We start from the raw sequence: 72,089 nt of genomic DNA, 5'->3' as shown, positions 1-72,089 counted from the left end.
CCTGAGCTTCCCTAATGGCGGATGTTATTTGAGTGTGAATAGTACAATGCCAGCTCTTTAGTTAGAAAAGGTTAATAATGTCTCCTTTAGCGCTCATTTACACACGGGATACTTTAAAAGCATTTTATCATGTTGTAATCACATCTCTCATATGTTATTTGTTTCTCTTGAGTAAATGAACAGATTTTTTTTAATCGAGCCTGTCAACACTTATGGCTAAAATGCAGACGAAGGAACATTTAAAATGCATTTCAAGCGTTTTATATGGAAAAAAAAGTGTTTTTGGAAGAACTCTGAGGTTCACAGACTGGTGTGTAATAAAGTTTTATTCTTTCATGTGATTAATTTGGCACTAATCTTCCTGCAGCAATCAAGACTCCCAGACAGCAGTCTTCGGCATATTGTATAATAATGTGGCTAGTCCCTGCTCTTCAGATACCGCAGTGCAGATGTTGAGACTTTACCTCTCTGGAGAGACGGAAACCTGAGCACAAATATCGTTCTGCTTTCCTATCACTTCCAAAAGAAACCATTCAACAAGTCTCCTGTGCATTACAGCCACTTCATATAATGTAGAGAATGAGCATATAAATGCAAGTCTCTCTAATATTTCTAAATAAATATAATCAAATCAGGCTGTTCTACAACTTTGCAAGTATTTGCTATCTTTTGAGGGAATTTCCCTGGCTATACCATTCAAGCTACAGAATACTGGTTTGAATGGATGACTGACTTTTCACAATGTGGAACTGGCCCAGATACCACCAACCACCAATAAGGTCCAGCCAGTTGTAATTGAAGAAGTGGGGAAATAACAATCTCGTAGACTTCAGTAATAACAGACATAAAATTATTGTAGTATAGACACTGAGGCTGGCAAGTGGCAGTTGATACGTAGGTCTCTGTGGGAGTGCTGTGATAGATAGACACGTTGGGCAAGTGATTACAAAGTGCCAATATAGTGACTAGCTGCTTGGGAACTGATCTTGGTAACATGATTGCACAAAATGAAAAAGAGATGATAACACCAAGGATGTACAAGTAAGTATTTTTGTGTTTTATAACAGTGGGCATGTTCCATGTGTGAGTTTAATACTCTTTTATAAGTGTCAGTGTGCTACGAACAGTCAGGGTGCTATGAACAGTTGTGCTCATGTGCATTAGGGGGCCTTCATATTAGGGGTAAGCATAGTCATCGACTAAACTCCAAAATTGGCATCTATTGTCTGCAGTTCCCTTCATCAAATTACATATGTAAGCCAAAATTAGGATAGGAAATTCCTACAGTTATTAGTACAAGTAAGAATATACAGCAAATAAGTGTATTGACCTTTAGGTTTGTTTTTTAGGAAAAACTGTGATAATAATTGACAGGACTGGACATGGTGAGTCACCTTAGGATGGAGGTTTCCCCATCTGAATTAGTTAGGCATTGCACATTTACACCTATTTACTCATCTTAGGCAAGTCTGATCCAGGCCCACATTTTGGAAAGTTATTCTCTGAACTTTCATTCCACAATTGCACAGGTGACATTTGTCTAATGAGGCATTCCCATCATAACCTAATTGCCAGCAATTACAAAAAATGATATAAGGTTCTGTAATTGATAGATGTTTATTTATAATTATTAATATCTCAAACTGCCTGCATGTTTTGCAAGGCACAAGCCATGTACATGTGTGCCAGAGAGAAAGCCAGTAGGCTGAGTCATGAAAACGTGGGAAGAAAATCATCTGGGAAATGGGAAAGTATTAAGGAAAGTTTTCAAAGAGCTATCTCCTTTCAGGGTGATTCAGAATTATGCTGTAATATGAAAAAATATGGAACTGGCCACTAGAACAAGATTTTCCATGGGTCCACCCATGCCTTCAACTAGTTCTGCATAACATTCTATTTAATATTACAATTCATGGTTTCCTAAAGGCTAAGACCCTGTGGGAAAATAATACCAATGCAGTCTGCTGACTGTGATAAATATATATTATAAACCCACAGTTCTCAGGGCAGGGAAAGCAGTCATAACTATTTTAATTCGTTGGATAAGAAATGAAATGTGTATAAACATAAGGGTGACCTGTGTCTGTAGGAGGGAGGTATTTTCTTATTGGTTTTATGATATTATGAGATGACTTACTCCCTACTTAACTAAAGTAGTCAGACCCAGGGTCGGACTGGGCTGCTGGGACACCGGGAAAAATCCCGGTGGGCCCCGGTGGCCCAGACCCGACTCTTGCATTGCTCCCCCTGCCCGACCGCCTCCCCTGATGCATTAAATTTACGCACTCGGGGTAGGACGTCGGGTGGGGGGCCCTGCGAGGGGGGTTAGGGGGACCCCTGCGGGGGGGGTTAGGGGACACCTGCAGGGCCCCTGGGGCAGGAGCCCCAGTGGGCCCTTCACCCCCCAGTCCGATCCTACTATAGTATGTCCCAGAGGTGTAAGATAGGCAGGATCAGTATGCAAGGGCAGCCCAGTGCCCAATTTAGGAGAAATAGTGGGTTTAGCACTCCCCAAGACAATATTTGCCTAGTGCAGGGAGCACAGAGGAAAGGGACCCAGGAAATATACCTATTCCTGGACGCATTCACTGTGGGTATCGACACATCTAGAAAGGTTTAACCTGTACCCTTTGATGTGTTCTGCCCATTTCATTGTTGTCACTTCTGCATACTGAAATATTACACAGTCAGTTACATAAGAATTTAGGATAACTTAGCATAACTGTTCTGATTTTGAATGTTCAAGAAACAACCTGTTTATGCATAAGAACCACTTGTGCCGTAATGACTTAATTCTACCTGAGAGTTATAGTTAAACAACACCACCCAGCCTCTAGTCTCTACTATTCTTTTTAGGTCCCATATGACTGTGAGAGTCACATGTAATGCCTGCTATGCTAGGAGTTGCCCCTCACCTTGTTGGGTTGAGGGTGGTAGAGGTTAAAATAGAGTAGTGCAGGGTACAGCACCAGATTTAACAATAATATTACACATGTACTATAAAGAGGCCTGTTAAATTATATGGTGCTCATTACTAGGGCTGCCGTATAAAGAACAGGAATTCCTATATCCATTAATGAGAAAGACAGGTGCTGGCTTCTGTATTCTGACTACCTGTTCCCCCATACTATCTTTATAACAAGTGACACAAGGCAATGCTACCACATAGGGTGAGTTACTTAAAGGGAATACTGTCATGGGAAAACATGTTTTTTCAAAAACACATCAGTTAATAGAGCTTCTCCAGCAGAATCCTGCATTGAATCTGTTTTTCAAAAACACAAACAGATTTTTTTTTAATTTAATTTTAAAATTTCCCATGGAGCCACATTTTCTTCATTTCCCAGGGTGCCACAGCCATGTGACCTGTTAAACTTCAGTCAGACTCAAGCACAATGCATTAAGATGGCTGCCTAAACACCAATATTACAACTAAAAAAAAAAATACATTTGTTGGTTCACAAATAAAATTTTAAATGGTAGAGTGAACTATTTGCTAGGTATACAGTGTAATTTAGAAATAAAAAGTACACCATAAAAATCATGACAGTATCCCTTTAAAGAAAAACTATACCCCCCAAACAATGTAGGTCTCTATAAAAAAATATATTGCATAAAACAGCTCATATGTAAAGCCCTGCTTCATCTAAATAAACCATTTTCATCAAAAATTTACTTTTTTAGTAGTACGTGCCACTGGGTAATTCTAAATAGAAAATTGCCATTTTAAAAATAATGGCCCAATTACTAAGTTATATGTAGAAAGCAAATAATTATACACGACAATAGCCAGTATAAATGGCAAGAAAATATGTAGCCTTCCCTTATGAACTACACTCCTAACATCTCTTAACAAAGTTTGGCTGTTGGGGATGCTGGTAGCTGTAGTTCTCAGGAGCTGGTAGGCCATGAGTCTGCGGTTCCTCATAAAGGAATTCCATTGCAGATAACAGAAAACAGATACAAGGAGTGCATCGTAGAAGCCTAATTTCAATTGGCACCAAGTATAGGTTTTAAGTATAATGTCAAACCCTTTAACCAATGACAGAAAATAAAGATAGATGCTGTTCCACAAGAGATATGAATTCCACATGTAAATGTTACTAATACAGTGAGGTAATGCAATACCAAAATATACAATAACTCTTTTGTTTTCCCAAAACAATCAAGAAAAATGCACAACAATCTTGAATTACATGTGGATTCTGACAAATACTTGACCCTAAAGAATTCATGCTTGGTTTCGCAGCATATTGTATGTCAGACAATGGCTGACTTTACATTCAGTCCCTGTAGGTGTTAAACATATTTCTCTTTCCAGATTCATCGGAATGATCCCAAGCACGGCAAGCACACCACACACTTTCTGCCTTGATGGAATGGAGTGTTCCATTTTAGCTACGAGCCATGTGCGGAGTTGTGTTTGGTGACGGATTCTGTTTACATTATTGTGTTTGTCATTTCTCTCTCAGACAGCACTTTGTCTATGGGGTTCTATTGTAAACAATGGAAAATGAAGTAAAAGTTTCAACAAATTTACCAAAAAAGGAGAATGGAACTTTCCAGACTGATTGAACCTTTTAATTACAACGGCTGCCAGATTGTGCTGACAGTGGGGAGCAATTATGATTCGTTAGTACAAATCAAGGCAAAGCATGTATGCTGCCTAATGGTCTGATTTTGCCAGTTAAATTCTTTTTATGAATCTAGTTTTTAAAATGAATTGCAGTCAGTGCTTAAGAAAAACTTTCATTGCACTAAATTGGACTAGGTATGCTACCTTGTATGTTGTAGAAATAACAGCATCATTTGTTGCTATTTATTTTCTTAAATTATAATAACCATAGATTTTACTATTTAAAAACCATAATAGAGATGATTTACATGAAATGCACTAAGGAGCACAAGAGCCTTTAGGCACAGGTCAAAGTTTGTGTGCCTTTTGTATCCAACTAATCTTGAGATTTTCTTGGGCTGTCTTAAAGGTTTCGTTTTAATGGTGTTTAATTCAGAGGACTATGAGGGCCATTCCAAAACCTTCATCTTGTTTTTTTTTTTCAAGTTTCTCGTGATGGTTTTTGAGGTTATGCTTAAAGGAACAGTAACACCAAAAAATGAAAGTGTATAAAAATAATTACTATATTATGTACTATTGCCCTGCACTGGTAAAAGTTGCGTGTTTGCTTCATAAACACTACTACAGTTTATATAAATACCCTGCTGTGTAGCCATGGGGGCAGCCATTTAAATTGAAAAAAGGAGAAAAGGCACAGGTTACTAAGCAGATAACAGATAAGTAGCAGATTCCCATTGTATTCTACACAGTTATCTGTTATCTTCTTATGTAACCTGTGCCTTTTCTCCTTTTTTCAATTTAAATGGCTGCCCCCATGGCTACACAACAGCTATTTCTATTAACTACAGTAGTCTTTCTGAAGCAAACACACAACTTTTACCAGTGCAGGGCAACAGTACATTATATTTTAATTATTTTAAAACATTTTTATTTTTTAGTGTTACTGTTCCTTTAAGATCATGGCCTTGTTCTTCATGTTCTTGGCTGACTGTTTCATATTGGCATAAAGAATTTGCTGATATTTAGTGGAATCCATTCGTCTCTCCACACGTACAATGTTTCCTGTGCCAATGGCCGCTGCACAGCCCTAACATATAACGGATCCACCCCATGTTTAACAGTGCTGCTGGTTTTTCCCTTCAGTCTTTGGTGATTGTGGCCAGACAGTTACATGTTTACTTCAGCCGTCTTAAGCATTTGTTTCCAGAAAGCCTCTGACTTGTATAGTTGATGTTTTGCAAACCTCAGACACTGACGTTTGTGTTGAGGTTGCAGGTAAGGCTTCCTCCTTTTGTGCAGATCGTGTTACATAGCACCATGGAAAGCCACAGTGAAACACCACTCCTGTGTAACCTAAACCTTCCTGCAGGCCCTTTGCAGTCATATGACTTGGCCTTTCTGGCCAGCATACCAGCAAATCTCCCTGAAAGTTTTCTTGGTCTTCCAGACGTTGAATTGCCATTCCTTAAAACATTACAGACAGAGGAAATTGTGAACTGGAAGTGCTTTGCACCAATAAGCTTCTTTTTCAGACCCTCACTCAGTTGCTAGGGGAGCCAATGATTGTTAAGTGACAGCCAAAAGTTTGGGGTGTCAGCTCTACAGTTGTCAATAGGTGACAACTACTAATGTCTATAAAAGCCTTATGAGGTAGTAAGGAACATGGACCTTGCAAAAACAGTGTTTGTCACTAAACAGGTGACCTCCATTCTGTGCTTATTTTTTGCCTAAACTTTGCCAATATCACCACATACCTCTCTAATTTTAGAAATATTGAATAGAAGATATGTTAAGTTTCTACACTTTGTTGCATTTTTCAACTAAATCACAGATGTGCAGAGGCTCTGCTGCCACAAGGCAAAACTTTGAGAGTGCTCCATGGTCCTAGGAGGATGGAGCTCAGACACTATGGAGCACTGAGGTACCTCTGTCCTTTTGGTATGGTTAATTTAGAATTTCAGGATAAATCTATGATTGTTTTGTGCACCAAATAAACGTTTAATGTGTAGGACTGCCTACTACTTGTATTACTAGACCTAATATAGCTGCAGGACGTTGTGCTTACAGTAGGAACCCATTTTTACAAGAAAAAGTGTAAAGTTAGCCAGTGATTTATCATCTATAAAGTTTTAGAGCTACAGTAATGCTACAGAATATTCAAAGGATGCAAAAATGTTCTCAAATTAGGGATGCACTGAATCCACTATTTTGAGATAGTGGACGAATACCAAACCAAATCAAAATAATAATTTGCATATGCAAATAAGGCAACAGAAGGGTTAAAGAGAACTGTGTGCATTGTGCAGTGAAAAATGTTTAACGTGTGTGTTTCTGTGACAAAAAGACACACGATTTTAAGGATTCAGATTGGCCAGGCACATCATTTTGGTGGAATCTGAATCCTGCTGAAAAAGGCCAAGTCTTGGCTGAATCTAAAACCAAATACTGGATTCAGTGCATCCCTAACTCAAATTACTGTTACATAGAAAATGCAATATTCTTTAGCTTGTAATAATGGTCTGTTTTCTATACTTGTCTTCCTACTATTCTCTCTACTAAAAAATACAATTCACGTGTGTATTTTTAATATTTCCCTTTGGACTCTGAAAATAGTCACCTTATCCTAAATCCACTACAAACCGGAGCTAGACATAGTATGTGTCCATTCCATGTAACTATGTTAGTGGCACTAATTTACTAACCTAGACTTTTCTGGAACTTTGCCTTGTATACACTGCACTAGGCTGCTGATTGGTTGGTGTGGGTTATCGCACTGCTGCATGAAACTGAAGGACCAGGCTTGTAGAGCTGGCATCTGGATCATCTTTTCTCATTTTTGTGGTTTCATCTTTATTTCTCGCCAGCATACGGAATGTTTCATTTTTTCACAGAGCATAAACATAGGAGAAGCACAAACTGCAAATAAAATTCCCTGTGGGACCGTCTTCACGTCGTAATGTAAAAACAGAAATATAATTAGAAACAAAAGGCATCAGAGCAAAAGGCGAATAAAGAAACTTGCATTTGGAAACAGGTCTCTCCTTTTTTTTTTTTTTTTTTTTTTTTTTAATGATTCTCGCCATATGGTAAATAAAAGTAATCGCTCCATAGTGATTTATGATAAATGGGACATTTTAAATTATCCATTAAGTCACTCAGGTTTCGTAAAACCATTTGTTGATTTCCTTTAAGTGTTTTCCAGGTTTGAAGTATGGAAGTAATAGTATGCTTTTTATTCTCAACTTACACAATGCGCTAGCCTAGGAGAGCCCTTCAGAAACAGATTCTTCCTTTTCTGCGTCTCTCAAGGAGATGGCTCTTTTCATTACGCAGCTGTTATACTTAATGTATCAACATCAGTTCTTTATAAAATAGAGGTCATCCCCCTTCACCCAGCAGCATTCCATAGGGCCCATTTATTAAACTCTGCAAATCAGCAAAAACACGCACTTTGCATTGTGTCATTTTTTGGCTGAGCATCGCTGAGGTTATTTATCATGCTCAGTTGCATCAGTTTGAAAAGGTTTTGCCACCTCTATGACCCAGTGCATTGAAATTGTTATTATATTGCTGGAATGGAAAGCAGAAGAATGCAGGTTAGAAGTTGCACTAATCTGGACCAATAATACATTTATGAAGAATCTTCCAAAGACACATCACTGTAAGCCAGATACAAATCTTCACATCCCTGTTTTTTATGTTAAGAGACACTTTCGTGCTATTTGTAATCTAGCATTGCCAAAATCACATCAATGTTATGCACAGTAAAAGTGACATGTAGCAGTGAGTGTTACCCATATGCTGCTTAACTACAACTCCCATTATACCCTACATATTATTGAGGGTAAAACTTGTTGAGGAGCTTAAGTACAACAATATCATGGCTGCATTATCATTACACTACCAGGATAAAACCTTTCCACCTACCGCCAGAAGCCCACGTAATGCAAGAGGGTCCTCCAATGACTATTCTGCGTATTTTATCCTTTGTTCATGTGGTCTGTACTGTTACTGGAGGCCTCAAGTATATTTATTCCACCAAAAACAAGAAAAATAGCACTTTGCCTACATTTCTGATGTTTTATTATAATGTATCATCAGCACTGCGTTAAAGGAAGAATTTGTCACCGACCCATTGGGTAAAAAAAAGTAGATGTAGATGGACTATATACAGTACATAATCAGGAATATCCAGCATCCAATGTGCAACTGGGGGGTGTCAGACTTCTTACATTGCCAAACGCTCTCCCTTCCCTCTTATTATAAATATATACACACACTCATGCATATATATTTTAATACCCAAGATTACCGACAAATGATCACTTAACCATGGAAATACATTATTTTAATTTTGGTTTTAGGGTCATGGCAGGTTATTACATCTTTTCCATATCAGCATGAATTGAAAAAGATGAACTACAGAACAGAATGCGCACAACAGCTTATTTATTGAAGGAACAATCATCCTTTTCTCAAGATTAAGCAAAGCTTTTAAATATAAACAAAACATTATCTAAACATTTATCAAAATGTCAGATTAGAGCTCACCACAGAAAAACTCACCCACATTCTATTCATTCCTATGGAATTTTTAAACACATTTATAAAATGGTGATCTGTAACTTTCACCCATTGCTAAATTTACTTCTAAAAATCCCATAGGAAGGAATAGAAAGTGGGTAAAGTTTTCTGCGGCCAGCTTCCCCTAACTGTCAGTATCATAGATATTTGTGAACTAAACTAACTACTACTTAAATGTTCATTAAATTTAAGCAATTTGCCTTTTTATCCCACTAACCTGATATCTGGTTGCCTGGAAAATCTGGTCACTATTGGACACAGGGATAGATTATTAATGAAACAGTGAAATGTTTGATTTCTAGAACTCCCCCCACCACCACCACAAAAGTTGTATGTTAGAAAAGTGCCAATTAAATGCTTCTTTTGCTATTAGGTCCATAAAATATGGCTGGTCTGAAGACCAGTGAAGACCAATTAGCTTACACAGAGTATACTGGAAACATATTGCCAGTATAAAACAAATATCACCCAAATTCAACTCTCTCAGTCCTCATTTTCCCCAATTCAGCTCTCTCTCCATTTTAAAAAACGGAAATTCAGCTCTTAAAGTTACCAGGAGTGGCTATTTGTCGCCCCTGGTAACTTTGTGGGTGCTGCTGCCTGAGGTGAGTTTCTCAACTCACCTTATGGTAGCAGCGCCCCTGCAGGGACTTACTGGTGAAGCAGAGACAGTTCCATTGAGAAATTAAATCCAGCCCCTCTAATCCAAGGACAATCCTATTATCCGTTCCTCAGAGTTCTGCCCACCTGAAACCTGAACAGCAGACTGGGATGAAACTATGAATCCTTGGGGCTGATTTACTTACCCACGAACGGGTCGAATGGAGTCCGATTGCATTTTTTTCGTAATGATCGGTACTTTGCGATTTTTTCGTATGTTTTGCGATTTTTTCGGATTCTGTACGAATTTTTCGGATCCAATACGATTTTTGCGTTAAAACGCGAGTTTTCCTATCCATTACGAAAGTTGCGTAAAAAGTTGCGCATTTTGCGTAGCGTTAAAACTTACGCGAAAAATGCGCAACTTTTCGCGTAAGTTTTAACGCTACGCAAAATGCGCAACTTTTTACGCAACTTTCGTAATGGATACGAAAAACTCGCGTTTTTACGCAAAAATCGTATTGGATCCGAAAAATTCGTACAGAATCCGAAAAAATCGCAAAACATACGAAAAAGTCGCAAAATATTCGTTTTCAAGTCGGAACTTTTCCAATTCGGGTCGGATTCGTGGGTTAGTAAATCAGCCCCCTTGTGTAGAAAACGAAAGCTCCACATAAAATAGGCTACAAAAGCTAAAGCTTATGCTATGGAGTTCTGTATCAAAGCCTTTTATATATAGATATATTTAACCCTTATTGGAGCCAAAACAATCCTATTGGGTTTAATTACTGTTTAAATAATTTTTTTAAGTAAACTTAAGGTAGGAGATCAAAATTACAGAAAGACCCCTAATTCGGAAAACCCCAGGTCCTGAGAATTCTGGATAAAAGGTCCCAGATACATATACACACACACACAAAATTTATAATACAAGGCTGATTAGTAATCAATTCAAATTCATATTACACGTGAATTGATTAACAATCAGCCCTGTAGTCCCTAAGAAAGAAATGATTTCACCTTCTGTTAAGCTTGCTTTCTCAACAGCAGCATGGAGCACACTGAGCATGTGTGGTGTCACTGACAGTCAAAAGATGGCCCAACAGATCACAAGATGGGCACCTACTGAGGACATTTTTAAAAGCACAGATCTGTTATAGGGTCTCTAAACCTGTGGGCTGGTGCAGAAAGTTCAGTATATAAAATACAGCATTACTAGCCATGTCATTTTTAAGCTTTACTGTTCCTTAAACATGGAGGTCTTTGCTAGAGCATACATTCATTATAATCATTAAAATCTGAATGTCTAAACTTTATGTAGCTATTTGCTTGTGTCCATTGCAATTTGATGCTGCCTTTGAACTTTCCATTTTTACTTGCCAGGAAACAGTTGTTACAGAAAATATTTGAGAAAATGTGGGGCTTAACCATTTGTTGAAATTTCCTGTGCAGATCACCAGATGCACCTGCTGGAGGTGCCTGCAAGCAGAGAATTACAATAGATAATACTGTGTTTTTAATATATATAATGTTGTTATTGCTTTCATTTTTAATGAATCAGCTATGAGCCATGTTTCATGCATTATTATTTCAGGTGTTTAATGCTGTAGCACAGCAAGGAATACAGAGCTTGTCCCATATCCTGCTGCTGCAGCTGGAAACCATGAAGGGAAAAATATGTGCCGTGTTAAAATGTATTTTTTATTAGAAAATGTTTTGGAAATTATTCTATTAATAATACATGTTGTGTGTCGGTCAGCTTGAAACTCGCTGCTGAGGCAAAAAGAAGATACTACACATCTGTTCAGTCTCACACACGCTATGACCTCATTAACGGGCAATATATTAAAGTCCCCAAGTTGCATCTGTATAGTTTTCCCATTATATACGCAGTGCATTTTCCTACATAATATTTGCTTGATTCTAGGGCCCAGATGAGAGATAAATAGCACCAATGCTTGCATTTCCTCAATGGTGGGATGGGAGAAATGGCATGTCAATTTTTTACATTTACAAAAAGGGACACTTAGGGACAGCTTACCTTAAGGGGAACTGCACTCAAATAATGATAAAATGGCTTTATTTGCAAATGTAATAGCTACTCAAAGAAGAATTTGTCTGCAACTTTCTATTCTCTGCACACTGCTTCTCGTCTGTAGAAGAAATCAACACTCCTCAAGCCAAAGTTCTAATTCCCATAATGCCATTCTATGATTAAAGCTATGCAGAGAAGAATAAAACTGTTTACAAATAACATAATGAACAACTTTAATATATACTGGAAGTTGCTGAATATTCAATTTCTTTCATTATGGAGAATTTCATTTTATTTTATGATTTAGGTGAAATTTGCCCATAAAACTAACTTTTAGTATGCTTTGAAGTTTCCCTTCTTTGTTTTTATTTTTTTCTTCTTCTTATTTTGTAAAATATTTACGTTATTACCAAAAAAACAACTGCAAATTGTTAGGGACAGACATTTCGGGGGATCAATCCTATTTAATACCCTTAGAATAATTCTCCATAAGACCCTAAGGCGTTTTGGAGCAATTAACTGAACCACAATTTGGCAATGCAGTTATTTTCCCTATGTCTGTAACATTTTTCCATCCTCCTCTGTGCATGTGGAATCACAACAACCAAGCTGTGTGGATTGATAATAGCCCACTGTCATTTTCTGCCATCTAAGAAATTTTCCCATGCCTCCAAATGAATGGCTGACCAATTATAGTCTTCCAAAGGCACTTATCAAACAAAACATTATCCAAACAGTCAATAAAATGTATTCCACATTTGCCTATCTCAGTTCTACAAAATGTATCTAACTGCATTAAGCAGGCGACCACTGTTATGTTCTATGAAGTGATATCACCTTGCTTCACAATGCTCGTCACCTTCCGGAATAAAGAATTAGGACACCATGGAAACAAATTGCAATATACTAATGGGCTTATGTAAAGAGTAGTCTACAATTTGCCATTTGCCTAGTAACCCACAGCAACCCATCAGCAGGTCAAATTTACCAGTAAGCCATTGGAAAACACACATAAGATTGGTCGCTAGACCTTTTAGGACATTCCCATCTAAAAATGTATTGACTGTTAAAGACATACTGCCACTAAGCCAATAAATACATCAGCACCTCCATTCCCCTTACTTCTCTGGCTGCAGCTCTTATTGCCAAAGGTATAATATCTAGACTTTATAAAGCTGTTTAACCAACACAAAACACTGGGTTTCAAAATATTGATGCTAAAATGCAACTTCTAGGAATTATTCAAGACCCTGAGATTTACCATCCGTAAAGATCATAGAAAGTTATGCCCTTCCAACTTGTATAATCAGCTTCAGTAACTTTCTTTGTTCTCAAATAACCCTACTGGAACAGAAAATTAAAATCCCTATGGGTGAACAGTAATTATTGCTCTTTTTATACACAGAGTACTGTAGCCTAATTAGCTTTTGGAATTGCAAAGGCTGCCCACACTAAAGCAAATATAGGGTGTCATTTTACAGCGCTCTAAGGTGTCAAATATAAAAGTTGCTCTAAATCTTGGAATCACTGATTGTTTATGTTTGATCTGAATTCAATATAAAAAAGTAATATTAGATAAAAATTACTTGCATATTTAAAAGTTTAACATTTACATTCTCTCCAAATGCTTTACTGTGTATTTGTATTGTTGTAATAATTGAGCAGGGGTTTTCAGATGTTTGTGTAAAAGTGAATTTCGAAGCATTACTTTAGTTTATAGCTTAAAAATAATGTATTATGCCACAGAGCCAAAAACATATGGGTAAGAAAAAGTCCACACCAAACATGAGTAAAAATAAGTAAAAAAACCCAAAACATTATTTCCTTTAGATTGTAGCCCTATTCACAGCTCTGCACTCCCCAGGGTGTGACAGCCACAAATCCTGAGAAGAACCATTGCTATGTTTAACACAGGCACAGAGATACCTGCACTCCAAACAAAGAATATCAACAAAGTCCTGAATAGGCTTGAGACCTGTAAAATTTATATGGGCTTCTTTGCTATAGGGAAATTCTATTATCAGCTTTATTCACCACAAAACAGGACCCATCAAATAAAAAATGTTGAGCTTTATGGACCGGATTTTTTTTTACTTAGTGTTGGATGCACGTCAAAAAAGGACATCATCTTATTTATATCTAAGTGTATATTCAAGCTTTCACTGAATCTGAATGTCCACATTAATAAAAAGGATATCAAGAAACAAAAGCAGAGCACTTTTTGGCTTTAAGAACCTATGAGACAAGCCAATTCTGTTTTGTCTTGTGCACAGCAAGACGTCAGAGCAGACAAATGTAATGACTGCAGGTGCAAAGCGCTATGTGATAATGTGACAGGCATTGCATTTGGTTAGTTTGATGGTTGTTTAACAAGGCACATTTCTGTACGTGTATTATTTATCATTTGAACTATACCACTAATAAATGTACACTATCTTCCATTGTTTTGGGAAGGAGACAAACTCTCATAAAAATTACATATTTTGTTGTATCAGTTGAATGTCCAAGGTGTTCCTTTAGAAGAACTGGCAGCTTACATATTTTCTGTACATATCTTGATATACCATTAGTGATTGTTTGCACACTGCATTATAAAATGTCATGCATTGCCTCCTCTGAACATTTCTGTTCCCACCATGTTGGTGTTGGGGTTCAGTGTTCTGACAGGGGGCACACATCTTTATGCAGCATATCTTCACTTTATGACCATGATTTGCTTATCATGCAGGTACCGCCAACGTCTTTATCTGTGAGTAGCCTATGGCTTCTATTTTGGCCTAACTGACTTTGCATCTAGCTGCCTGCCCTGACCACTGCCTGTTCTGGGACTGGCCTTTGGCTCAAGTAATGAGGGCATACACAGTGAAATGTCCAGCCTGTTTGATGCTACACAAAGCTGAGATCAGCCCAAAAATGCATGCTTTCATGTTTTTAGGGGAGGAGATTAGAGGAAAGGAGCTTCCATTTGAAGCTGCGTAGGTTGTGGAATGCCCTTTCAAGTGATGTGGTAATGGCAGATTCTGTTAATGTCTTTAAGAGGGGCCTGGATGAGTTCTTGAACAAGCATAGTATCCAAGGCAATTGTGATACTAATATCTACAGTTAGTATTGATGTTTGTATATACAGTATAGTTATGTATGTGTTGGTTTAGATTTGCAAGTATAGGTTGTGGGTGCTGGGTTTATTTGGAAGGGTTGATATTGATGGGCTCTGGTCTTTTTTCAACCCTATGTAACTATGATTTCCAATCTGTGTAGCTCCACACCTGTCAAAGGTGCTACAGGAGTGAGCACATAAAAGTGGATCCATTTACCTGCACATGTACAAACCCTCTATTTGTGCCCTTACACTCTGCCAGGACTCGGCATCACAGCAGGCCTCTGGTCCATCCTCAGCCTCTATCCATAAGTCTATTCTATGCTGAGAATCTGTCAGCACAGTGTGTGAAGCCTGGCTTCTTGTAGTGGGTGATAAGATAAACAAAGATTGCTTAGGCAAGGGTAAAAGGGTAAGCTGTGACAGCAATACATTTAGACCTGACACCCACTCAATTTTATAAAAGAAAGCCTTTTACCGATCAACAACTTTAATAACTCAGATAAGATTACACGACCCCCATTCTGCAAGCATCTGTGGGAAAATAAGTGGGACAGAACCTCAGGCTATGAGCAACATAAGTCTCTCATTATCTTGAAAGCCCTGTGGCACCAGGCAATGTGCACGATGGTGCCACTGATATTGCTGGAACAACATAATCTAATGAGATTTGGAGAGTTCACTATTGCTGCAAGAAATTGAACTTTCAGAGTTTGTGAAGGCATTGCGCCACCGTCGACAAGAAAAGGTGCCAATGATGTGTAATTTGCATAGAAAAAAAATGACTAGATGGGAAAGTTTTTCCATTTACTTTAATATTCATTTGGATACATGGCATTAAAGGAACAGTAACACCAAAAAATGAAAGTGTATAAAAGTAACAAAAATATAATGTGCTGCTACCCTGCACTGGTAAAAGTTGTGTGTTTACTTCAGAAAGTCTACTATAATTTATATAAATAAGCTGCTATGTAGCCATGGAGGCAGCCATTCAAAGGAGAAAAGGCACAGGCACATAGCAGATAACAGATAAAACACTATTGTATTCTACAGAACTTATCTGTTATCTGCAATGTAACCTGTGCCTTTTCTCCTTTTTTCCAGCTTGAATGGCTGCCCCCGTGGCTACACAGCAGCTTATTATATAAATTATAGTAGTGTTACTGTAGCAAACACACCTGTTTTACCAGTGCAGGGCAACAGTGCATTATATTTTTATTACTTTAAAGCTCTTTCATTTTTTAGTGTTACTGTTCCTTTAAGGTTTCATCTATATTGTGTCTTTTGGCAAAAAAAGATACATCACAATAAATCAAGCATACACAAACCTAATGTGTGTTATATTAGACAAATTATACTGGTAAAAGTAGCATTAAAGGAGAACTAAACCCTAAAAATAAATCTGGCTAGAAATGCAAGTTTTTATATACTGACCTTATTGCACCAGTCTAAAGGTTCAGCATCTCTATAGCAGTAATGATCCAGGGCTTTCAAAGTTGTCACAGGTAGTCACCATACTGGAATCTTGTAAAATCTGCAACACTCACAGGCTCAGTGGGCTCGAGCAGCTGTTAAGAAGCTGAGCTTAGGGGTCCTCACAAATTATCAACCAGAAAATTATATTTGCTTGTCATAGAAGCTGATGCTACAGGGCTGATTATTAAATTGTGATGCTAATTGCACTGATTTCAGAGCTGTCATTTACTATTAATCTTTATTATTTTCTAATCAGCCATTTATTGTGACTTTTTTTATGCTGTATATACAGTATAAACCATAAAACTCTAAAGACATTATATCAGGGCAGTGATTAAAAAAAAATACATTCTGCAACCCCCCCCCCCCCCCTGCCATGGGGGAAGGAAGGAAGTTTATATTGCTGTAGTAATATGGGCCTTATTTGTAAATGTCAAAAAAAGATGAAATTGAGCATGATTAAATTATTTTTGTTGTATTTATATGTTGTTTGTGGCTTGTGCTTTATTAGAAATAATAAATAATAATAATGGTTTTATGTAAATGTTGGGGGGGGAAGATGATTAATAGTAAAGTACAGAGGAGCAAATTAACAGCAGGATTTTTAAGTTAACATTAAATTTACAGGAACCCACAACAAGGATTTTCATAGAAGAGCAGGAAGATTCTAGCACCAAGGTGCAAATCAGACTAAAGGTTAAAGTGGGAGTCTGTTTAGTATAGTAGGCTGCAATAATCTTGGTGGGGCAACATAACGGCAAGGATGGGTGTTTTAGAAGTTGGATGAAAGGAAAAAAATGCATATATCTTGGCAAGACTGCAAACATATACAATTTTTGACAAGGATACTCATAAAAATAAAGATGGAAATAAACTATTTAAGCCTAACCCCCAGCCAATCAACAGCATTAATAAAAAGTAGTAAAAAGTCTGGGTTTGGGGGCAGATTAAAGGAGACATATCCTATAAAAATTAAGAATGTACCAGTGAATTATACTCCTCTAGATATAGAATGATTGTGCTTAAAAAGTTGTGTTTCTGACGGATTTATTGAGTAATTCCACAAAAACCCCACTAGCCCCGCCCATCTGTTCCACTTCCTGCTGGCTGAATTCTCTGGATGAGCTAGGGAGCCGGCGGCCCTCCATACACTGCACTATAAGATAGGAACCAATCAGCAGCCAGGCTGACCTGATAGGGAACTGAAGCCTGTCTTTGCTTGTGTGAGTGCAGGGCTGTGATTGGCTCTCCCCCTCCTACTGTGCTTCTGGCAGGGACCGTTAGGACACGCCCACTCTCCATTTCAAACTCAGACAGAGAAGTGATAGGATCTATAGGGAGCGCCAATAAAGGGGCCATTTTTACAGATAGGATTAATTTTTAGCACAAAGTAAAACCAGCACGGTATATTATTCATAATTGCCTACAAAATTAGGGTTTACCCATTTATCCTATATGTTCCCTTTAAAGACAAGTTCCATATGAGATTGTGGTGATGCATTCAGAATATAGCTTATTATTATTTTTTATAAATACAGTGTTTGAGATTAGTGTTATAAAAGAAGAGGGGAAAAAAAAAAAAAACAGAACCAGCATACAGCTTTATAAATTTCATGGCAGAGAGCAAGGGGATACAGAATTTGAATGAAATCATATGGTACCAAATCCAATGGGTAAATCCAGGTATGATACAATAGTGTTCTGGAGCCTTTGTAACGTGAATATCATTGAACTTTATATAATGTCTCGTTAGAGTGCGGCAGTAAAAAAAACTGACTGCATAGGGTTCAGCAAATCATGAGCGTAAAAAAGTATTAAGAAATATGGCAACGCATTCTAAGGGCTCGTACTCAGTTTCTCTCAGCCTTCCCTTGTGGTGGCATTCTCCTGCATTCCACTTTAGTGTAGCAAAGAACAGTGGTGATCCTGGAGCTGTCCCCTCTCCCGCTCAGTGCTTAAGCTCTTGAAGTTACCAGAGGCAGCTTTTTGCCATCCCTGATAACTGGCTGCTCCCTCAATTAAGAATGTCTTTAGGGATGGTGATATGCTTGTGAATGGAATCTATTTTCTTTTTAAAGAAGACAGAAACCCTAAAACACCTTAAGGAGAGTGTAGAAAGCTAAGTGGTTCTCTTGCTGAGGGATGTAGGAAGGTATAAAATTTATAAAAGCAAAAATCAGCTTGTACCTCCATATACACTTTCCAGATCATGCAAGAATCATGTTTTGAAATTAACCAAGGGTTAAATGAGCATAACTGTGGGGTTGTAAGGGTAAACAGTAGTCAATAGAATGGTGTTACATTTATAAACAAGTAAAACTGCATCAGAAGAAAACTAAAGGGAAAAGATGCTGGAACCCTGGCAGCAGAGTACTGGAAAAGGCAAATCCTACTTCAGTTTTCAGACAATTGCCCTTTTTTGACCCCTACTCATAATGCAATGTTTTTTTCCCAGAATTGAGTGTTCACAAACCAGATGTGACGGACATTTTCAGAGTGAGAATTGCATCCATTCCGCTACTTGGTGTCTCCGTGCAACAGGCTAAAGAAAGCCTCAAATTAGGGTGGCAGACAGCTCCAGGGCTCCCCAGTATCAATAGGAACACTTTAACGAGATTCAGTAGAAAAGGTAGGAGGGATACAACAGTGCCTAGTGCAACTATGCAGAAGTACAAACAGCAAGTGCAACATTTCCACCCAATTTAGTGTGAGTACACATGCGTTCATAAATGACCCTTAATCTCTCTCTCTACAGTTCGATTATGACAAAGAATTTTAAATGGCATACTAATAAAATACAATTTTTGACACCATTTATAGTTAGCACAGCTTGAGAGAACATCAGCTGATTTTTTTTTCTTTCACGTCATTTGGCTGCAGGTGCACTCTAATAAATCCTCAGTAGTTAACTGTAGGTGTAACTTGTGACCCCGATACAAATAAAACAGATGTTTTGGGGTCATGAAAATCTTCAAAATTGTTTCCTTAGCATGAATGCCAAATGATATAAGTGCATTTAAGGAACGGACACGTTGCTTTAATGAGTACTTGGATGGATTCCCAACAATATCTCTGATTAACTGCATACAGAGGACAATTTTTTTCCCCAGGTCTGTTGCAGTGTCCCATACAAGACTGCCATTTTAAGTACCACTGACTATTTCCTATAATCCTCACCACCGATACTCTGGCTTTAATATTCATCGGTGCATACCGACTGCAGTAACGTGGCCTATTAAAAGTTTTCTGTAACAAAATACCTGAAATGTTATTTGATCACATCCCACCAACTACAATGGAAAGTGCCACTAGTAGGTCAAAGCCTGCTTAAGTGCCTGGGTGTATCTGAACAGGTGCCTCTGGGCTACTAAATATGATTCATAATGTTGACTATTTGGCATGTATTGTTGGTGTGACTGTTTAGGTTAGTGACCAAAATCACCACTTGTGTCACCTGTTATAACCCTAGTAATAGAATATATTCAAGTCATTTATTCAAGTCTTCAAGACATTCCAGTCTCAAAACTTTTCTGTGCCTATATGAGGGAGTACAACTTTTAGTACATTTTTTATTTTTTTGCTTTTACTTGTTTCTCAAATGTTGCCAAGTGTGACATCTCAAAATATGTATAAACACACACACATTCCTTCATACTAAGTGCAAAGAAGGCACAGCCCGTACCGGTTGTCTTAAAAGCTTTTGACTTTTATGTCAAATATATGGTTAGTAATAAATTCATCACATTAAAATAGTAATAAAAACAAAGAAATGTGGGTAGAAATAACACCATCACATATAAAAGACATCATATAAACATTTATTGTGGAAACAGAAGAAGCAGAGACATTTTATTACATAGCAAAGGGACAAGGCCACAGGTCTAACAAAGCATAAAAGTAATATTAAGATAAAACGACAAGAGAGAGGTATTTTAAAATGTAAGAAAAAAAAAAAAGGAGAGAAAGAGTAACTATAGGGTTACTTTTAGGGTCCAACTTTTGCTTGCATGGTTGTGTCCATTGTAATATATATACTTATAGGCCAAGGAGGAGAACTCAATTAAGGGACTCAAAGGGATCAATTTATTAAAAGAAATAAGGACTATATTCAATTGATTTGTATCAATATGTGGTGTTTTGTGGATGAGTCCTGCAGTGAGTAGTACTTTTTTTGTATAATATATATTTCTCTCTCTATATAATACACAAGAGCCATCAAGATCCTGTAATAAATATCTTAACAATGATTAGTGATGTCAGTGGTTATAAAAGTTGTTTAACATTACCTTACTTTTCACGACCCACTGAAACTTGTGTATTATAAAATATAATGGACATCCTTCTTTAAAATATTAGGCCATTTAATGCTGAAGTGCGTTCTGATATACTGTGTAAAAATCTTAATCTGAAGCCTTGTACTTTTATATGATGTAGAAAGCCTTTGTGGCTCCTAATAGCCTTATATTTTATAATAAAAAGGTATCTTATACTTGTACTTTCTACTTATATAAAATGTATTTCCGCTAAATCAAATTTTTAAAATGATTGTGCCAATTAGATCTACTAAAGACTTAATGATTTCTATACATATAAAAAATTATAAATGGGTGGAAATTATTTTTGTAACCATACAGAATATGAAACCAATCACCATATTGACATAATTAATGTTCTGTACTCCAAAAAAACAAAGAAGAGGCATCAGAAAGTAACTACCCAACTTTACAGGCACAGAAACACCAATAAAATGGAATTCATGTAAATGAATACCAATGAAATATAAGTGGTACAATTGAATTCAAGTCAGGCTGCCATGAGACTCTTTAAAAATCCAAAATTTTAACTTTTGTAAAGTTTTAGGCCACATTTGGTCCCAGAGAGACCAGATCCTTAACAGAATAAATACATTGGTAATGTTATTTTCAGATATGCGTAGACATCATATCCAAAAAGACTGGAATACTTTTAACAGTATGTGCTGATGTAAAAAGGTGCCACTGATATTAAAACAAATAACTGATGGAATGATCAATACTGCCACATGTGACCATAAAGAATCGCCAGCGACCCATAGTTTTGTCAAAGGACAAAGCATAAAGAAAGTGGGGTTAGCAATAAATATGATTAGAACTACAGTATTTAAATAGCGATCATAGTTAAAATTCATCTAAAAAGCAAGCAAAGATTAAAGACCTTAAGCTGGTCCTAGGAATAAAGAGAATGTTGACCTATTTTGAAGCTGCCAAATAAAAGTACTATGCCTTTTCTAAGGACTGGTAGTATTCCTTTAGCACTGTCCAGGCTGATGGAGCCATAAAGCCATCTGGAGGATTCTGCCCTTCGCGAGCCAATCTGCGCATTCTTGTCCCAGATATGAAGTCAAAGTCTTCAGGACTGCAATAAGAAAATAAAAAACGGTGGTTATGAAAAAAGAAGGAAATGAGGAAAAGCATAACAAAGCAGGATGTGCTTATTACTACAAATGTAAATGGACTGGCAGTATTGGTCTGCAGATTCACAGTGTATGGTGCACTGCATTTACAATTTGCTTAAATTCCATTTAATTTGGAAAAGAAGTGTCCCTGGAAACAGCCTGACAGTGTAAGTAAATAGAGAAAGTGTATTAGTCTGCTGATAATAAATGTCAGGCTCCTAGCCTCTTGTTGAGGCACCCAGTACATTTTTTTGTTCAAAACATACACTGTAGTTTCTGCCAATGATATGACTCTCTGCTATCAACACACCAGAGGCCACCCCTTTAGATTAGAGGAACGGAACTTCCATTGTAAACAAATCAGCACTCAACTGAAATCTGAAAGGGTATCATTACTCTGGAAACTGCCAAGGTTTTTAAAAACTTGGGAGCCAGGTTAAGTTGGGACTGAAAAGGCTTGGTTTGGGTCTGAAAGTACTTGACTGTGTAGAAACGATATATAATAAAGCACTGGGACAGGAGATTATCAAAATGATTTTGTTTGAAACTTTCAGACAAGGTCCAACTGAGGAGAATAAAACACAGTGACTTTTACAAAAGAAGAGGATTTTCAACTGGATCAAATTATTTTGGATGACTTCAATTAACCCGATATTCACTGGAATAATGGAAGTCAGAAAAAGCTAGCAGGTTTGTAAATATGCTAAAAGACAACTTTTTTTATTTTATTTTAAGTAGTTCAGGAACCTACTATGAAGAATTCTCTTTTGTACCTGGAAATAATAACACTTGGTCTCCTTTGAGATAAAGGGAGTAACTAAAACACTATTTTAGACGTGCAGACTTTGCCAGTATAAGAAAATCTCTGCAATGTTTTAACTGGGAAAGGCTTTTTACAGGATTAAACACAAAAGGAAACTGGAATATCCTTAAAATGTTGCTTAATAAATATGCCTATAGCAAAGCAAAACCATTCTGGTTTCATAAAAAGGTTTAGAACTGAGGTTGGTAAGAAAACATGCATTTAAGGCATTCAAGTTAGCGGGGACAGCTGAGACTTTCCTCAGGTACAAGGAAGCAAATAAAGCTACCAGGCAAGCTAAAGTAGAGAATGAAAATGGCATTGCAGCAAAGAGAAAAATATGAGGTAAATGAAGTTTGTATATGTAAATATAAAAAAGCAAAAAGGGGTGGGCCATTTAAGTTTTAAATGGTTCTTGTCTGTATAATAAAATACCTCGTTTTAAAGCAAAAACTTAAACTTTCCTTAAGGAAAGTAAAGGAAACATAGAAGATTGCAAGCTGTGCTTATGAGTGAACTCCCAGTTATTCTGTTATTACAGGTATGGGATCAGTTATCCGGAAACCTGATATCCAGAAAGGTCCGAATTATGGAAACCCTGTCTCCCATTAGACTCCATTTTAATCAAATAATTCAGATTTTTTAAAACTGATTTCCTTTTTCTCTGTAAAAGTAAAACAGTGCTTTGTATTGATCCTAACCAAGATATACTGTATATACTCGAGTATAAGCCTAGTTTTTCAGCACCCAAAATGTGCTGAAAAAGTCACCCTCGGCTTATACTCGAGTCGGGTGCCATGGGTCCCTCTAGACTAGCACCCTCTGTCCTTTGTGTGCAAATTAGGCCCCCCGCAACCAGACCCTCCAGTGCCCTGGCCTAGACTCCCACTAGCAATACTTATTTCCCCTTACATCTCCTGCTGCCAGTTTGCCAATGTGCAATGAGCGTGGGGTAGTACTCTTATTGTTTTTGTTGACCCTCTTCTCCGCTTACCGAGCTAGTTTACTGTTTTTCTTTGAAATAAATATTGAAAAACTTATACCCCACTGATGCCTCAATTAATGCAATTTTATTGGTATTTATTTTGCTTGTTAAAACTTAGCAGTAGCTGCTGCATTTCCCACATTAGGCTTATACTCGAGTCAATAAGTTTTTTCCAGTTTTCTTAGGTAAAATTAGGTACCTCGGCTTATATTCGGATCGGCTTATACTCGAGTATATACGGTAATTAATCCTTACTGGATGTAATATAATCCTATTGGGTTTAATTAATGTTTTATTGATTTCTTAGTAGACTTAAGGTATGAAGATCCAAATTATTGAAAGACCCCTTATTCAGAATACCCTTGGTCCCAAGCATTCTGGATAAGGGGTCCTATACCTGTACTACACTGTAAAATTGAGAATAAAAAAAATTCCAACATATACTCACATTTCTATCTCTATCTTTACATCTATTTATATATCTATATATCTTTTAAACAGTTTATTAATAATGTTGACCTTATGCCTTCAGTAACAAAACATGACTCAATAAGGCACACAAAAGCAAAACTGGAATGAAGAACAGCAATCAGACTGATAAATCACTGGTTGGCACAATCAGTTTAGCTTTGTGCAGACATTGTGGCCAACAAAAATGAATCCTATGTCCCTGCAGAATGACAACAAATATGTCAAGAAGTGAAGAGCACTTAATCCATTCCGGAGCCTGGTAGTTGACACATAGGCAGGCACCTGTTTAACGTGGGCGCTAGGAATTCCAGAAAAAAAATCTTAGAACTTGGAAAGCAATGGGAGTGACATGGATTTCTCTCCAAACCTCAGTAATGGTGGTCTAACCACACAAACTGGAAATACACTCTACCACATGAAAGACTTTTTGGCTGCATGTCTCTGGAAAGGCTTTTTCAGATTAAAGAAAATAAGAGACAGACCAGTTTTGTTCTTACCTCATCCCTCGTTATAATATATCTGTCACCACACTACATTTCTGAAATGTCTCTTCTAACATCAGTTACACTGCACAAGATGGGTTTATTGTCTTGTTTACAGCATTATGATTTAAAGTAAAACTACCTCTCTTTTAAGTCAGCCTAAATAAAAAAAAAAAAAAAAAAAAGCTGTACACTGGTGATAACTGGGGGGCCCTAAAAGTAAACATTAAAACCCTAAATGTGCTGCCCCAAGAGCTTTAGGCATTTGTTTTAAATTCAGTGATATTGCTTAAAGAGATACTAGCATAACAGTGTTAAATCACTATTATTCAAGTGCCAGTACAAAGTGTTTTCCCTCACTGAAACAATATACATTGGGGAGTCAGGATTCGGAGGTTAGATGGTAGTTGTTAAACTGTATAAGCAGTCAGCTTATAAACTGTATAAGCAGTGGTTTTTTTTTTTAGAATTATAAAGAAATATGTTACTTTGGACAGTATGTATGAGAGTATTGTGTCTCTGCTAGATCACTGACAGGACTCAATGATGGTGGCTTGAGGCTCTGTTGAAATAGAGATTTGTCCCTCCCAAGCCCAGCAGATTGGCATGACAGTAAAGAGGTAGAGGCTCCACTGTGCAAGAATGCTTCTAATTGCAGAAACCATCTGTTTAGGGAAAATTATCCCCAAGTCGCCAGGCCTGCAGAAATCCACAATCACAAAGTAATTGTAGCAAGCTGAACGGGGGCAAAGAGTTGTCTAACAGTTACAGTGGATATAAAAAGTCTACACACCCCTGGGGAAATGTCAGGTTCCCGTGCTGTATAAAAATGAGACAAAGATAAATTATTTCAGAACTTTTTCCACCTTTAATGTGACCTATAAACTGTACCACACAATTGAAAAACAAACTGAAATATTTTAGGTGGAGGGAAGAAAACCAAAAAAACTTAAATGTGGTTGCATAAGTGTGCACACCCTCTTCTAACTGGGGATGTAGCTGTGTTCAGAATTAAGCAATCACATTCAAAATCATGTTAAATAGGAGTCAACATACACCTGCCATAATTTAAAGTGCCTCTGATTAACCCCAAATGTGTATGCCAGGTGTGAAGGGTGTATTTATATAGATAAGGCTAATGCCACACGGGTGTATTCTTGGCAAGCTGAAAAATGCTTGCTGAGAATATGCCCCGCTACTGTCAATTCGGCCTGCTTTGTACACATGTAGCCAATATCCGCCAAAAAACTCGGGACTTCATATTTTCAGTGGATAACGGCTACATGTGCCTGCACCCGAGCGTATTGCTTTCATTTGGGTGCAGGCACAAGATAGGCCGAATTGACAGTAGTGGGGCATACTCTCAGCAAGCATTTTTCGGCTTGCCAAGAATACGCCCGTGTGGCATTAGCCTTATCTATATAAATACACCCTTCATACCTGGCATACACACCCAGCTCTACTTTAAAGGCACATCTCTAGTCTTCCATGCTTTCCTATGCCAGCCCTCTGTGATACAAGCTACATATCTACACACACAACTGGCACAAACATCTCAGTGGGGAGGACAGATTGTCAAGTATTTGTAGTAAGAGCCATTTGTTGACTTTCCTAAAATTGGAATCAAAATCACTATATTTATACAGGTATGGGACCTGTTATCCAGAATAAATGGGACAAGGGGTTTTCCGTAATTTAGATCTTTGTACCTTAAGTGTACTAAAAAAAAAATCCTTTAAACAATTAATTGATTAAAATGAAGTCAATAGGAGATGGCCTTTCCGCAATTCGGAACTTTCTATATAACTGTTTTCCGGACAACAGATCCCATACCAGTATCAGAAAGCTGCCTGATAAGAACTCCTGTATCTGTGCTAATCTCTGCCCAGGCCCCCAGCAGACCATCAATTTGAGCAGGTCCACTTATTGGTAAGGTGCCACAGTGTCTTTTTCATTCTCATGTCCATCATTATGAAAATATACCATGTATTTGCTCACTTTATTGAACATCTTTACATGACAGATATAAAAACAGCAAAATAAACATGCTACTAAACTGTATTAGAAGTGCACACTGCTTTGAATTTACATACAAGTATGGTCTCTTTCAATGATGTAAAAACAATCTGATGTGCATTTTTGCAAAGATACAAATCTCTAAAGACAGGAAAAATGTTCCACAACATCTACTTTAATTTCACAGAACAATGTGTTTGTATTGAACACAAATTTGGCAATACTGCAGTGATTTCTATGGAAGAACAAAAGCCCACATGGAAAATGTGTGGGATGAACTTTAATCTTGTGACAGCAGATTTGTTATACAGAGCACTAGTTCAGAAATGCCAACACACTAACATGTTGTGCTTTCTTTGGGACTTGGTAACTACATATAATTTACAATGCAGCTGCATATCTGAATGGCAGGGCTAGTGGGCTAAACTGGTTAGTATCCCTTTAGCAATTTAAAGAGAAATGGTGAAGATATTTGGATGTGCTCTTTAAACCTATTGCATGTTGCCAATACAGGTGTTGTAATGTCCCTGTGCAACTTGCTTTAAACCGCTTGCTGCTGACATAAAAGAGCCATAGCCAATGGACTGGTAAGCTACACTGAGTAATTACCTACTGCCTTTTATTAACAACAAACCTCTGTGAACCATTTCAGCAACTTTTAGCAACTAACAGAGCTAAGTTATAGCTAAGTTATAGAGTGCATATGTCTCCAAATGTTTTACACGGATAAAGATGGAAGGGTTTAGGCTGCCATAACTACTCAAATGTACATTAACCTGGATACTAATTTAGAACTTAGAAATAAATCAAGTATCATATAAGTGTTGACATGTCTATAAATCTACTTTACCAGCCACTTACATTAGATCACTCATTTTTATAGTTTATATATAAAGAATTTTTTTGCCAAATTAAGAGTTATTTATTTTTCCCCCAATTAATGAAAACAATGTAGAAATAAAGCTTTTACACTTATACTATAGAAAGAGAACCCTGTCATAAAGCAACATTGTCTCCCATTGAAAAATACATATGCATTTAAAGTTTTCTAATACAGAGCTAAGAAAAAAAATAATTGGAAGAAAACCCAAACACACAATAAAGAGGGTTGAAACCTTGAAAAAGGAAAGGAAAGATCTCATTAATCATAATGAGATGGGGTTTTCCACATAATGGGTTGTTCCGTAATTTGGGTCTCCGTACCTTAAAGGGGTTGTTCACCTTTGCGTTAACTTTAAGTATGATGTAAAGAGTAATATTTTTTTGCAACTGGTCTTCATTTTTTATTATTTCACTTTTTGTTCAGCAACTCTCCAGTTTGGAATTTCAGCAGTTATCGGATTGCTAGGGTCCAGATTACCTTAGCGACCAGGCATTGAATTGAATGAGAGACTGATATATTAATAGGAGAGAACCAGAATCAGGAGGTACAGTCATAAAAAATAACAATAAAATTTTAGCCTTATAGAGCGATTGCTGTTTGGCTGCTGGGGTCAGCGAGTCCCATTTGAAAGTTGGAAAGAGTCAGAAGGTGGCAAATAATATAAAATGAAGACCTATTGAAAAGTTGCTTAGAATAGCAATTCTATGACATGCTAAAACCTAACTGAAAGGTGAACCACCCCTTTAAGTCTACTAAAAAAAATGATTTCATTAAAGTGGACCTGTCACCCAGACAGGTCAACTATATATTGCCTGCCCGCCTCTATGCCCTAGGCAAAGAGGTGGGGCAGACAAGTACTTTAACTTTCAATTCAGCTCTCACTTTCCCCCCTCCCTCCTCACCATCTAATTGTGTAGGCAGTGCATGGGCCTGGGCATCTGGTCCCCCATTCTGGCACACACAAGATTTTGGGGTGATACAAAGCTTGCCTTAATAACAGTGTCCACAATATGACACCTGCCTATTTGACGTGATTGTGTGAATTCCAGGACTGAGCAAAACAAGTTTTATATTACTTATATAGTGTAAGTGAAGTTTATTTTGCTTAACACACACAATAGAAAAGAATTTAAAATTATTTCTTAGGTTTAAAGGGGGCCTGTCACCCTAATAGGATTGTTTTGCCCCCAATAAAGATTAATTATACCTATAAATATTTTTTTAAAAACTAGATTTACTTATAATGGTGTCTATGGGAGATGGCCTTCCGCATACCCAACTCGCAACAATGCTTACTAAGGTTTTCTCAAAAAACATCAGCCTTTTCATTTTGAGCAACAGATTTGTCAGAACAGCCAATCACATTTAAATCACCATTGTGTAATATACTTACTGAGCAGAGTCAAAATAGTCCATGCATTTCTTTTTCTTGTTATAAGCTGCTACACGAAATGGAACAATCTCAAGAGAGATGAGACCAGGAGCCATGGTAAGCACTTTGGCACCATGCGTTGGTTCATAGAGATCCTTTCCAGTTGCAGGATGGGGCATTCCTGCTGGATCTCGGCCCACTATGTAAAAATTAGCACCTGCCACCATTCGTGCTCTGCAGTGCCACTGAACCTAAAAGAGAGAAAGGCTCAATTTACTTTATGATTTTTTCCCACTTGTTGTGCCAATAAGAATTTTGGCACTTAAATGAATACAGTGAATTGCCATTAAGGATTATTTGAGTGGACAGAAACACATCTTAAACACAGTAAAAACAATATCTTCTATCAAAATGGTAGGGTTTTTATTAAGAAACAAACCACGAATTTTATTAAGTTACCGCAGCCCACTTAAGTCCAGGCTTTTTTTTTTTTATTTTTTTTTTTTTTTAGGACCAGTGATTTAATGTAATGTTCATAGAATAAAAAAAAAAAAAAAGATAAGATCATATTCCTACAGCCTCTCTGATCAGTTTATTTATATTAAGCAACATTAACAAACTCCCCCTTTCTCTTTGCTACAATTTAATGTGTATATTCTTTAAATTAAAGTTGGGCAACACAAATTTTGCTCCTTGGCTTTGATGTTGCTTCTTAATAGAAACCATTTATTTTTAAAGAGTAAACATGCTGCCGCATTCAGCATTGCCAAAAATATTATCAGGGTCATAAAAATAAGCCATGTAAGAATTTTATTCCAAACCATTAATATGGTGCAGGCAACATACTGAAATCTCTACAACTTAAATGTCTTTGGCTGCTAAAAAACACTTTTTCTGTAAAATGCTACATCTCTGCACTGCTACGCTAATAAAAAGATGTTCGTTGGACTGATTTTGTAGAAGAAAAATCCAACTTTTTATTTATCAGAAAACTGGTTTAAATGGTCAGCACTAGTAAAATGAGATAACATTTATGTAGAGTTAGCCATACACATACAGATAAAATCATATGTAATTAAGTTTTGTACAACCTTTGGTATGCATATGGAGGCTACCAAACCACAACCAATATCCATGTACTATAGATAACAGGAGGTTCAGGCATCTGGCCTTAAAATGTTATCTGATGATGCACGATATCAGCTCATATAGAGTGTGTATCTGCTGATGAAGAATTAAAGAGGGGAGGCAACAACTTGTTATGATCATTTGGGCTATTTCTCTCAATTACTGAACAAAGGAAAGGCAGTTTTATTGGGTATTGCCCCTATTACACTATTTGTATGTTTCTTTCAGATAGAGAACCATGTTGGCCAATGTATGGGGGCCTTAAAGATGAGTAGTAGTACACTGATCACACTAATTGGCTGGAATACTGAATCCTAATTCAGGTTTGCCTGGCCTCAGACTTAAGATCAGCTACTTGTGATCTTGTTGTGTAATTTCGGTCATTTACTAGCATAATGGTAAACCTTATCGGGAGATCCTTCGTGCGCCTAAAAAACTGCGTGATTGCTTATGTATTTTCATCAGTAATGACTAGGTATTTGGTGGATGATATGATGGGTCGATTTAGAGAGAGGGGGTATAAAGAGAGAGATATAGAGCAGAGAACCCCAACCAGTGGCTCATGAGTGTTATTCCAAAAAGAGCTTTCTGTTGGCTGCCAGTCCACATAGGGGCTACCAAAAAGCCAAGTACAGCTCTTATTGGCACCCCAATAAATTTGTATTTTTGTTTGTGTTGCTCAACAACACTTTTTCCATTTGATTGTGGCTCACAGGTATAAAAGGTTGGGGATCCCTGATATAGAGAATGCCTTTGTGAGAGCAGCAAGAACTCAGAGAGAAAGTGTTATTAAAGGCAAAATATAAGAAACAGGACTAACAATGGAATAATAAAACATACTTATTTAGAAGATATAGCAGACAAGATAACAAGTACAGGTGGTTAAAAAGTTTCCACCCATACAGTATGCCGATGTCCCTACTTTGAGACTGTGCTCTTAGCTATACTTCCAATGCCCTGACTCTTGTGGATATATTATCACTAAGTTTATATACAAGCAAACCACTGAATAAAAACATTTCTTGGATATAAAAGGCTGCTATAAATGTGGCAGCTGGTGCTGTGTTACTTGTGTACATCTGAAGGTCTCAAAGGAGTTTCGATCAACAGTTACAAATAAAATATTTAAAATACAGATTTATTAATTGTAACAACACAACAGTTATTTACTTAGTGACATGTCAGAAACAGAAAAAACAATATATTGGGTGCACAATGCGAGCCCTGAAGGATAGGATTAGGGAGTATATTAAGCAGATTGGTAATAGTAAATATTCTCATAAAAGTAATGTTACTAGACATTTTGCATAATGTAGCAATAGTGATAAGAGATTCTTTTCAGTACAGGCAATAGAACAAGTAAAAACTGGGATGAGATGAGGAGACACTTAATCCCATTTATGTAAGCATGAAGTTTTTTTTTTTATTAACAGACACGTATACCTTTGAGTATGAATTTTACTTTTAATGTGACTTGCTAAGAGATCTAAAATGCTGCAATACGTAAGAACTGCTTAAGAATTTTATGCTGATATACAACCCGGATTCCAAAAAAGTTGGGACACTAAACAAATTGTGAATAAAAACTGAATGCAATGAGGTGGAGGTGCCAACTTCTAATATTTTATTCAGAATAGAACATAAATCACGGAACAAAAAGTTTAAACTGAGAAAATGTACCATTTTAAGGGAAAAATATGTTGATTCAGAATTTTTGGATTTTTGGAATTTTTGGAATCCGGTTTGTAATTTCAATATACAATGTTACTTAAATTTACATGCTCTGACCCTTGATTGAATTTCATTCTCACTAAATGCTAAATTGTGTAGTCTTTGAGACCTTGTGATGTAACTGATGATGTATTTAATATCGATTGTTGTGGCTTGTGATCCATTTATATGTGAACACCTAGGATTAAATGCTGGGTAGGCATGAAATGCATTATGCTATTTATACGGGGTTTAAGGGATTCTGTGATGATTTTTATGGTGTACTTTCTATTTTTAAATCACATTGCAAAAATGTTATTCCTGAACCAACAAATGTATTTTTCTTTAGCTGTTATATTAGTGTGTAGGCAGTCATCGGCATTTTGCCCAAGTCCAGAAGGAGCCAGTGCTACACATTAGAACTGCTTTCAGGTAACCTATTGTTTCTCTACTGAAGTAGTCCCAAGACTTAGATTTCCTGCTGCTATCTTGCTACCTCCCCATTGTTCTGCTGATCGCTGCTGGGGGGTCATCGATATCACGCCAACTTGCAGCGCTGCAGTAAAGTGTGACTAAGTTTTTTTTGAAAAACAGATTTCAATGCAGGATTCTGCTGGAGAAGCTCTCGTGCATTTTAAAAAAGAAAAAAAACAAAAAAACACCAAAACATGTTTTCCCATGACAGTATTCAGTACTAATTCAGGGCTAATACATGTGCAAGAATATATATTTAAATGAACACATGAAAACACATCTGGAAGAACCTGTCCTTTTGCAAATACAATGAAACAGAGTCTGATCATACTTTATACATGGACTCTGCCCTCTATAGAAAACTTTGACTTCTAATTAGTTTTCAGTAGCACAAATCTAAAACTTTTTGCATTTTGCATTAATGTCTAGGTTTCATTGGCTGATCTTATATTGAATATTAAGAGGATTAAAAACAGAGAATGTTAAACTAAATGCAAGTTAGGCAATACACTGTACTGGAAGTTTTGGTCTGATTAGAGTTCCTAGTTTAGACATATCAAGTATTTGACTGTTGTAAATGTAATATCCGGTTGCCGGTCTTGTTTGACCAGGTCAGTAATATAGAAGACATTTTGTGCTAGGTCACATATTTAAAGAGAGAAGAGTAAAGGTTCAGCACGCTGAAACATGGACATGTTAAAGTATTTTAACACAAAAATCTGTAAATAAAGTGAAAAATGAATGTTGATTGTCCAAAACATGTACAAAATAAAGCCATGTGTAACCTAGACAGAATTATTGGTGCAATGTCAGGATTATAAACTGATCTGAAAAAGAACATATGTAGTTCTACATATTTGCAGAAAAATGTGTTTTTCTGTGACCAAAAGCAAATGATTAAAAAGGAGGATGAGTATTTTTATAGCACTGTTATTATCTGGCACTATATACTTTACTGGCAAGATATTGTCTTAAGTCATTGGAAAATCATCATTCATGGAGGGATTTTGTTTGTTTTTCATTGCACCTACCCCACACCAAAAGATTCAAGACATGATGGTTTTAAACTTGGACAGAAAATATATACATAATACCCCATGTTAGCTGGCTACAAAGCTTTTCTGGATATATGATTTATTTTTCTGTCAGTTCTGAATATGGATTGTAAAGTGCAAGAAAGCTAAAATGGCATATTACATATGCCATAAGGTTATCAAACAACACTAGAGGAAGAGCAGTATTTGTTACAACCTCATAACAGGGATGAGGTTTTTTTTTTTAAAAAAAACAAAAAAAAACCTAAAAAGGCCCAAACACTTATCCAGCAAAGGGGCCCCAAGCTTTTGGCTTCTAGAAAGCTACAAAAAAATTCAAATAAACAACATTTTATTTGGCATCTGGTAGGGCTGGGCGATATACCGTTTAATACCGAATACCGGTGTTTTTTTTTTTTTTAAAACTATATTCATTTTTCAGATACCGCAATACCGGGGTGTCAGGGTACTCACCCGTGCGACCCGATCTCGCGCGCGTCCCGTTGTCCGCGGGACGGTGCGCGTGCGTCAAAGCGCACGTACATGTCAAAGCGTGCACGTCCATGACGCGCTGAGGCGCCGGTTCTGCGCATGCGTGGGGGGTATTTAAAGCTATAAAATGCCTCCTCCTGTGCTATGTTGTCTGCGGCCTTGCCTGGGAAACTAAGCCTGCCTGATTTACCTTACGACTTTCTGTTGCCGATCCTTCGCTTGCCTGACTCCGATTTTCAATACTGCAGTAATTATTCTCTAATTTATTAGGAAATGGGGTTAACACCTAATCATGCATGGAAAAAAAAAATACCGTCAAATACCGTGACACCGATATAATTTTGAAAAATACCGTGATATAAATTTTTGGTCATACCGCCCAGCTCTAGCATCTGGTTTATAAATATACATGGCAATAATGCTAATGGGAGAAAACAAAAGCCGTAGCTCCATAGGTAAAAACGAAGTAAGCTTTATCACAAAGGTCTAAGTAAATACTGCCATAAGCACTCACAGAAACACTGTCCATCAAAAGAAACACAGGATCTCTCCTGTCCTTTTTTTGTAAACATGTTCTTTGGTATTTGACTTCCAGAAAAATCCTTCATTCCTGGGCCAGAGTCTGAAGTTCTCTCCTCTCTCCTGCTCCCCCTTCCCACAATGCCAAGAACTCCCTCCCCCCTCCCTTAGGAATGTGTGATCTGAGCTACCGATGGCCAGAACTGTAGCAGGAAGCTACTTAAAATGGCAGCTGCTATCTTAAACAAACAGAGGGAGCTTCTAGGGCTCACCACCAATGTGGTGAATCTATTTGCAGTAAAATGCCAAAATGACTTTCCTTCACTTTTAAATGTTAACTCTACCCAGAAGTCCACAGATTCAGCAAAAATCCAAAAATCTCACCCTGCTGATTTTTGGAAACTTCTGGATACTACCTCTTGCCCAAACATAATTGGAAAATTCTGCACCTACACACACAGGCCCAGTATATGTCATATAAATTTTACACACCACTGCTTCAGTCCACTACCTAATATAAAGGCAAAAATTTGTCATTACACAGAACTTTATTCTAGCTATTCTTCTTCCCTAGGCAGGTCCTCATTCAGAAGGAGTTTTAACAAGTCAGATGCTCACTCTGTCCATGCTGCACAGTTGCCCACCAACCAAAATCAATAACACAAATTTGCTATTGACTTGTCAGCTGAGGAGTACACTTTCTGGCTGGTGTTCAGAGTGCTTTATCCTAAAAACAGCACAACTTTTTGGAGGCAGTGGAATTAAAAAATTAGGCTCAAGGGAAATGGAACACAGGGTTGCCCCTACACCCATCACAGGCTTTATATCCATACAGTTTTGCTGTCTAACGAGGAAATGTATCAATGGGGAAAACCTTACGGACTAGTAAAATGGAACTTATTTTTTCAAAAGTATAATAAGGAACTACATAGAAATGTCTTAATTATGTAACGGTAGTGCAATTTAAATTGTACAGTGAGGAAAATAAGTACTTAACACGTCAAAATTTTTCTCAACATATTTCTAATGGGGCTAGTGACATGAAATTTACACCAGATGTCGGTAAAAACCTAAGTAACCCACACATACAAAGAATTTATGGACTTATTTGTTTTGATTTAAGTTGTGTGTGATAAAGTGGAATGACATAGGAAATATGTATTGAACACGCTTACTGAAATGTATTTAATACTTAGTAGAAAATCCTTTGTTGGTAATGATAGCTTCATGGATCCTCCTGTTCGGAGAAACTGGTTGCATGCATTACGCATTACGGTGTGATTTTGGGCTATTTTCCACACAAACAGTCTTCAAATCTTAAAGGTTCTGGAGGCCTCTTCTATGAACTCTGATCTTCAGTTCTTTCCATAGATTTTCAATTGGATTCAAGTCAGGTGATTGACTGGGCCATTCTAGCAGCTTTATTTTCTCTCTGAAACCAATTGAGAGTTTTCTTGGCTGTGTGTTTGGGATCATTGTCTTGCTGAAATGTCCTCCCGTGTTTCATCTTCAGCATCCTGGTAGATGGCAGCAGATTCTTATCAAGAATGTCCCGGTATATTTCTCCATTCATCCTTCCTCCAATTATATGAAGTCATATAATTGATGCACCATACAGTTATATGCCAGTACCATATGCTGAAAAACAGCCTCACACCATGATGTTCCCACCTCCAAACTTCACTGTTGGTATGGTATTTTGGGGTGATGTGCAGTGCCATTTCTCTTTCAAACATGGTGTGTGCAATTACATCCAAAGAGTTCAATTTTGGTCTCATCTGACCACACTATATTAACCTAGAATTTCATTGATGTATCTAAATGTTGTGCAGTAAACTTTAAATGGGCTTCAACATGTTTTTTTCTTCAGCAGTGGAGTTTTGCACGGTGAGCATGCATAGAAGCCATTTCGGTTGTGTGTATTACTTATTGTTTTCTTTGAAACAACTGTACCTGCTAACTCAGTCTTTTTGAAGCTCTCCACACGTGATCCTTGGCTCTTTGAGCACCTGGTCATGCCGGGGAAACGGGTGAAATTATGTTCTTTCCACTTACGGATTATGGCCCCCCATCAGTGCTTACTGGAACATTCAGAACCTTAGAAATACATCCGTAACCAATGCCATCAGTATGTTTTGCAACAAAAAGGTTGGAAAGGTCTTGAGAGAGCTCTTTGCTTTTACCCAGCGAGATGCTTCTTGCATGATACCTTGGTAATGGGAAACCTTTTTATAGGCCATCAATTAGGACTAAACCAGATGATATTAATTTGCACTTACAGGGGGAAGGATTGCTTTTTAAATACGGACAGATTTCAGCAGGTTACTTGGCCTTCCATGTCTTTTTGCACCTCTTTTTCTTCATGTGTTCTTATTGCCCGTCTCATTCCACTTTATTACATATAACTTAAAGACTTTTTTGTTTTGATTTCTTTGAATGTGTGGATTACTTGGGTTGTTACCAACATTTGGTGTAAATTTCATGTCAATAGCCCCATTAGAAATATATTTACTAAAATAAAAAAAAAATTGACGTGTTCAATACTTATTTAATAATATAAAGGATGCAGTATGGATTTCAGATGCTGTCACAATAATAACCTACTTTAAAAAAAAAAAAAAAATCTGAACAAATGGTTTTTGTGGAATACTTGACCTAGTGCAAATTTTGTGCATAATATTTTTACCTCATCACAAACGGAGATCTGAGAGTTTCATATAGACAAAAAAGTCTTGTTCCGAGATTCCACCCACCTCTGTAGGACCTGCATACATCATTGGTGATGGGAAGATGGCCACAACAGTGGTCTCTGGATCAAGTACACCTTCTTTAAGGACAGCCGCATGCTGCTTCATACGCCACATCAGTGGTACATCATCATCCTTAGTCCAACCTCCTAGCGGGTGAAGGAGGAGGACAGGACGACGATAACCCCTATCCAACAACTGCTTGTGTGTATCCTGCATTAACAGGGCATGTCCATTGTGCACTGGGTTGCGCAACTGGAAAGCAAAGACTGCATCTATGGGAAGACAAAAGTAATGACGATGAGAAAAAGTACATGGACAGATATATTCACACATTGCAAAATTGACAGTCCTAAATGAAAATTGGACCCAGAACACACTTGCCAATTACCAGCATAGGTTCCAACATAAAGCAACAAGGGGAACACAGGACATCTTGAACAATAATTCTTAATATTTCTTGTGTAATTATTGTGCCCCAGATTGCCACATAACACAGATTCCAAACTCTCATACAGTACTGTATCAGTGTCTTTTACATGGTTTAAATGTCATTAGAACTTCAAATTTTGAAGACTTCAAAATAAAACTAAAATGTCACCTCATTTGGCACAAGTATCAAGAAAGCAGCAAGATATTTGCACCACTTGTATCAAAGGAAACAGGTCACTGAAATAGATGCTTCCTTAGCTAAATTGCATGCATATGCTCTGCCCCACATAATCCATTTTGTCTTAAAAAGTGGGGTTATCATAATTATTTGGGTCTAATATACAGATATGGAATACAGAAGTACAAGGTACAAGTACTTAAGACAGAATACATATCTATGTGAGAAGAAAGCTAGATTTAAACTGATGCAAGGGCCAGAAGCCAGCAATTTAGAAAACTACTGGCAAAAACTTTACCTGCTAAATAGTGGCTTTTGAGAAGGGTGAGGGAATGCTTTCCATTGATGACAAACATTACAATTTGTGTCCATCTACTGCCCTACACAAAGGCACAAATGTTCCTAATGCAGACAGCTGAGGGAATTAACTGTATACTGTTCCCCTGTTTATAGGTTTAGTGCTTCAATCCAAAAATCTGTCTTGAACTGACCACTACTGACATGAACCTGTATTTACAGGAATGTATACCACAAATCACAAATGTGTTCTAAATAAAAGCCAAAAAGCTCCAGGCGCTCCTGAACAGGAAAATCCTCTTCATAGCTGTAACATATCCAAATCCTCACCCAAGAGTACACTTTCCTATTATGGATAGCATTATTTGGTCATGTAAATGGATGCCAAACTGCAATGCACTCAGAAATGGTGTAGCTTACTTACTCATGTGAAAAGCTTTGATATTTTATAACACAAATATCTAACAGACATGAGGAAAATAACTATATAATAAATATATATGTATAATTATAACATTATATGCATATACACAATTTATGGACATATTTGTTTAAGCTCTCATGAGAAAGCACACAAAAAAGTCAATTACATACATCTAGTATAAATAAATTTGAAGCAACTGGACTTGTTAAGTAATCATTGAAGACGTTTCACTACTCATCCGAGCAGCTTCTTCAGTTCAAGAAGCTGCTCGGATGAGTAGTGAAACGTCTTCAATGATTACTTAACAAGTCCAGTTGCTTTAAATTTATTTATGCTAGATATACCATGACCTGGATGAATTAAAATCTTCATAGTCAATTACATACACCTTTCTGTTTCACACGGCAGGGGCTGAATGGATGCAAAGCATATGAGACGCTATACACAAAATGGACCCCATTCAATCATTCACTTGCTGCTGGTCCTCATCTGCAAATTCATCATGAATTTAGCCAGCATAGTGCATCAGCAGATGAGAATTTCTAACCTATCCAATTCTGGAAACAACTAAAATACAGCAGTACATTGATATTGGTCAGGCTCAGGCAAAATAAACTTTACTGACACTATGTACATTTTTTAAATCTTGTTTCCTTTAGTTTTGGAATTCACAATCACAGCAAGCAAGAAGCTATTTTGTGAACACTTATCAAGACTTATCACAAAATCTTGTGTATGCACCACAATGAGGGGTCAGATGCCCATGCCCATGATAAACAATTATAGACAGAGAGGAGAGAGGGGGAATGAAAGGAATGTAGTGACATCTGGAAGTGAAAAGCTAGAATAATTGCCTTTTGGGTTCTATTTTTAATTTGCAAAGAACTTGCATTATACAGATTTTCATGTCCCCTTTAAGGGATCTTCCAGTATGGTTACTTAAAACATTTAAATATTACAAAAATAAATATATCATTGTATTACCATCAATATGGATTCACTTTAGCTTAGAGAACATGAAGTACATGATTTTGCTTTACAGAAGCAAATCAAAAAGAAAATAACCATATATCTAAACAAGACACTTTGGAAAAAAGTACTGCCATCTTGTGGATCTTTCTGGATTATGGATTTTTAAATAATAAATCTCATAACTTGTTGTACAAGTAACATTAAACACATCTCTTAAAAGTAGCTTATGACTTCAGCTTAGTTCATATAATCTTTTCCCCTTTGCTTCACAACACATGAAAGGCTATCAGCGCATGCATTAATGGGACAAAATACAAGCGATTTTGGCCAATGCTGAATGGTAAAAACATAAACTAGACCTCCTGTTTGGAACCATAGTAACAATTTCTATAACCACAAACACTTCACTGTGGTCTTCTGTGTCACAACACAAACATGTTTCTCTTTATAAAACAATGTTGTACCAATAGAATTTACTCGAGGAAAAACTTGTCCACAAAGTTCCTTATGAAGAAAGGTTAATTTCTGTCAAACAAGGAATTACTGCTATGTTTTTATTTTTTCAAGATTTTACTCAAAGAAAAAACATTCATTCAGAGGTAGCCACTTTTGTGCAGCTCATATATAAACCTATATAAGCAATTGTATAAATATAGAAAAAATGATACAGGTATAGAATCCATTATCTGGAAATCTGTTATCAATAAAGCTCCGGAATTACAGAAAGGTCATCTGCCACAGACTCCATTTTAATCAACTGCAGTGCACCCTAGGCAGCCAGGGTTTGGAGTGACAAAAGGGGCTGTGGGAAGTAGGGGGCCATGGATCTGGGAGCGGGGTGAGCAGGACTGAAGCCTATATTAATATTCAGCTGTTTATTCCACAGCTATTATATATATCTTATGTATGAAAAGAAAAGTCTGATTCTTTTCAAAGCACATTTATATAATGATAATAGAAATTTCATTTACCAGCATTCATATCTTTAAACTTTTGCTTAAGTTCAGCTGGTGTGAGCCTGTACTGATCCAGACCATCATTCCAATAAATCCGATCGAGGACTTGCAAGTCTCCTCCTACCAGCCATTCCCCACTTTCCACCACCATCTGCAGCAAAAAAAATAAAAAAAAAATTAAAAAACACATGTCTTTACTAAGTATATTAAAATGTGCACAGACAAATTAAATGGCAATGATTTTACAAAGACTTTCACTTACCTTAATATATGGATGGTCCTTGCAGGTTGTTCCCCACTGCCTAGCACAACGCTCCTCTTTTCTGTGTTCATAAAACTCAGGATGACGTAGGATGGCAACTCGATTTCCTTCATACACCAAAGCAAATGCTGTGCATCCTTCAAGCCGCTGTTTATCATCACTTGTAGCTGTCAGTACTATTGGCACAGACAGGTTGATGACTCCTCCTAGAACATGAAAATAAAAGCCATCTTAGATGCTGCATTCCTATAATTATACAAATTGTATCTGCAACCATGTAATCAGGCAAACATTCCAGAAAAATATTCTCTAATCTAATAATTGTCAAATTTTCCTTAAAAGTAGATTTTGAAAAGGTATAGAAAATAATAACTGCTGCATAGAACATGCCACAACTCTGCAACTTACTGGTTTGTCTGTTAAAAATGGATATAATGGAGTGTGAAAAGTCAATTATGTAACAAACCATAACCATACCATAAGCAGGTGAGAAGGGTTGAGTGGTTGGGGTACAAGAAGGCACACACTAGCCTAGGCCCTGCTAATACCCACTTTTCAAACATTAATCACCAATGCAAATCACATGCAGGGATTAACAAATTGGTCAGTAGCTGGAGCGAGATAGCGCAGACAATTATTGAAATATACCTTAATACATCATGTAGGGGAGGATTAATTATAAAAAAAAAAAACAAAAACAAAAAAAAAAAAAACAGACACAGCTACTTTGTTGCAGAGCCTCTATAAAAAAAAAAAAACCTTGCCTTTTTACCCCCCCCCCCATGTTTTTCAGGAATGTTTTAAACAAATATAAATAAAATACCTTAAATTACAACACCTAAAACCTGTTAAGATACCATGGAAGTCAATGGTAAGTATATAATCAGTAAGTAAGAAAATCTTATTTTCCCTTATTTTTAGGTTTCCTTCCTAAGTTTGAGTTTTTTAAGGTCGTGATTAACCAATTTGTGATTTCTCAGAAATATTCAATGAAATATTGATTAGTGGCAATTGAACACAATTTCACAGAATTTTGATAAACATGCACCAAGAAAAAACATCTAATGGCTGCTCGCTGGTCACTTTACTAACTGCTCGTCAGACAAGAAGAATCTTTCCCCATATCATTTTCTGTTGTGCCATACAAATATACAAAAAGTATTAACATTAACAGTATATTGATGCAGAAGGCAGTTAGGGAAAATATACAAGTTTAAAGGAATGCTATTTAGGAGCCAGATTTCTGGCCATTGTTGCTCAACTCATTCTAAAATGTTAAAAATAGTGTTATGAAGACAAATAGCAGCTTTTCAGGTCACACTTCAAAGAAAGATGCAAGTCGATGAAGTGTCTCAAGCGTTTTACTGCATCAGGATAAGATCAACATGATCCAACATCTGACTTTGTTCATTTTTACTGTGAAATGGCTCCTGTGCTCATTATACTATTCTTTGATGTTCTGATTCTAGAGAAACATAGAGAGCAGGAAAATAAAGCACAGAGAAAAAGAGAGTAAAAGAGGAAATACTGAATAACCCAGTAAACAGTATAAATGAAGCCCAAGCACTGGAATGGGCCATATACTTGGATGACAGAATGAGTATGCCGTTTGCCTTTGGGGCCGACTGGCAGAGAAGGAACCAGACAGCAGGTTTTGCTACAGAATGTTCAGCTTTGTTTTAACTGGAGTCTTTTCACATCAAACAACAGGCCTAACCTTTAAGGCTCACACAAAAATGTCCATAGGCTAACTAAACACAAGGTTTTCTTTCTCTAAAGGTGGCCATACATGGTAAGAGCCCTAGGACCAAACAACTGCATTTCAATGACGGGAATAGGAAAAGTTGGAGCAAGGACTCCATCAATGAGACAATGTGGTCCCCCATCTGACAAAAAAAAACCAAGCCAGTGCGATCGACATTTAGACAATTTTTGGCCAGATATCAGTCAGAGGGGCCTGTTGGGGGCCCCCATACACGGATTCATAAGCTGCAGAGTCAGTCTAAAGGGCCCAAATCGGCAGCTGAAATCTGCCTGTGTATGGCCAGTCTCAACACTCAAGTCAGCTATTTTGATCCTGGCATACAATAACACAAAGTATTTAGTAGCTTGGACAAGGAGATAGAAACAAAACCAATCTCTGGCACAAAAACCCAAAGAAATAGTGTGCTTTGAAGGAACGTTTGTGTATCATTGAAACCCTTAGGCTGAGCAGAAGTCAATAAGTGGTGCAAAAGTCCAAACATAAAAGGTTTTTAGATTTCTACAGTTCTACTCTAGCAATTGCCTTTTAACCCTATGCTAAATATGCCCCTATATCTTTAAAGGTGGCCATACACTATAAGATCTGCAGGTTTGGTGAGGTCACCAAACAAGCAGATCTTTCAATGATGGAGTTACGACGACATGCATAAGACCTGTTGGAGAAAAGGACTGCATTAATGAGCCCATTGAGTCCAACCTGAGAAAGTCAAACCTGCCCAATTAACATCTGGCCAATTTTAGGCCTGTCGTGGGCCAATTTTGTGCCCATACATGGGCAGATAAGCTGCCGAATCGGTCTGAAGGACCTGAATCGGCAGCTTAAATCTGCCTCTGTGTGGCCACCTCAAGTTTCTGTATGTATCTTTAAGTTTCCTTTTGAAAGCCTGTAAAAATATTTTTAAGATGCACTGGGGAATCCATTCACTGTAAGTAGAATTAAAGGGGTTGTTCACCTTAATATTAACTTTTAGTATGATGCATAGAGTGATATTCTAAACAATCTGCAATTGTCTTAATTTTTTTATTATTATTATTTGTGGTTTTTAAAATATTTAGCTTCTTGTTCAGCTCTCCGGTTTGGAATTTCAGCACTTCAGCACTCTAAATTAGCCTAGCAACCAGGCAAAGGTTTGAATGAGACACTGGAATATCAAAAGTAGAGGACCTGAATAGAAAAACAAGTAATAAAATAAAATCAATAATAACTTTTTTTTGACTGGTGGGGTTAGTGACCCCTATTTAAAAGCTGGAAAAAGTCAGAAGGCAAAATAATGGAAAAACTATAGAGAATAGAAAAAGAGGACCAATTGAAAAGCCGCTAATAATTAGCCATTATATAACATAATAAAAGTTAACTAAAATTTATCTACCCCTTTAACACTTTTAACCTTACAAAAAAAAATAGTACAGAAACATTGTTTACACTGATGAAAATACAATTACCAAACATCCTGAACTAACCTGAAATTCTAGCACCATTATTTGTAAAGCTGGTATTTTCAATTAAAACACTTAAGTGTATGTTTTTTATGAGAAATGGAGAAATTTTCCATACAGGCAACCTAAGTTCTATAACGTATAAAGTTACTCTGACCATAGATTTTCTTCACATGAGACTGCATGTCTAGCATAGCAGAATACTAGAATTAACAAATTGTAGTATAAATATCCATTGTTTTTCTTTCATCTCCAAAACATGTCATGCAAGAATTATATTTTTTGTCTTGACTTTCAGCATTCAAGGTAGAATACATCACTTTAATCAGACCATCATTTTTGTAAACTTATTAAAGCTAACCTTTTGTCTTTCACTCGATTGTCCTCATCACTAGAGGAAAAAGCTGCAATCTTCTATGATGCAATCATACTTAATATTAACCTTGCAAACACCCTTAATTTCACAGAGAGAAATCTAACATGTGGCTTTGTATTTTTGGTTTTGACATTTACCTTTTTGATACATCTGCTTCCTGGTCATAAGTTCAACAAAGAGCAGATCCCTTTACAGAGACAATGAATAGAAATATCAGGACATGACTACCCAATTGCTGCACACTTGATGAATAGGTGAAGGGCAGGTGAAGTTGTCAGGCACGCCCTATTATTTTTAGAATTTTGATTCTGACATGCTGCACAAAGTTCAGGTGCTTCACACAACCAAATTCATGTTGCCTGAGGCACAGAGAGATTAAATGACATGTCAAGATGTAAAAGGATTTTGGAGTATGGGAACTTTTCTGGTTAAGAAGACATATTGAGTTTATATAGCTGAATGTAGTCAGGGGTTTGACATTTTTTATTTTTTGAAGAGGATAAGTTAAAAAGCTGCAGATGAAAAATCCTTTTTCAGTTGCAGAACCAATTTTGGATGTCACCGATGACAATAACCGTTCTTGAGACGCGTAAAAACAATAATGCAATGGTCATCACCAAAGAGTAAAGAATATGAGAAAGAAAAAACCCTGACTAACCATCGTTACCAGAAATCATAATTATTGATGGGCCTGCTGATGTTTGTTATAGATTTTATATTTCTGTTGCTTTGACTTAAAATAGTATTATAGAGCATTTTTGATGAGCCAGTTTCCTCTTACCAGATAACCACAAGATGGCATTATTTATGTGAAATAAATTTAACATTTAATTTGATTTTAGAATTGTCACCATAAAGCCGGTACCTTCAATAGATAAATTTCCTTTAAATGTAAATTCATGCACAAGAATGCACACCCACAAAACACAACTAGCTTCTTTAGAGAAAGTCATAATACATGTAGAGGCCAGAGGCCCACCCCTTTAGATTAGAGGAACAGAGTTTCCATTTGAAGCAGCGTAGGTAATTTTTCACGGTGAGGGCAGTGAGGTTGGGGAATGCCCTTCCTAGTGATGTTGTAATGGCAGATTCTGTTACTGTCTTTAAAAGGAGAAGGAAAGGCTAAGTCACTTGGGGGTGCCAAAATGTTAGGCACCCCCTAGTAGCTTTAACTGCTTACCTTCTACCTCGGGCTGCTGCCCCTGTTTTCTTCTGTCTTCAGAATCCCTGGACTGGCGCATGCACAGTAGAGTGAAAAAGCCAACTTTTTTGTTAAAGGGGAGACGCTCGCTGCAGCTACCCCGGGCTGATGCGGTTCTCTCCTAACAGGGGCACCAGCCTGGGGTAGAAGGTAAGCGATTAAATCCACTTGGGGGTGACTTATAATGTCCTTTTCCTTTAAGAGGGGCCTGGATGAGTTCTTGAACAAGTAGAGTATCCAAGGCTATTGCCATACTAAATATCTACAGTTAGGGTTGACAAAAGACCAGAGTCTATATGTACAACCATTAATCCTATGTAACTAAGTACTATGTATAATGATGTAAAAGATAGAAGGTAGAAGAATGTATGCTTACCATCCAATAAGCAGTCAAAATGAAGGCACTGCAGGTACTCCCTCTCTCTCATAAAGCCATTTAATGGTGTTGCCCATCCTTCTGCTAGCACTTGCACCCACTGCATATCCACCTTTAAATAAAGAATACTTTTAGAACCCGCATAGCACAGATGACACTGAAGTGCCAAGTTCTGAAATAATTTGAAAATTCATTAAATTAGTTTTATGTATTAGCATTAAGGCTTATTTCTACACCTATGGGGAATATATGGACTCATTTACTAACTCAAGGTGCCTGGAGTAGGGGTTGCTTTTTTGGCTTTCTTTTAATATTGCACATACACATGCAAGTGATAATTTAGTATTTGTATTGATACAGAGCACAACTATTAGAAAATACTGCCTTGCGGGTACCTGGAGTTACATAGAATTCTGAGAAATAATGCTTTTACAGAGAGTGAAATGCAAGTCATAACTTTATTCTGATATTGTGGTAAATAACACATGGCTGTACAAACACTACTGAGTCAAAGCCTCTTCTATTGATACCCTTGTCATATTTAACTTGTCACTGGCTGGCTGAAGATGTTAAGAATCTTTCAATAGCCATTTGAACAACAACAGCTGGAGAGCCCCAGGTTGTTTACCATTGCTAACAGTAGTTCCAAGTGAAACACTGCACAAATTTAACAGTGCCATAAATAGTTTCACTAATCTAAGAGCATATCAAAGGCATGTCTACTCTGCAATGGAAAGAACATTTTTGGATATTTGGAGAAAGATTTTTTGGTAGGTTTACTGAATTACCCTGGAATAAAGTTTTAATCTTTTACTACACTAATTATAAGCTACATTTCAGCTAAGAGAGGTCTTGGCAACCATGTACTAACCAAAGTACAAAATGACATCCAGTGTGCCTTTTCATGCACTTTTACATTTCAAAAACATCCAAAGGCATTTTACAAAGAGAAGAGGAAAATAAATTGATACCAATCATAAGGAAATGACACCAATGATAATGTTTTCTACATTATATTTTGCCAGCAGTGTACAAAAATACTTTGACTTATGTTCTGTAATATGTACAACTGCGCATCCACCTTTCTTTTGTTTATGTATAATCTGCTTTCTTCTGGTAGTACTGCTCCCATGGGTAATTTGGCAATATTTAGTTCAAGAAAAGTTTTATGATGTAGGAAGGCACATCTATGTCCTAGTAAACTTGCCTTGCTTGAAGGTCGAATTCTGCCAATCTAATCAGGCTGGGTGTATGTTTCAGAGAATGCTGGAAGTTTTATTTCAACTGCAGACCTGGAGATAAGGTGCAGTCATCCATTCATTGTAAATGTAATACTTGTTTCACTTTGGCATGACAAGCCTTGCTCACTGGTGCCAAAGCTAATATGTACAATAAGCTATCTGAGCTAATGCATTCAGCTCATGCTACATTAGTGTACAATCACTGGCATTAACTGCGTCAATAAAAGGGCAAATGATGATATAAAGAAACATTCTTAACGCTGAAAGCCATAGAGACGATATTAAGTATTCAGCTGCGTGTAACAAAATGGCTGGTGCATTACCTTATTGATTTCCAGAGTAGGCAAAGTCTCTGCATCAGTCTTTGCCAGCTGGAGCTTATTTTCTGGCACATAAAGCTCCTTGACCTCATAGGATGCATCCACTGGCACAATATCCTATTTGTGTAAAGAAATCATGGAAAAATGGTTAGTATTTTCAGCTGCTAAACAGATGCGTTTAACTTATCAAGAAAGGGAGGTGAAAAAACATTCACTATCTCAAAGTTCATATTGTTTTTATGCCTCTAGAGTTTAATATTTCTTAAAAGTTCTTGTAGAAAAATAATAAGAGCTGTTGGGTTTAGGTGAATGTTTTCTGGACAGAGCCAGTTGCTGGGATCACTGGAAAAACGCAGATCCTCAAGATGCCCGGCCAATGAACTCAAAGACGTACTCCTGGGAAAAATCACAGGACACTGAACTTAAAGTAGATTCTTGTTCCACTTCAGAGTTGGAGATCATGATCATCTGCATGCAAGCTGGTTGTAAGAACTGCCTTATACAGAAGTGTGCTTCACAAATCCCCTAAAAAATCTAAATTGGCTATATGATGACCCAAGTGAGCAATTAACTGCTCACGTCTGTGTAGACTGACAATGAAAGGGAAAACATCATATCTGTTTTAAAATGCTTGTTGCCTTGAAAGGTTAAAAATATTCTTATGCACAACTTCTTAGGCATACATACAGTAGTCCAACTGCAAACACAGTCACAACAAACCCCCTGATAACCTCCATTCTCAGTGCCATTCCACTATGACTCCTTTCAAAAGTCCTTATAGTGCCATACCCCCTTTGATAGTTTCATGCGACTAAAGCCTGCTGTCCCACTATTCCTTATTCCCAAAACATGCATAATATCTACTTATTATACACAATGAATATCTAGTAAGTATCCCCAGTTGAGAAATATGAAGATATTAGATATCACCTTGGCCTTTAGCCTTGTGCTTTTATTTGGTCATTGAACTCCTCAGTGATTTATAATATCCTTATATTTTACAAAATAGGGTACTCTATTCACTATGTATAATTAATCTACATTTATAATAGTCAAACTACTTTAATCCCAAGCCAAGCACTCATGTCTTTGCCCTCCCATCTCCCCATAAAGGTGATGTTTATTTCAGTATGAATTTACCACTTCTGATACTACTTTAAATTATGGCAATGACTGCTTTTTTGTCCTTCCATTTTTCATCAGTTTAGCAAAAATTCCTTTTTAATATGAATCCCAGTCTTACATTTGGATTCCTTGTACAAGGGTAATTGAACAGGTCATCAGATTCATATTACATCATGATGCATAGTTGTTTGTCCCAGATCGGAATGTTTAGCACCACCTGAATTTCAGCTGCATCACATTTTAAAAGAACCTCTGCAAGGAGCTGTAGAGAAATGTCTATACAAAAGTGATATGTTTCTATTTATATTTACTTAAAGGAAAACTATACCCCAAACCATGTAGGTCTCTATAAAAATGTATAGCATAAAAAAAGCTCATAAGCTCGTAGAACTCTGCTTCATCTAAATAAACCATTTTCATAAAAACATACTTTTTTAGTAGTATGTGCTATTGGGTAATCCTAAATAGAAAATTGGCATTTTAAGAATTAAAGAGATACTGACACCAGAAATTAAACCTTTTTTACATCTATCATAACATTGACTTTGCATGAGTTTTAAAATTTTGCCAAAAAAGTATTTCCTGATGCTTTTCCATTCCTTATCTGATCCCCCATGTTCCTCTATGAGGTGGCAGCCATATTTGACCTATAGGTAACTTTTTATGTAGATTCATAATTTGAAAAGTCATTTTTTCGTGTCAGTATCACTTTAAGTGCTGCCTCCTGGGATCATAGGAATCACAGTGCACACAAACAAGCTAAGGCACACATACATGCTAGGCCACATCAGCCAAATAATAGAAAGATTTCTGGCTTTTTCTTACACACTACTTCCTGTTACAGTTAGAGCTGCATTATTTCTGGCCATGTGATCTCTGAGGGAGCACACAGTCCATCACTAAATGGTGGATCAAAAGAAAGGATGTAAAAGGGCAATATATATATATATATATATATATATATATATATATATATATATATATATATATATATATATATATATATATATATATATATATATATATATATATATATATATATATATATATATATATATATATATATACCCATTTGGCAAGATTCTTTAATAGGTCACTTAACACAATATAAACTATCTGTTGGTTAAGTATTCATTCTGGGGATATAGTTTTCCTTTAAGTGTTTGACATGGTTGAAACCTACACAATTCATGTCTACAACTTCCCTGAATTTAAAGTGGTGTTAGGCTAATGCCACACGAGGCGTAGGGCTGAAATTTTCGGCAAGCGGATAAACGCTTGCCGAAAATTCAGCCCTACGCCTCCTACTTGTGCCTGCACCCCAATGAATGAATGGGATATGCTCGGGTGCAGGCACATGTAGCCGTTATACGCATGAAAACGCGCAAATTTACATTCTCTTGCGTTTTCATGCGTATATCGGCTACATGTGTCTGCACCCGAGCATATCCCATTCATTCGGGTGCAGGCACAAGTAGCAGGCGTAGGGCTGATTTTTCGGCAAGCGTTTTTCCGCTTGCCGAAAAAATCAGCCCTACGCCGCGTGTGGCATCAGCCTTATTTGGTAAATACCAAAATAAATTTGAAGTCTTGGCCTTACACACAACTTTAATTCTTCTCTCTAAACCAGTGATCCCTTCAACCAGTGGCTCGTAAACAACATGTTGCTCAACAAACCCTTGGATATTGCTCCCAGTGGCCTCAAAGCAGAAGCTTATTTTTGAATACCTGATTTGAAGAGACGTTTTGGAGGCATAAAGACCATGCGTACTGCCAAACAAAGCCAGTCCACACTACCAAATAACCAATCACAGCCTTTATTGGTCACCCCCTAGGAACTTTTCCTTGCTTGTGTTGGTAGCCAACTTTTTTATATTTAAATGGTGCTCATGGGAATAACAGGTTGGGGTTCTGCTCGAAAATATTCTCACATTCAGTGCCTTATTTAAATGTAGTACAGGTACTAGTGATGCAGCAAGGCTACAGGAAGCCAGTTGTCATTTTAATGAACCATATATATTAAAAGCGGCTGCCATAAAAAAAAAAAAGGAATGCAAGTTTGTGTGCAAACACACAGGTTCAATGACATATACCCCAGAATCAGCCAAAGGCTCTGCTTGTAATTAGAAAAAAAGACTGCTCTTCTGCCACAGATCAAGTCTTTTATAACTGAATGAAATCCCTTGGGCAGGTTTTCAGAGAAGTGATAAAGAGCAGGCTTCATCCTAGGAGGATCAGTGGAAAATATAAATAAATTAGCACATCAATCTGTCACTTACATATTGGTAGAAATTTAAAGGACTACTCAAAGAGTGCAAAGGGCAAATTAAATTAAACATGGGGAAACTCAAAAACTTTCATGTTTATACAGTGGTCAGATGGACACTGACAGTCCAAGATTTGCATAATGGCAGCCTTCCATGCAACGTCTGAGGATGTTGTCGGAGGTCTTTAATAAAAAACAGATTTTAAACTGCACCAAATTAAATGAAAGTACCCAATTAAAATGTGCATGTCTTATCTACAGACTATATCCGTGGGGGGTCATTTCAGCAGGGAATTGTGTGTGGCCTCCCTCTGAACAAATGGGCCAGTTGAACATCTGACTCTGCAGGCTTAACACATAAAAGGGTAATTGCAGATAGCTGCTCAAATTTCAAATTGGAGAGCTGCTTAATTAAAAAAAAAAAAAAAAACTATAATAAAAAATGAAAACCAATTGCAAATTGTCTCAGAATATCCATGTCTACATCATATGAAAAGTTAATTTAAATGTTAACAACCCTTTTAAACTTCTCTTAATTGTTTGATATTTGGCCATGTTCGTACAGCCAAATGTTCCTGACACTTTTGAATCTCTCCTTATATTATGCAATAAAAATGATGAGTTCTTCCAATTCTATAATCCACCATACTGGGACTTTTGCTAGGAGGCCGCTGGTTGCTTAACAGATCTGAATGTAAAAACTATTTTCAAATGTTACGTAAAAAAAAAAACATAGTACTATAATACTTTAGGCACCAAATTATGTAGAAAGCAAATAGGACAGAAAAGTGGAGAAAAATGTTGTAACTCATTTTCAATGTACTATTTCCAACTTCCCCTTTCTACAGGCACTTGAAATATTTTTTGACATTAAAACAAATGTAAGCACTATTTATAAACTATTAGGAAATTAAACTCTTTAGGGGGATAAGATTACATTTTATAAATATCTTATTTTCACTAGTATTCATAGCCATCTCTTGAGATACTTAAGAAAAGTGAGGAGTGTTGTATGCATTATTTGTCTTCTAAATACGCGTACATAACAATACTCAGTAAACTGTATAAGTTATATGCAAAGTAGGTTTATGGTGCCACCTACTGGCTATTATATTATTTACAGCTGGTAAAAGTTAAAATGTGTTTTTTCTATTTTTCTTTGCAAATGAAACAATACTCTCATTTAATGATGAAGCTAGTCACATATAGTCACATTGTTTTATAAAATCTGGTCACTCCGGTGTGCCTATCAGTACTTAAAGCTACCCTGTCACTTGGCTAACTAACTCAAGTGGCAATAGCAAGTGCCTATTTGCCAAAATGAGAACAGAGACCACTGATCATTCCTGTTAGCAAGTGTATGAGAAGGGGGGGGGGGGGGGGGGGGTGTCACGGGCTGGCCAATAAAAGCACAGCTAAAAATATCTGCATTGTAATCCAACCTATGTGAAGGCCACTTCTACATTTTCTTAAATTGAAAAAGTCAAATCATACTCAACTCACCATTTCCTGCAAAAGTTCAACAACTTGCTGGATGCAATCATTTACATCACAGGAATCTGTTTTTAGCACCAACTCTGGTGCTTCAGGTTTTTCATATTCAGCATCAATGCCAGTGAAACCTGTAGGTCATTGTATGAATGGATTACAAACTTGGGGGGGTAACGTAATAACAGGTACAAAGTTCGTTTCAATCAATAAGCATGCACAAAAAAAATAGAAAAAGTAGTTAGAGTTAGTAAAGGGAGATGTAATTTAGGCATACATTTCCCTTAGCTATCCAGGGGAATATATTGGAAAGGATGGGCCACATACTTCATTTTGAAGTACTGGAAATATAATTTTTGTAGCAGAATGGGCTGGGTGCTTTAGCTAATATTGAATGTTTTCTTGAATAGTTGATGCTGTGTTTTGGTAGCACCTGGGCATGTGAATAGGCTACAGAACTGTCAACTTTTTAAGCAGTTCTGTAGGGGAATCTGCACCACGTGAAAGTTCATTGCGCATTTGCACTAGGCCCTTTGCGTCGCTAAATTATTCCTGCACATACAGTTTGGTCACTAAGCAGATAAAGGGATTATCAAATATTAAGAAATTTGCCAATGCTCGTGGATGATCAATTGTATTCATTTGTTATTTTTTTTAATTGATACTAGAGTGCCTACATACACACAAAAATCATATTCAGAAGCGCATTTTATTAAAAGGATTCTGTCATAATTTTCATGGTATAATTTGTATTTATAAATTATATTGCTTACATAGCAAATAATTCACTGTACCATTTAACATGTTATTCTTGAACCATCAAATGTATTTTTTTTGTTTTAATATTGTTGTGTAGGCAGCCCTCTAAGTGCATTGTGCCCGAGTCTGAGCTTTCAGAACGAGCTAGAACTATACTTTACAACTGCTTTCAGGTAACCTATTGTTTCTCCTACTCCCACGTTCCAAGCCGGATTTAAATTTCTTACTATTTAGCGCTACTTCTGATATTTACTGGGAGCTTCCCATGACAGTATTCCTTTAAAGAAAAAGACTAAAAACTCCCTCTGTGTGAAGTTAACAGCAATCAATTTACCACATAAATCTTAAAATAATTATCTTTAGCCAAGCAAATAAGAATGCATTTGTTCAAGAACTCGCAACATGCTGAAATGCATAAAGTTCAATGTGGCCGGCCATAAATTTTGTCACCGATATTGGAAAAATCACAATTGACTTTTATGGTCTTTTGAGCCAAAAAATCCAAAGTGTTTCGTCTAAAAATGTGCCTAATGTACAAAATGGCAGCTCATAAGGATATTTAATCCAGGTGTTAGTTTTGACTCATTATAGCCTTTAAAGCAAACCATCCTGTTATCTGCAGAAAAAGGTATAAGGATTTCCAGATGAACATATTCCTACCTTTGATTTCTCCGGCTCGTGCCTTTTTATATAGGCCCTTCACATCTCGCTGCTCACAAATGTACAGCGGTGCATCCACAAACACTTCGTAAAATGGAAGGCTTGCAGCCTCATGAATTTGCCTGGCGTTGTTACGATCCTGAGAGACAAAAAATGTTCAAATACAGGATGGGATGTTTTCCTAATGCAAGATAAGCATGGAATCACAAATACTAGCTCTGTGTGGGTTATGTATGTTCAGAAATTATGCCTAACTTGATTTTGTTTTGAAAGATACAGCATTTTATTGAACAGGACAGCTGCATCATTTGTAGCCTAAAGTCTTACAGAGAAGATATAATAAAAAGTGTATCCTTGTGGTAAAGGAAAGCTGCACTATGCAACTAGGCAGACGTCTTAGGAATACAGTAAGACTAAATCAAAAGAATCCATTAAATTGTTGAAGATCCTTAGGTCATTTATTCAAAGTATTTAAATATCATATTTATCTAACAGTGGCAGATTTATCAGTGTGAATTTAGAGCTCACCACAGTAACAATCACACCCTTTATATTCATTCCTATAAGAATTTTTTATCAAATGGTGACCTAACTTTCGCCTATTGATAAATATGCTTTTAAAAATCCCATAGGAATGAATAGAAAGTGGGTGAATTTTATTGCGGTAAGCTGTAATTTCTCATTTTGATAAATCTTCCGATGCCTTACTTTCAATTGTTCATCTAAATACCTAAGCTTTGCCTGAATGAAGCACCAAAAAGACAGTTGTAGGAAACATATGAACTCTTGTCAATTAATATCAATTATCATCCTAATATGACTTCATATGAACTGAATAAAGAATCTCCTAAACAAAAATAAAAATAGCAACTGAAATATGCATTGGTTAACAGTCAACCTATCAGGTATGAGAAGAAATGTTAACTGGCTTGCTTCCTTACTTTAGCATAAGGTGATATGAAACTAGTAATGCACACAAGACCAGCATCTGCAAACAGCTTGGCAACTTCAGCAATACGTCGGATGTTCTCCTCGCGGTCCTCCTGGGAGAAACCAAGATTTTTACTGAGTCCATGGCGGATGTTATCACCATCTAGAGTGTAACAGGGGATGCCATGGCAAACTAGGTACTCCTCTAGAGCCATGCTTACTGTAGTCTTCCCAGCGCCAGAAAGACCTGTGCAAAACAAACATGAAAACAACATTGACATGCTTTAACTCTTTCATTGCCAGACAATTTGGTCACTTGAGAAACTTTTATGGACAGTTTTTGAAAATTTTGCACTCTTCCACAAGGCCTTTCATTGGGGGCCTTTTATTTTACCCAGGAAAACCATATACCTTTTTAAGGATAGGGCAACCTAAGCTTTCAAAATATGCTAGAATCTTTGTATAATTCTACTTCTGTAACAAGATATAGGCTTTTAAATATCTAAAAAATGTTTTATATTTTCCATAATAAAGTATATAAATATTAATATTATTAATAATAAATAAATAAATTATTTTATACACAAAATTACAACTGATTTGGAAATCCCAGAATGCTTCAAACTGTTGGAAAGAACAGATTCTGGCGAATTCAGAATAGGCAAAACTGTCTGTCTACTCAAAACTACCAAGTTGCAAGGTTTTTCTAAAGTTAGCAGTTTTAAAAAAAAAAATTGTGAATTTTTATTAAAATCTCTTCAAAGCTTCCAATCTGCAGCATCTTATCTCCTGCAGGTCATAAGGTAACCAGATAAAACACCCTAAACATGAAAGCTAGGTGGCCACTGAAAAAAAGTTTGATGCCCGATGTGCACAGGTTTACCCAAGTATGTGGAATGTACCATTTCAGACCAACACATTTTACATAATTTTATTTAAATTTTATTTAAGTAAAGCTACAAAAAAGTAAGTGTACCACAGAAAACCATATATTTTTGAAAAGTACACATTCCCCTGAATCCAGGAAAGGTACACGTCTTTCTACTCCAAAGTACCAAGCCGCAAAACTTTCCTAAAATTGGTGATTTTGATCACTTTGCAGCATCTGATCTCCTGATATCATTAGGCACCAAGATAAAACATCCTAAATATGAAAGCTAGGGGTCCACAAAACAGCTTGATGCTCAATGTACATAGGTTTACCAAAGTATGTGGAATGTAGGGGCCCAAAAATGAATACCCCCATATGATCTATAATTTCAAAGTTTGCAGCTCCTGCAAAACCAACACATTTGCCTCATTTTATGTGGGGTAAAGCTACAAAAAAAAAAGTATGTTCACTGTAGAAATCCATATACTTTTGGAAAGTACACATTCATCTAAATTCAAAATGGGTACACATTAAATGTCTACTCCAATGTACCAAGCCGCAAAGCTTTCCTAAAAGTGTTGATTTATATGAAATTTCTGATAATCACCTCAAAACTTCCACTTTGCAGCATCTTATCTCTTACATGTCATTAGGTAACAATATAAAACACCCTAAATATGGACCTCAGAGGTCTACTGAACAGTTTGATGCCCACTATACATGGGTTTATCAAAGCACATGGCACTTAGTATACACAAGGTGTATTTGGGGGGGGGGGGGGGGGGCTCTATTTTCATGGCTTACATTTACCTAATTCATAAACACAGGCAGTCTGATGTGGGGTAAAAGCTGCAAAAAGTAGGGGGCCCCTGAAAACCATATATTTTTGGAAAGTACACATTCAGACAAACCCAAAATGGCTCGCTTTCATCTGGTATGGTACCTATGGATTGGAGGATAGCTGATGAAATTCTTATAAAAAGGGATTACTATCTTGTCCTGGCAATTGCCAGCAAGTCTGACATCTATGGTGGGCACATTATTTAAAGGTTTGTTATGGGATCACATTTAAAATTATGTTCTGGATATTGGCATTATGAGCAGTTATCAGCATGGCTTTATGAAGGACAGGTCATGTCAGACAAATGTAATTGCTTTTTATGATGAGGTTAGTAAGAAGCTGGACAGTGGGGTTGCAGTAGATGTGAAAGCAAGTGAGGGGAAACAGGATTATGGAAAATAGCCCTTAGTACAAGTCGATTCAGGGACTTGTCCAATTGCCATCCTGTAATCAGAAAGGATTTTTTTTCCTCCTCTGCAGTAAATTAGAGAGACTTCAGAAGGGTTTTTTTTTGCTTATAAAAGGTTGGGGATCCCTGCTTTAGAGTATAGTGTGACTTAATTCTCACGGTACCTGTCAGCCATACTGTGCAGCCACGAAAGCCACTCCTGGCTCCCACCACTTGCCCTCTCTTGTTCCTGCTGACATGGTGTGCTTGGTATGTAACATTGGTCGCTCGCTGCATCCCCTGTAGAAAAGAAGAAAAAAAACTAAAGGAGAGCTGCTAATTGTACCAGGTCAGGTCTTAAAAATATATCAAATATATAACAAATATATCAAACGGTAATCAAAAGGTGACACAGGTGACATGTGACACATGGGATTTTCTCTGCTGGTTCTGTGTACACTTGATAAGGCATAAATGTGATCTGCTTGTCACTGAGCATATGGACTGTATTCAGGGGTGTAGTTATTTAAAAAAATAAAAACCTCTTCCACTGCTGGATTCTTTCCAAAAAACCTGCCACTCCTACCAGATCGTCCCTAATGAAATCCATCGGCGACGGGGTAAATTTGTATTTTGTGATGGAAGGAAGTGAAGTCACGTCATGACATCAGTTCTATCACACGCGCAAATTGGCAAACAGAGATTCAGTGCCAACCTAAATACAGCCCTGGGTGGATTGCAGACAGAAAACTCAAGCAAAAGAGTTTGGCTAAAATCCACTGTGTGCACAGTGTTTTCTCTGGCTGCAGTTCTACACCAGCACCAGTTTTCTCACTGTACCGTCTACAATTAAGAAATGGGTACTAAAAATGCAACAAAAACAGTACAAATTATACCCGTTTAGCATGAACTGCAATGATGGTGTGCCCTCACTAAATATAATTCAGGTACTGAGCAAAGGCCCAGTGAGAAGGTGCCCCTAAAAATAGTTTTCAAACTTTGCTTTAAGAAGAACAAAGTGTTCACTCATCAAGGAAAAAGAAGAAAAATATAAGAAAAATAAAAGCATATCAAAATTTGATTCTGGCTCAGTAAAATATGTATTCATTATAAAAGATCAAAACATACTAATTTTTAATAAAACTGACACAGTTAAGAGAATGAGATTAGGTTTGGAAAAGTGTAAATTTACTTTAAGGACTACTATATTTTGAGAGAAACTACTGCATGTAAATATAGTATCTTTTCATATCTCACCAGGTTGCAGGGTTGTAAAACCAATTACAGCAAGAAATGTATAGAAGAAGAGAAGAAGGACTGATTATTTATGGTTTATTTTCTATTGTGCAGACAGAAGAAAGTAGATAGGTTGTCAGGGAACAACCATAAAAGTATTCCATGCTTGGGGTAATAACAACACAAGAACAAAAAAAGCAAAGCTATCTACTAAGGTATATTCCAGCAATGACTTACAGAATAAATTCACTTTATTGAATTTATAAAATTAAATGAACTGTTACACATGAAATTCTTTCAACATACCGTATATACTCGAGTATAAGCCGTTCCGAATATAAGCCGAGGTACCTAATTTTACCTAAGAAAACTGGAAAAATGTATTGACTCGAGTATAAGCCGAGGGTGGGAAATGCAGCCGCATTAACAGATAAATAAATAGATAACTTTAGGAAAAGAAAAATGCTACAGCTGCAGACATAAGCAAGTTTGGGAATGCTAAGGAAACTGCCATACTAATTATCAAGTACTTGGACCCCAGTGTACAAGTCCCACCACAGTACTACAATAGCTTTTTGCTCCCATTTAACTTTTTAGCTAAGTCAGAAGCTTTTAGTAGCGCCGAAGATGTAACAGGCGCCCCCCCTAGTGGCCATTCTATGGCTTTCTTAACCAAAATTTTCCCAGGGTTGGGTGAAGTCAAAATAATGCTGAAGAAAACAACCACATGATTGGATCAAATCAGGTGGCATTTACAGGTTTACGGGTATAGGATCTATTATCTGCGAACTTGGGTTGGGACCCGTTTTTTGTGGTAATGGATCTTTCTGTTATTTGGAGAAGTCTGTTAAAATTTATCTGCACATTAAATAAACCCAAAATCCTAATAAGGATCAAGTAAGAGGTACTGTTTTATTATAAGGGAAAAAAAATCATTTTTAGAAACAAGAATTATTTGCTTAAATTGGGCTGTTTAGGAGATGGCCTCTCTCTAATTCAGAGCTAACTTACTGACTAATTTAAAGTTACTCTTGAATGCAATTGGCATATCTTCTTATATTGTAAAACAAAACGTAACAATCTAACTGTGGAGGTAAACAAACGCCAGCACTGACTAGCTTTCTAAACAAAAAATAAATAATAACAACAGAATAAAAAACTAGAACTGCTACAGATGTATGCTGGCTTAAAACTCAGCAACAGGAACTTTGATATATGCTGATCCGGCTGCTCAAGCAGGTGTGACAGCTTGAATAAGTTTTTACAATAGGAAAGTCAGTACACTGTAATATGTTTATAAATGATGGACAACACAACTATATGTATAAACTCCAGTGCATTTGATTGGTATATAAAGGAGACACACAGGATAAATTAAGTCCTCTAATTTTGTAGGCAATTATGAATAATACATGGTGCTGGTTTAACTTTGCTGTAAAAATTAATACTAAATGTAAAATAATTTGGACCAATAGAGGGCTTGTAAGAGGTAACCATCAAAGTTCTGCTCTCTCCCCCTTCCCTTTCTGCTGTAATCTGAGCTACCAGTAACTGCGGCATGGAAGTTACTGGGACCAAGCTAAAAACGGCAGCTGCTATCATAACCAAAACAGAGGGAGCTTCAAATGCTGTTTACTCAGGTATGGTAACGCTTTCTGCAGAATAAATATAGTATTCTAGCTTGCACAATTGTGACTAATCTGTTGGCAATAAAATGCCTTTGTTACTCCTTTAAGGATACTCCCAACACACATTAAGGGGCAGATATATCTAAATGTGAGAATCACCACAGAAAATATGCATCTACTTTCTGTTCATTCCTATGGGATTTTTAGAGGCGAGTTCACCATTTGTTAAATACACTTCTAAAAAACCCAAGAGTTTTTTTTTCTGTGGTAAACTCTACTCACATTTTGATAAATCTGCCCCTAAATGTTTAACTCACATGTAGGTTATTTCTAAAAATTGCATTACCTTGCACTTATCAACAGTGGACGTCTGCCAATTTGCTGCCCAGGTCTCTAATTAAGTGAAACTGATCAGCAAAGTGGCTACTTTCTAAATAGAATTGAAAAATGTAGTAACATCAGCAAAAATACAGTAGACAGCGCAGGTATGGGATCCCTTATCTGGAAACTAATTATCCAGAAAGTTCTGAATTATGGGAAGGCCATCTCCAATAGACTCCATTATAAGCAAATAATTCCTATTTTTAAAATGATTTCCTTTTTCTTAAGATCACATCCACTGCTACCCCAGACTCTAGGTTCCAATTCACCTCCTTATAGAAGGCAATTAGATTAGTCCAGCAAGATCTGTTAGGGCTCTGGCACACGAGGAGATTTGTTGCCTGCGTTTTTTCCCCCTAGCGATTTGGCGACAAGTCGCCACAACAATACCCACGAAGAGATTTCATGCGAGTTGAGCTCCAGGCGATCTGCTACCCATGGTACACTCAACAGTTAACCCCCCCCTCATGTTTACTCAAGTCGCTCAGAAAAGGGTCTGTGTGCGATTAGAAACAGCAGGCGATTTGAAGTAGCCTTGTATGTTTTGACGCTGGCGATTTCCATTGATTTAGCATTGGCGTCTTGTCGCCAAATCGCTCTTTTAAAAATCGCCGGCGACAAATCTCCTCGTGTGCCAGAGCCCTTACACATAAACCATGCTGGCCTCAAAGTACTGTGAGTTGCAATGTAATGAACTGCCTTATTCCCCCTTCTAAGTTTTTCTACCACTGATGTCACACAAGCCTATTGTTTTCAGGCTGAGAACGAGATCCCATTTTGAAAAGCGGCACCACCGTAGCAATTTGCCAATCTCTTAGCACCGTGCCAGATTAAGGGCAATGACACAAAAGCTACTCATAGCCAGCTACTTGTCGCAGCTGCAAAATGCTGTGAAATACCCTGCATAGACAATACCCAGAACTGTCTCTGCTAAAACACATATTGTACACATTGTAGAGACAATATCAGTATTGTCTTTATGTAGCCATGACAAGTAGCTGGCTACAAGTAAGTTTGTGTGTCACTGCCCTTAAGGGCCGTGGCAGACGGGGAGATTAGTCGGCAAGTCTCCCTTGTCACGGGCCATCCCACCGCGAGAATGTAAATCACCGGTGGGATCGCATACGCAACAAGTTGCCTTGAGAGGAAACTTTGGTGATTTTGGCGTCGCATATGCGATCCCACAGGAGATTTACCTTCTCGCCGGTGGGAAGGCATTTCGGGGAGATTTGTCGCGGGCAACTAATCTCCCCGTCTGCCATGGCCCTAAAGAATCCTGAAAGATTAAGGGTGAAGGCACACGGAGCTATTAATAAATGATCATCATTGTCTATTTTAGTAGCCCTGACAAGTAGCTGCTACTAGTAGCTGTGTGTCTTCACCCTCAGGGCAGGGGTACATGTGGAGATGAGTCACCCCGCGACAGTTGTAAATTGCATGTAAATCGCCGGTGGGATGGCAGGACTGCGGGACATTGCAGCGACACGTATGCCATCCCACCGGCGATTTACATTCTAACCAGTGGGATGGCATTGCGGGGAAATTAGTCGACCGCAACAATGAAGATCTGTCGCGGGGTGACTAATCTGCCCATGTGCCACTGCCCTAAGAGGTTTGGCAATCACAAAATATAGCTCTACATGGAGATGAATACCATCCAGTCCTAAACCCTTGTTTACCTTCACATTCTCTAGTCCCTTTTGAATTCTCTTCTGAGTAACCCATCCATCAATAGCTGTATTGCGCTCAGTTTATAGGGTTTATTAACAGGACCCCCTTTCCCCTATTCAACTTGAACGGCTGTACCCCCCCACCCCACCTAAATAGACAGCAGCTTATTAATAGAAGCTACATTAGGCAAACTAGCACTTTTATCCAACCCTGAGCAAAAGTATCTTAATTTTAATTACATATAAAACACTTTCATTTTGCGGTGTTACTGGTTATTTGAAGAAATCATTTTGGTTAAGCACACATCCAATACTTTTAACATTGTAGTCAGAGACGTACAAAGGGTTAATCCTCCACCTGAAGTGAGGGTTCCGTTCCAGGTGAGTGGAAAAGCAAATGAATGGGAGCACTGATTCGTTTCCCAGCTACCCAGCCGGCTGCTCCTCAGCTCCTGGCACTTTCCCAACTCTCAGTGCCACATCCACACTTTGCTCAGCGTCTCTACATGCTCGGAGCCATTTATGCCACTTTCCAGCCGCCTTATTGCAGAGCAAAGCAGCTATTGCACCTAAAGTTTATAAAGAGCAGGGAACGTGTATACCGTGTCGGCCCCGCCTGCTGTACTGATGCTCCCCCGGGGGTTTGTATGTGCGCACAGCACAGGCTGATGGGTACTTAGCGGGGTTGGCCAGTTTGTAAGGAGATACTTGAGGCTTGAGCCAGACCTCATTACGTGATACAGAAGGACAGGGGCGGGGCGTCTGCTCCGAGCCCCCCAGTGCTTCCCACTTACCCAGTTCTGTAGCTTTCCGCTCAGCTTCACCTTCTTGTTGCTGCTCTCGCTTATCTCCATGTTGGGCCGGGCGGCGGGTCTGGCTGTGAGTGTGTGCGCTACTGGTACAGCTGATGTACAGGTAATGTTCACCTATAAAGGCAAACGCGTATGGGAGCCAAGCACACGAATTGAGATGCCCGAAGCGGTGTGGGAGGGCCCTGTTAATTCCGCCCACAGGCGAACGATTCAGCTGTGCGCACCAATCCAGCCGGCAGTCTGTATAGTCAGTGCGGCTGCGTCTGGCCGCGGAAATGAGGCTGCGATGAGCCGCTACACAGCATGCCCAGCAGGAAGTGATTAGCGCAATGGGAGCTGCTTACGGGGAACTGAGTTGTGACATTGGCGTTACTGTGACGTTCTACACTTGCAATATCTACGTCTCAGTTGTGCTCTTGTGCAACGGAATGCTCTTATAAAGTCTGCCTTGTCCTGTTAGGCGGTGTTGCACTTATAGTGCTTGGTGTGGCCGGCAAGTGAGGCAATGACAATTAGTGCCAGGCTTGTTATTGAGTATTTTGCAACAGGTATATAAGCCTATTATCCCGTTAAAGATAAAATGCTGTGTATACAGAGGCTGGCATTTGCACTTTGGGTATAGAGGCAATTAATGCCCAGACTTATGTAACCTCATGTCTGTAGGGTACTGGTTGGCGGACTATTTAGGTCAGTGGTTCTCAACCTTTCTAATGCCGCGACCCTTTAATACAGTTCCTCATGTTGCGGTGACCCCCAACCATAAAATTATTCCTAAGAAATATATGATTTCCAATGGTCTTAGGCGACCCCCGTGAAAGGGTCGTTCGACCCCCAAAGGGGTCCCGACCCACAGGTTGAGAAGCGCTGATTTAGGTAAAGCCCTCATTTAGCGTTTCAGCCTTTATCGATGGCCCCTTTAGCAAGAGAAATGGCGCTAAACGCTCTCAAAGTATAAAGGCTCTACAGCCTTAAGCTGTCCCTAGAAAGGCACAAGGGAATAATTCTCTCAATTCACCCCAGTGTCTGGGTGTAAAGTGGAAAAGGTCAGATAAAGGTATGTGAGATTCCCAGAGAAAGTCAAAGAAAGTAATTTAAAAAAAATAATTTATTAGGGCAAGGAAAGCCTGACACATTTTGTGCCTATTGGGGCCATAGAGGGGCAGAGTTTAGCTGCCAATTCTGGTCTTTAGGACTGCATCAGGTCATTGATGTGGCCTGATGGCGCTTAAGCTGGCCATACATGTGGCAATCTGACGATGTTTTGTGCAACCATCGGTCGCACGAAACAACGTCAGATCCGCCACACACCATTCGGGGCTAAATCGGCAGGTAAGGAGGTAGAAACAATAGGATTTCTACCTCCTGTCGATTCAGCTCTGAAGGCAGATTTTGGTCAGGCGCCTTCTATGGTGCCCGATCAAAATTTTCAAACTGGTCCGATCGGCGAGTCAGCCGATATCCGCAGCTTCCTGCAATATCTGTCGACTCGCCGACATACCATACACGCACCGAATATCGTACGAAACGAGGTTTCGTACGATATTATCGGTGCGTGTATGGCCACCTTTATGCCCAACGGTTTCATTCGATCAAATTAGCCTGATATTGCCAAACGAGCAAATCTTACAGTGTATGGCCACCTTTATTCATAGGATAGTGAGAATACCCCTGCATATTTTTTTTAAGAATATTCCAATAGAATATTCCAAATGTACAATATAAAGTACTAAAAATTAAAATATAAAGGGGAAAACATTGCAAAAGGAAAGGCATGATATATATACTGGAGATATAAACCAGAGAAAATATACATGAGCTAAAACAAACTAAAAAAAATGTGTTAATGAACATGAAAAATTATAACAGTTAAAATTAAATGGAAGTAAAAAAACAAATCATAATAATAGAATAGAAACCCCAAAGGAGGTAGGAGATTTAATAGATTCTCTTCAGGATTCTGTAGGCCATCTGTAATAGAATATTCTTTAGCAAGTTCTGTGTGGATGGGCATTGGACACAATTAGTGCCTTAAAGTAGAACGAAAGAAGTAGGCTAGAAATCTTGCACTTTATGTTTTGGGCTTCTGTACCAGCCCTAGACAACCCCAGCCCTTTAGCAGGGAAGGTCTGTGCCTCCAAAGATGCCCCAACAGCTCCCCATCTTATTTTCTGCTGGTTCACTGCACATGTTCACATTATACTGTACATAAAGAATATAAATGTCATAATATAAGGCTGATTAGTAATTTATTCAGATTTACATTACATGGTCACTTTTGAATCTAGTGCACTTAGCACCAGAATTGAATAATCAGCCCTGAACCATCAGTTTATATGACAGACAACCTCGTTTTCTGTTGGATAATTTGCAACAACCCCTAATCTTAGCTTCTCAACAGCTGCCCAGAGCTCACTGAGCATGTGAGTGTTGCAGACACTTTACAAAATGGGGATCTCCTGTGACAAGTTTGAAGTGCTGGAACATTGCTGATATTGAGATGATGAAACTTTTGGCTGGTTAAATATATTAAAAGTTAAAATATATAAAATGTGGCATTTTTATGAGTGAATCTTTTTCATTTCTTATCTAAATGGCCCTTGTGCTGAGCCTCACTTCCACAGCTCCAAGCCCTCATCTTGATTTAGGGTGATAATGATCCAATCCGTTATTTTTAAAGCCTAATTCCTTCTCACCCTATATGAAATATGTTCTGAAAACATGGATCAACTTGGACATCAGAATGGCACAGTAGCATTATTGTCTGGCAGCACTGGGGTCTTTGATTCGATAACATCCAGGGCAGTTTGTATGTTCTTGCTGTTTCTGTGTGGGCTCTCTTCGGATAACCCAGTTTCTACCACACTTTAAAAAATATAATTAACCATAGTGTTTGTGTACAAACGTTACAAGGACTAAAATTGTAAAATTGGGAGTAATTACTGATGAGTAATCTCTCTAAATGGCTATAAAGTATGTCAGCACTGTATAAATAAAAAGAAATTAAAAGTAGTTAGGTGACATCTGTGCAATACACACATACATCTAGACTGTCGCAGCACTCCTAAACATTTTTTTAGGAGTGCTGAGACAGTCTAGATGTATATAGTTCAACCAGGCCTCGTGCACCCAAACTTTTCTTTTGAATTAGGGGATGAGCGACATTGCCATTGAACGTGTATATATATATATATATATGTATATATATATATAATAGAAAGAGTGCCGCACACATAGGGACTTGATACAAAAGAAAAAGTGGTTTTATTGAAAAAAATTCCAACGTTTCGAGCACAATCTGTGCTCTTCCTCAGGGACAAACCATATATATATATATATATATATATATATATATATATATATATGTATACATACGTACATATGCATACACACCTTAGCAACAACACTGTAAAAACACTCCTTTGCTGTAAATGCCTGGGGCTTCCAACCCTTAATGCTGGAGTTATTTCTGGAATAGAGCTACATTTGCTTCTGTCTCATTGTAAAAATGGACCTTTTTGTACTAGAGGGTTTGTCCTTTTGAATACGCGTAAGCAGAAGTCTCCTGCTACGTAGCATAGCTAAGTAACAAAAGCACAGCTGCCTTATGGTTACTTTTTTGTTTCTTTGTGTCGTGAACTAAAAGGGATTGTTCACCTTGAAATTAACTTTTAGTATGAAGTAGACACTGACATTCTGAAACAGTTTTCAATTGGTTTTCATTCTTTATTTTTGGTAGTTTTTCAATTATTTGTCTTTTTGTTTAGCAGCTATCCAGTTTGGAATTTCAGCAGCTGTTTGGTTGCTAGGGTCTTGTATACTTTATCAACTAGGCAGTGATATGAATGAGAGACTGGAATATGAATAGAAGAGGGACCAAATAGAAAGATAAGGAATAAAAAGTAACAATAAAAAAAATGTAACAGAGCAAGAGTTTTTTGGCTTTTGGGGTCAGTGACTCCATGCGAAAGCTGGAGACATGTAAGAAAAGGGCAAATAATTAAAAAAAAAAACTATAACAAATAATGAAGACCAATTGCAAAGTTGCTCTAACATACTAAAAAATTATCTCGAAAGTGAACCACCTCTTTAATTTCTGGGTTTCTTATTTTTTTATGGTGTGATGGGTATCAGTTAACAGAGAATGGTTGAAAAGGCCATTCATGTAACCTCTCCAAAATGCTATAGCTTGATCCAGATGAACATAAACAATCCTGTAGCTGCAATTTTTTGACAATCTTTTTTCCAGGAAAACTTTCTCACTGCAGACCAGGCTGCCGTACTCAAATGAACATTTCTTTCTGTACACAAAATGGAAATCAGATATGTTCCTAGAGCAGTAAGAAAGTATGTTTACTAGTAATAGCAAATGAGTTAAGCTTTCAGCTTTTTGTGACTTTTCTAAGGCAAATGTTACAAAACTGTTGCCCTGGAAGGTATACTCAAAAAGCACCTAATCACCATGGATTATCTGGTAGGTAAAAATAAAAGCTACCTATGAACGTGTCAAACAATACCCTAAAATGTCATATACAGGTATGGCATCTGTGATACAAAAACACGTTATCCAAAAATCTATGAATTACGAGAATGCTATCCCTCATAGACTCCATTTTAATCAAATATTTACATTTTTGTAAAATGATTTCCTTTTCCTCTGTAATAATAAAACAGTAACTTGTACTTGACCCAAACTAAGATATATGTAATGCTTATTAGAGGCAAAACAATCCTATTAGGTTTATTTAATATTAAAATGATTTTTTAGTATTCAGTATGGATGGAGGTCCAAACTATGGGAAGACCTCTTATCCAGAAAATGCAAGGTCCCAAGCATTCTTGATAACAGGTCCCATACCTGTACCTTTTTGCTAAACATAATTCAGACCACTTCTACCCTGTATCAGTCCCCTGCAGAGGAATACATTTTATAAAACAAAAAACATACAATGAACATATAACAGGCTTGGGATAACCTAAGTATCTGAGCCAGATTCAGCAGAAAAGTCCCACATTGCCTTTCTGCATCTGGTGCCACTACTGCTGTCACCCCAAGCCCCTCAACCTGCCTCTTCACAATTTGTTCCTTCTGTTCTAAGCTAAACGTGCCTCTAACATGCTTTATGGCACATACTAAGGAGCCCATTCATTAAACCACAAATTTTTTTGGAAAAAATTTGGAGTAACCATGATAGTTTCTGATGTGCGAAAATTGCGTGAAAATTCTTTTCTTGGTCGTGCAAAAATATTGTGGTTGCGATCTGAAAGTCACAAAATTTTCGTATCCGAACAATTGTAAGGGGCGCAAAAACCTTTGAAAAGACTTTGAAACTTCAATGCATGATTTTGGAAACCTTCCATAGGACACAATGGCACTCATATGTCGATCTTCCCTCTGCACAATCCACAATGCGATGATCAACATCTCCTCCTAGCCTGACTCCAAAACCAGAAGTCAATTGTTTGTCTGTACAGAAGGAAGGCTAGGAGGAGATGTCAATCGTCGCATTGTAGATTTTGCAGCGGGAAGATTTCCGTATCGCCATATTTGAAATGACCGGATGCAAAGTTTTACAAGGTATTTTCTAATAAAGCATTCAGAATAATAAGCGCTGGGAAGGATAGGGCAATTATTGGAACAAGGTATAATAGATTTTTTACTAAAAAAAATTTAGTGTTACTTTTCCTTTAACTTGATGGGAAACCACTTTTGTCACTGTGCCCAGATCCTGGCATCACAACTCCATCCTAGACATCACTGACCCTCCCTCTCATGTCATAGTTCTGCCCCTGACATCACCCCGAACATCGTTGCCCTCACCCTCAGAAAAGTTTGGAACCTTTCCTACAAAATCTTCCTCAGTTGTAATGTAAAGTCTGATGGAGTGTTTTCTCTGGCATCTACATCTGTCAGTTTATTTCAGAGAAAAAAAAGTCTGTCAGATACCATGAGGTTTTATTTTGACAGATGCAGCATGCAACGTTCCCTTTCAACAGGAGTGTTGCGTCAGATGGCAAGTCATGAACTTTACACATCAGATTTCTATATCGGTCCCATTTTCTAACCAAGGGGTGGGCAAACTACGGCCCGCGGGCCACATTTGTCCTGTTGGTCTTTTTAATCCGGGCCGCCGAGGATTGGTGTGTCTCGATTTTCCTAACAGAGACCGCAGTCCACAATCTTCTGTCTTTCAGAAAATCCCCATTCCGCAAGCCTCATCATGCGAGACTTGGCGTCAAGACTTGCATGTAAGTGCAGCAATGCAAAACGTAGGGGACTGACGAGCGGAGACGGCGCTGGCCCGGCCAGGCTGTCAAATTTTAAAAGTCAATGTGGCCCCTGACCCTAGAAGTTTGCCTACCCCTGTTCTAACCCATAGAGCTACATCCAGCTTGAAGAATACGATCTGGGGCTCCGACACCATTCTACAAAATCTTCTGTGTAGTTAAGCTCTAATTGGAACAGATTTTCCACAAGAATGTTGTCTTCTGAAAATTTAATTAATGGTGATTAGGTTAGGAAGGTCTCTATGAACAGGGCACACAGCAAGAAGGCTATCTGTAATCTGCCTGTGGAAGGAAATCCACATATCTGCATGTGTATGGGCCATTCACAAAGGGCTACCTGATATTTGGCTAAAAATCAGCCAGCCAGTATCGTACAGGATGGCACAGGGGCTTCACTGGAAGACTATATTGACTGGCTGGCCTTTCCCATGGCATTATACAATAGGTTTCCAGCACTCTCATGAAAAGCTTGTCAGAGAGGTGCACACAGCATCATATGTTCACCTCCACATACCTTTACACTTCAGTATATCAAAATTGCAGCACTCCCATTTCAAATTCATAAAACCGCCTTTATTTCACAAATGGCACAGACACAGCAATGTTTCAGACCTCCTGGTCCTTTCTCAAGCTAACAAAGTATAATTTAAGACACCTGCAGCTCACTTATATATTCAAATATAACATTTCCCCCTAGTGGTTATCCAGGTTTATAGTGTTTGAAACAAAGTAACCCCAACACCCCTTTAACGACATACAGTGTCTTTCCCGGCTGTATTTGTTGATTCTCGGTAGCCACTAGGGATAAAAACATAATAAATAATTAAAAACAACCTGTCCCACATTTATATCAGTGGACCTAATTCATACTTTTTATTTAGACCCCTTGGTATTAGTGTTCCTAGTCTCCTAATCCAACTTGTTACAAATTTAGAAGTTGTTTAATTTTATCTCCCCCCCTCCTGGGTTTGGGGACATGCTGCAACACCTGAAAATGCAACTTGGCCACTGTGTCCCACACAAAATCTACAAAATGACTAGCCACGGGGCTCTGTCTCACATTTCTCCTAATGTCGGATTTATGTTCCCCTATTTCCCATGGCATTACCTTCCTGTTTAGAATTAGCAAATTTTAACTTAGGGGCACATTTACTAACCCACGAACGGGTCGAAATGAGTCCGTATGTGTTTTTTTCGTAATGATCGGTATTTTGCGATTTTTTCGTATTTTTTGCGATTTTTTTCGGCTTCTTTACGAATTTTTCGTTACCAATACGATTTTTGCGTAAAAACGCGAGTTTTTCGTAGCCATTACGAAAGTTGCGTAAAAAGTTGCGATTTTTCGTAGCGTTAAAACTTACGCGAAAAGTTGCGCCTTTTTCGTAGCGTTAAAACTTAAATGGTGCAAAGTTTCGCGTAAGTTTTAACGCTACGAAAAAAGCGCAACTTTTTGCGCAAGTTTTAACGCTACGAAAAATCGCCAGATTTTACGCAACTTTCGTAATGGCTACGAAAAACTCGCGTTTTTACGCAAAAATCGTATTGGTAACGAAAAATTCGTAAAGAAGCCGAAAAAATCACAACAAATACGAAAAAGTCGCAAAATGTTCGTTTTCAAGTCGGAACTTTTCCAATTCGGGTCGGATTCGTGGGTTAGTAAATCAGCCCCTTAGAGTATCTCTATCTTTTGGGAGTGTATATGAGCACCGATTCTAGATTTTTTTTCTGTGTTTCTTCTAACTCTTGCATGAATGTCCATGGTTCTGCAAGCTAAATTTGAATCAGTACTGTCACTTTCATTAATGAATCAGGTACACATAGCATACTTTGGTTTGCTTTACAGTCAGTCAGTCTATCTTGCCATTTTTAAAATAGGTAATATTGTATATCCTAATATTCATCTGATTAAATCTGGAGGTAGGGTTTTCACTAGACAGGAACTGAAATATGTAGGAAATTACATACCCCCTACAGTCATCAGTGTTTGGTTGTCGAATCTTTTTTTATTTGTTCCTTTATTGTCTTAGGAAAATATTTTGTATTTAAGGTGTCTACAGCGTGTTAAGTCCTTTTGAAAGCAGCTTGTCAACCACAGTTTCCTTTTGCCATCACAATGAATTTAAACAGATGCTGATTCTGTCATGCAGCCCTTCATTACATTGCAGGTCCTGCCACATAAAAATACGTTCAGGGATCAAGTCATTATTCCTTTCTGTGATGGGCTGGCCTGTCAGTTTTCCTTTCCAATTTTCCTCTCTATTTTTTTGCAATTTTTCTGGTGGTTTTCTTCCTTCACGCAGATAGTGGAGGGTTTTGTTTTATTTCCTCCTTTTTTTCTGTTTTACCTTCTGGCTTTACTATTTCTAGCCAATTGATCTTTTCCTTCTTTAAAGAGATGGTAGATAGCTCACTTTTTTGTTCCTTCTTTGCGCAGCATTGGTGTCACTGGTTTTCTCTTGCAAGGAAAGTAAACCTCACGTCTCCCTCTTTCATTAAAGAGGTTGAGGCCCTCTTTAGTTCTTCTTCATTGGTGCAGGGTATTGGCTTATCTTCCAACTTGCTGGATTTGTTTCCTAAAAAAAAACAAGCTTTGTAAAAAAGCTAGGATGCACTTTCATCTATGTTTTCACCACCACATTCTTTTTTTAATTGCAGAATTGGCATTGTTATCTTTAGAAGAATGTTAAATGGTATATTTGATGTTACACACCTCGGTAAAAGGTTTAGCTAATTGTCTAAAACAGGAAAAAGTTCCTACAGAAGCCATGGTATAATCTTAAGCCTAAAGGTAAAAAAATAAATTAGAACAAATCAGTGAATGTGAAAGGATATTTTAAAAAAACCTTCTAATTCCCGTGCTAACAATGTAACAATAACTAATATGCACTTAAACAATCATCAGCTAACGTGCAATCACATAAAAAAACCTCATCTACAATAAATCAAAAATTATTTTTTTACCATAGAAGATTCTGCACAAAGATTTGCTGTATCCCTACATACAAAAAAAGGTCAAAAAGATCCAAGTATTAATAATGAAGGAATATTGTTTCCAAAGTGTTGTTTTTCCAAAAATAAAGAATAGAATTGACTATATTGTGTGTAAATGTGATAGAGATCCTAGATATTCTAGATTGCGGGGCAGGGGCCAATATGAATGATGTACAGTCTTTGTAGACCTGCATAAATGATTTGACGCTGTATAGATACTAGGCACTGCCACCTATGTTCAACATGTATGCAGTATTTCATTTTGCCACTAGAGGGAGAAGCAGACTCACACATCATATACATTGCTAGGATACCCCACCTTTTCTTTTCATGGCTGCTCTCAGCCTTTCTCTTCTTTCCCTTCTGTTTTCTTTTTTTTCTCTCCCGCTCTCCATCACAAGCCTGCAAGTAGCCACAATGATGCATTCTGGACATAAAAGGTGGCCCCTTGCCCCTGTTTATTAAATACGGACTATAATGTGTTTAATTCACTCGATGCAGAAAATTCTGAGGTGGGTTTTAGATAGGATGTTGGACCACTTGCTCTTTTATAAAATCTCAGACATAAAGTAAGTGAGAATTTCTGCTTTGGGAGAGAAAGAAAA

The 72,089-nt window shown here is 37.6% G+C and overlaps 1 protein-coding gene across 4 annotated transcripts; it reads right to left on the bottom strand.

The window, feature by feature from the left end:
- Positions 1 to 20,165: 20,165 nt before the first annotated feature.
- Positions 20,166 to 62,558, bottom strand: papss1 (3'-phosphoadenosine 5'-phosphosulfate synthase 1). Of its 4 annotated transcripts, none has more exons than NM_001006742.1 (12): positions 62,191 to 62,349; positions 56,667 to 56,781; positions 54,393 to 54,628; positions 53,452 to 53,590; positions 52,048 to 52,166; positions 47,157 to 47,270; positions 45,593 to 45,704; positions 40,439 to 40,644; positions 40,192 to 40,327; positions 36,924 to 37,192; positions 28,835 to 29,064; positions 20,166 to 21,762 (listed from the first exon to the last, which is right to left on the bottom strand). In NM_001006742.1, the coding sequence occupies exons 1-12, from the start codon at positions 62,248 to 62,250 to the stop codon at positions 21,624 to 21,626; spliced, it is 1,875 nt and encodes a 624-aa protein (NP_001006743.1). In that variant the 5' UTR covers positions 62,251 to 62,349; the 3' UTR covers positions 20,166 to 21,623. The 4 variants fall into 4 exon arrangements, with proteins under 4 accessions (NP_001006743.1, XP_031753849.1, XP_031753847.1 ...); XM_031897989.1 differs by lacking the exon at positions 62,191 to 62,349 and adding an exon at positions 61,737 to 62,057 and having other exon boundaries at positions 21,307 to 21,762; XM_031897987.1 differs by lacking the exon at positions 62,191 to 62,349 and adding an exon at positions 61,755 to 62,057 and having other exon boundaries at positions 21,307 to 21,762.
- Positions 62,559 to 72,089: the final 9,531 nt, after the last annotated feature.

This window comes from Xenopus tropicalis, chromosome 1, assembly GCF_000004195.4.
Source record: "Xenopus tropicalis strain Nigerian chromosome 1, UCB_Xtro_10.0, whole genome shotgun sequence".
Taxonomy (NCBI): Eukaryota; Metazoa; Chordata; class Amphibia; order Anura; family Pipidae; genus Xenopus; species Xenopus tropicalis.
The sequence above is the reverse complement of the archived record's forward strand: the minus strand, read 5'-3'. Positions and strand labels throughout refer to the sequence as shown.

Coding starts and splice junctions, on each gene's coding strand:
- papss1 (NM_001006742.1), bottom strand. CDS start 62,250: ATGGAGATAAGCGAGAGCAGCAACAAGAAGGTGAAGCTGAGCGGAAAG. Junction 53,591..54,392: donor TCATATCACCTTATGCTAAA/GTAAGGAAGCAA, acceptor TTTGTCTCTCAG/GATCGTAACAACGCCAGGCA. Junction 45,705..47,156: donor CTACTCTGGAAATCAATAAG/GTAATGCACCAG, acceptor CTTTATTTAAAG/GTGGATATGCAGTGGGTGCA.